General features: G+C 38.3%; 2 long non-coding RNA genes across 3 annotated transcripts in view; both read right to left on the bottom strand.

Annotated features, from left to right (window-relative positions):
- Nucleotides 1-8,687, bottom strand: part of LOC143672193 (uncharacterized) — a 19,955-nt gene extending 11,268 nt beyond the window's left edge. The window contains exons 1-3 of one of the 2 annotated variants that reach the window (XR_013169659.1): nucleotides 6,150-8,687; nucleotides 5,034-5,195; nucleotides 4,772-4,837 (exon numbers count right to left, since the gene is read on the bottom strand). This is a non-coding gene — a long non-coding RNA (uncharacterized LOC143672193). The remainder of the gene's footprint in view (nucleotides 1-4,771; nucleotides 4,838-5,033; nucleotides 5,196-6,149) is intronic. The other variant, XR_013169660.1, reaches the window with a different exon arrangement.
- Nucleotides 8,688-18,266: 9,579 nt separating this feature from the next.
- LOC143671297 (uncharacterized) lies at nucleotides 18,267-57,279 on the bottom strand. Its single transcript, XR_013169531.1, has 5 exons — nucleotides 57,169-57,279; nucleotides 56,618-56,662; nucleotides 51,255-51,299; nucleotides 38,363-38,478; nucleotides 18,267-18,382 (listed from the first exon to the last, which is right to left on the bottom strand). It is a non-coding gene; the product is annotated as an uncharacterized LOC143671297 (long non-coding RNA).
- Between the last annotated feature and the right edge of the window lie 14,810 nt (nucleotides 57,280-72,089).

Below are 72,089 nucleotides of genomic sequence, written 5' to 3'. Positions count from 1 at the left end.
CATCTTAACTATATTTAGCCTTCCAGTCCATGGACACGGTATGCCCTTCCACTTATTTAGATCCTCCATGATTTCTTTCAGCAATTTCTTGTAGCTTTCTGTGTATAGGTCTTTTGTATCCTTAGTTAAATTTATTCCTAAATATTTTATTCCTTTGGTTGCTATTATAATTGGAATTTTTGTCTTGATTTCCTTCTCAGATTGCTCAGCACTAGTGGATAGAAACACTACTGATTTTTGCATATGGATCTTGTACCCTGTCACTTTGCTGTACTCATTTATTAGCTCTTGTAGTGTTGCTGTAGATCTTTTGGGATTTTCAACATATAGCATCCTATTATCTGTAAACAGTGAGAGTTTTACTTCTTCCTTTCCAACCTGGATGCATTTTATTTCTTTTTTCTTTTTTCTTGCCTAATTGCTCTGCCTAGAGCTGCCAACACAACGTTGAATAACAACGGTGACAGTGGGCATCCTTATCTTGTTCCTGATCTTAGAGGGAAAGTTTTTATTCTTTCCCCATCAAGGATGATGTTAGCTGAGAGTTTTAAAATATATTTCATTTATCACGATGAGGAAGTTCCCTTTTTCTCTTCTTTGAAGTATTTTCATCAAGAGAGGATGCTGAATTTTTTCAAGTGCTTTTTTTGGCATCAATTGAGATGATAGTGTGGTTTTAATGCTTTGATTTGTTGATATGGTGTATTTCATGAATTGATTTTCTTACATTGATCCAACCTTGCATACCTGGAATAAATCTCACTTGGTCATGATGTATAATTCTTTTCATCTGCTGCTGGATTTGATTTGCAGGTATTTTGTTGAGAATTTTTCCATCTATATTCATTAGGGAGATTTGTCAGTAATTTTCTCTTATTGTAATATCTTTGTCTGGTTTCATAGAATGAGTTAGGCAGCTTTCCCTCCTCTTCAATTTTTTTGAAGAGTTTGAGCAAGATTGGTACTAACTCTTTTGTGAATGCTTGGTAGTATTTACACGTGAAACCATCTGGTCCTGGACTTTTTGGGAGCCTCTTGTTGAGTCATTCAATCTCTTTACTTGTGATTGGTTTTTTGAGATCCTCTATTTCTTCTCAAGTCATATTGGTTGTCCATGCCTTCCTAGGAAGTTTTCCATTTCATCTATGTTGTCTAGTTTATTAGCATAGACCTGCTCATAGTATCTTCTCATTAACTCCTTTATTACTGTGGGGTCGGTGGTTATGTCTCCTCTTCCATTTTTTATTTTATTTGCATCTTTTCTCTCTCTCCTCTCTCTCTCTCTTTTTTTTTGTCAGCCTAGCTAAGGGACTATTAATTTTATTGATTTTCTCAAAGAACCAATTTCTGGTTCTGTGGATTTTCTTGATTGTTTTCATGTTCTCAATTTTATTTATTTCTGCTCTAATCTTCAATATTTCTTTCCTTTTATTTGTTTTGGGATTAGTTTGCTGTTCTTTCTCTTGTTCTTCCAAGTGAACAGTTAATCCTTGACTTTTACCCTTTCTTCTTTTTTAATATTGGCATTTAAGGCAATAAATTTCCCTCTTAGTACTGCCTTTGCTGTGTCCCATTAGTATTTTATGTTGTGTTTTTATTTTCATTTGCCTTGAGATATTTACTGATTTCTCCCTTAATCCATGTGTTGTTTAGCCTCCATATATTTGTAAATTTTTAGGCCTTCTGCCTGTTATTGATTTCCAACTTCAGTCCATTATGATCTAAGAAGGTGTTCTGCATGATTTCAAGCCTTTTAAATTTACTGAGATTTGCTTTGTAACCAGCATATTGTCTATCCTATGAGCACTTGAAAAAAATGTGTCTCCTACTGTTGTGGGGTGTAATGTTCTGTAAATGTCTGTTAAATCTAGTTCACTTATGTATTATTCAAATTCTCTGTTTCTTTACTGATCTTCCATCTAGATATTCTATCTATTAATGTGAGTCTGGAATTGAAATCTCCAACTATTATGGCAGAAGTGTCTATTTCTCCCTTCAGTGGTGTTTGTCTCATGTACTTTGGAAGCACTCTGGCTCAGTGCATAACATCTGTGATTGTTATGTATTCTTGTTGAATTGTTCCTTTTATTAATGCATAGTGTCCTTCTTTGTCTCTTTTAATTGTTTTACATTTGAAGGCTATTTTTCAGGTATCAGTATAGCTACTCCAGCTCTTTTCTGATTGGTGTTTGCATGAAGTATCTTTTCCCCACCTTTCACTCTCAACCTATTTTTGTACTTGGGTCTAAAGTGAGTCTTCTGTGACAGCATATAGATAGCTCCTGTTTTTTAATCCATTCTGCCAGTCTATGTCTTTGATTGTGGAGTTTAATCCATTAACATTTAATGTTATTTCTGTAAAGGCAGAACATTCTTCTATCATTTTGTCTTTGGATTTTATATGTCATACCTATTTTTTTTCTCTTTTTACTTTTACTGATAGTCTTCATTTCTACACTGTTCTGCAGACCTCTCTCTCCTGCTTTTTCCTATCTGTCTGTAGTGCTCCCTATAATATGTCTTACAAAGCCTATCTCTTGGTTACAAATTCTCTCAGTGATTATTTGTCTGAAAATGTTTTAATTTCCCCCCTCAGTTATGAAGGACAATTTTTCTGGATACATAATTCTTGGCTGGTACTTTGACTTTAATCTATTTGTATCCTAGTGTCTAAGATGAATCTCTTGTAAGCAGCATATAGCTGGATTATACTTAATCCATTCTGCTGATCCGTTCTGTTTAATTGGTAAGTTTAGTCTATTAACATTCAAAGTTATTACTATAAAGGCATTTCTTGAATCCACCATCTTATCCTTTGGGGGTTATTTCTCAGATCTATATATTCTTTTCCCTCTTTCTTTTTTAAACTTTTGGTTACCCTTACTGGTGCTCTTCAACTTTGTGCCCTCCTCTGGAACTCCTGCTCCTGTCTTTTTTTTTTTTTTTTAGCCACCAGAAAGCCATTTAGTATCTCTTGTAGTTCCAGTTCTTGTTGACACATTCTCTTGCCTTTGTTTGTGTATGAAAATTTTAATTTCTCCCTCAGTTTTGAAGGACAGTTTGGCTGGGCACAGAATTATTGACTGGAAGCCTTTCTCTTTTGGGATCTTAAATATCTCATTCCACTGCCTTCTTACCTCCACAGTGCCTATTAAGTAGTCCAAACTCAGTCTTGTGTGGTTTCCCTTCTACATAGTAAGCTGTTTTCTCTTGCTACTTTCAGGATTTTCTCATTCTCAGTCTGAAGAGAATTGAAAGACTGATTAATATGTGTCTTGGGGTAGGCCTACTTGGAGTTCGTTGGGCTTCTTTGATTTGCATATTTATGTCTTTTATAAGGTGCACCGGTGAGGGTAGTGCACCCAAGGAACGTGGCCTGGCTTACTGCTTAGTCCCGTGCTCCCATCCATGCACTCCTGCAGGCTCTGCCACTCTGCACCTCCATGCTAGGCTCCAGCTTTCTGCCTTTCAGTTCCTCGGCCTCTGCAACCAGGGCTGCCACATGTGGTGCAGAAGGCTCTCCCAGGTCCGCCGCACTCCCGAATTGCTGCCTCAGTCACCCTCCTGTCCCTTCCCTACCTTTTCTGTGGAACAGGGCTAAGCTTGAGCTAGTCTATTCAGCCATCTTCCTGGAAGTCCTTGTTTTTGTTTTAACAGTGGGGAGGTGGGTAGGAGAATGGAAAAGAAGAATTCTGGATACAATTATTTGGAAGAAGAGTAGATGTAAAGAGTATAAACCCTACCTTTTCATCATCTACAGCAAATAGTTAAAAAAAGAAGAACAAAAACAAACAAACAAACAAAAAAACCAGAAACCTTTCACCCTTGGGTATCTTTCTCTAAAAGCCTACTTTCTAGCTACTAGCCTATTCATGGCAATAATTTAAAATTCACTTGGAATACCTTTCATGTCCTCTGAATACTACTATGCCCACTGTTGCAGCACATTCAAACAAACACCCTACATGGCTGGATAGGGCTAACCTAGGACTGATATGAGAAAGGCTTGCAAACAAGAGGCCAAGATGTCATTTCTCTGCAGGTAGGAATACTGCCCATGGTGGGAAGGACACATCTACCAAGCTGACCCCTATAAAAAGTTCACACAATATTTAAGCCCTCTAGCTTCCTATATTCTGGAGCAACTAGAACAAAAAATCTGAGAGGACTGTATGGTAGACCATGACAAACTCTGGGATCGGTCTCATAACTATTTGTTGAAGAGTGCTTTGAAAACTATTACTTTTTTAAAAATTTCTTTGCTTTGTATATATGTTATACTACCTAATAAAAAAGATTTAAAAAAAAAAGCATACGCAAAAGCAGGGAATTTAAGTGTTTTGTTGCAAGAAAAACCTGGACTTTGTTGAGTAGTTTTCTCCATCATTTGCCCTCTCAAGGGAACCTTATAAACACACACACACACACACACACACACACACACACACACACACACCCATTGGTCTAGGCCATATCATAAACTCAGTGGGATTTCAGTAGAAACAGCAGGAAACTAGTAAAAAATGAAGTAAAAATAAACCAAGTAAATGTTTAAGGGTTCCTTTTGCACTTGGTTTGTCAAACCAAGGCTCAGTTTTCGTATAGGGGGTAGAATTCTACCGGAGTGTCTATTACAAGCCAGACAGGGGTGTCTGGGTGTTTCAACAGCAGAATGCCTATCATCCACGTGGAAGACCTGGGCTCACTTCCTGCCCCATTCACTACCCTCAAAAATATAAAATAGAAATATGAAAAACAAATGTAAACATACCTTGACAGTGGTAGGCCCCAAAGTCAGAAGGAGACACCGCAAGATATATTTTGGAATGAACTCAGACTGGTGCCCACAGAAGGGAGAGAAAATAATTTTTAAAAACCATAAAATTTTAAAAAATAAAAATAAAAATATTAAAATATATAGAAATAATAATAATAACAATAAAATATTTAGAGAAAATATATTTTAAAAAGTAGAAAAAAATAGAGAAAGAAAAACAGCATCTAGGCAGAGAAGTTTCCCGACCTGCACTTACCACTTCTCACCAGCAGGGAGCACTCCGAGGCACCGCTTCCTTTCAGGCCTGCTGCTCCTGACTGCCGTCGAGGGTGGGAAGATAGCGGGCATAGCAAGGAGGCTGCTCCAGGCCAGCGGCTGCAGGACCGCTGGTCCTGATGTGGGACAGGAGAGTGGACGGCTGAAAACGGGGGGGGGGGGGGGGATAGCTATTCATCTGCCAGATGAATCCAGCACACACCATGCGGGACAGGACGGCTATTCGCGGTACCCAGCAGTGTGATCGCTCCCGGTTCCCAGAGTCCCACCTCGGGGCTCTCTACAGGCACTGCTGACCGCAGAGCCACTGGGAATGTTTCCCCAGACAGCAACTCGGACAGGCCAGAGCAGAGGGACAGTCAGCTCCTTCTACTCTGCAGCTCTCCACACTGTCCGACCCCAGTGGGCATCATGGCTGACCCGACCCACCTTGCACTCCCCACCCCGAAACCACCCCCCTCCCAAGAATCACTGAAGACCTCTATACTCAACCCCCAACTACTGCAGTCCTTGTCTTTCTCTCCCTGTCCCCTATCTTGTCCCACAGAGCAGGGGGTAAATTCAGTCCACGTCACTGCACCATCTTCCTGGTATCCCCAATGCCTGGCAATATTAGGAGAGCCAGGAAACATTGCATCTCATGGCAAGGACTCTTGCCATCTATATCTGTGTGACCTTGAATAAGTTACTTAACCTCTCTGTGCTCAATTCCCTCATCTGTAAAATGAGGCCCATAACTGTGCCACCATCCTAAGGACTGAATGGGTTAACACTGTAAAGTCCATAGAATAGGGCCTGATCCACATAAAGCACAAGATAAGCATGTGATAAATAATTTTGGGGATCAGGATTTCTGGCTTTATTAGCCCCAAGTTCTATTTAACAACATTCCTTTTACTGCAGGTGGTTCATCTCTCACTGAGGATCTTTAAATATTGGCTGGGCATCTTTCCATTCCTATTGAACATTTCTTTCTGCTCTGAAGCAAATTTGCTGTCCCTCAAACATCAAGATTTTAAGTCCTGCCACAAGGCCCAAAGGTAAAATTATAAAGTAAGATAAATGTGAACTTCAGAATAATCCTGTCCCTACACACCCTGATTTCAGACATAGACAACACCAAACTTTCCCCTGGCTGACACATTTTCCTGGCAGCTGTAACCTGCTACTTCCTGAGCCCCTCTCTCCATCAAAATTTGAAACCTCCGGGTGTTACATGGGGGCGAGGGGGGGGAACCGGGAAAGGCACTGCAACTGGAGCTGCGGAGGCTGTGTTGCCCCTCCCAACATGACTTCCGGAACCGCCCCTTCCGGATGACATGACTTCTGGAACCGCCCCTTCCGGACACCTGACTTCCGGAGAACCTCCCCTTCCTGACGTCAGCTGACCTGTTTGTTTAAAAACTGTCGACCCACTCACCTAGGCGTAGACTCGCTTGTGTCGGTTGGTCTTGGATTCGGTGAGTTCTGCCCGGGAGCGCAGAAATAAACCTGCCCACTTTAAATTTCCCAGTCTACCTTTCTTCTTTCTCACCCTTTCACCTCCTAAACCTTTCACTGGGGTCTCTCCCCTCAGGCCCTTGGAGCAGGGAGGTAGTCACGGACAGGGAGATGATCACACTGGCCGATCTTGTGAATGTTTCTTCCTAAGTAGTAAAGCTGCTGATCTTGTATGATTAGAAAGCACATTCCCTAAAAGATTGGGAAAGAGTGGCTGCAGTTTTGGGGCATCCAGATTCCCAGCCAGAGGATAGAGTTTGGAGCCCCTGACCCTCCCTCACCTGGGCAGTTGTCAGCATCATGCGCACAGCAGGTGACTCTGCACAGACGCCATCTCCTTCCCTTCAGGGCCACATGACAGAGGGGAAACCCGAGGAGAATTTTCTAATTATCACAGCTTCTCACACTCAAGGATAAGAACTGGCAAGAGATCCAATTAAGTGGGTTCACAACCTAAATTTGGTTTCAGAGTAGATATTTGCTCCGTGTAAGACACATCAGGAGTTTTTGTTTTTTAAGAAACCAATATCTCTAAAGCTGGAATTTTGAGGAAGTGGTGGGTAGAAAAAAAAAGTCATGATTTGTTGTGTTGAGCATATTGTAGCTCATCAAGGTGGTATTTTAGTGTTTTTGGTTAGAAAAGTATATATGCTTATCCTAAAAGATGTATGAGTTATAGTAAATTGTGCAAATAAAAAATGAAAATCTCTCCCTCACGCAATTGGTCTCATAGAATTGTGTTCTTCTTTCTAAGATTTTCAGAAAGTATACGCATATGTTTGTATATATAAAAGAGAACTCTGTTTTCCTTATGATGCAAATGGTCATACTCTATGCATTGATGTTCATTTTGCTTTTGGGCTATAACACAGATATTTCTTCAGACAGTTGAACTCATTCTATGTAATGGCCATGTGATATTCCACAGTAATCCTAGATGCTTTTGGCCATAATTTATTTAAGCATCCCATTACTTACAGACATTTAGGGTTTTCTCTCCATTGTAAACATTGTTGAAGCTAATGTCCCTGTACATATGTTTTTGCAAATTTGGGACTAGCTTGGTATTATTAATTCCTGGGGTTGGAGTTGCTAGATAAGAAGTATGAACATCTCAAATTTTGATCAACAGAGCCAATTTGCACTCCCAAAGTGGTTTGCAAATTGATACTCCCACCATGGCCAAAGATGTCTAGGTTTCTTTTAATCTTATCTAAAACACTTAGAACACTAAATGAAAGGTAAGTATATATAGCATCCTTAAGTGTAACTTTTAGACAAGAAAGTAACGCAGATATTTAGCACTTTTGAAGCCATAGCTCATCCAGTATGTTTGTTCATTTTTTTCTTCTTGGTGTTCCTGACTTGACTTCGTAATTCCTCAGCCTCATCTATAGTCAACATGAAGCAGCACTTACGCCAGAAAATGATTGGCCTCTCTCTTGGTTATGTATCTTTGGCTCTTGGCCTGGTCCTAGCGAAAAGCAAGTCCTGGCGAGTGTGGGAATTTGACAGCAGCGTTGTTCCTGTAGTGTCCATTGGACTTTGGAAAGCTTGTCATGTTCAAATTTTGAACATGTCTGGTTCTCTGGTTGAGTTGCCAGTATACAGTGAGATCAACATGAGCTGGGTCATTTCTAATGAAATTGCATATGGGCAGGAGCTGATGTTGCTGGATAATTTTATGAAGTTAGTAGCCCTTGCGCTTGGCTCAATGGGTTTTTTCGCCCACTGGATCAGTGGTGAACAATATCCAGATTTCCTCCGAGCGTATTACCACAGGGCTGCCATTTTTCTTTTCCTCAGCTGTGGTTTTACTGTGGCTACAGTGAGCTGGAATTTCAGTGTGGACTTTTTTGGCCAAACCACCCTTAATTTTCCACAAGACTTTCCTATTGATAAAGAGATGCTAACGAAGAAACGCCTCTCCTATGTGTTGCCACTAGGAATCACGACTGCCTCCTTGTCACTAATAAGTTCTGCCATGCTTGGCTCTGGGAAATGGTTAGCAAAACGGCAGAATCAAGTGAAGCCTATGACTTATGACCAAATTTTCTAAGTAAAATGTCTGGACTGAGAACTTTTAGTTTTTGAAATGGCTGTCAAGATTTTTCTTAAAGAAATTTCCTATTACACATAACATCGTTAATAATTATCTACATATTTTTAAAAAAGCATATTTGATATCTCAGAGAATTCTGAAGCTTATCTTCCTCTCTCAGCGCCATTCTGAAACTCTTTTCCTCTCTTTGAAAGTTTTAACTTCCTGGAATCTGCAGACAAACATCCTCTATATATACTGGGTCAAAAACCAAAGGCAGAGGGAATATAAGATGGTACGGTCTCTCTGGAAAACCATTTTCAGTTCCTTGAGTAATTGAACAGTGCGTTACTGTATAACACGGTAACTGTACTTCTATATATGTGTACCTGAGATAAATAAAAGCTTATGTCCATACAAAAATTTGTGCACTAATTCTTATAGCAGCATTATTCCTAATAGCTAAAAGGTGGAAACAACCCAGATTTCCACCAATGATGAATGTATAACAAGACGTGATGTATCCTTACAGTGGAATCGTTTATTTGGCTAAAAAAAAGATAACAAAGCTGTGATACTTGATACAACAGGGGTGAACTTCGCAAACATTAAGTGGAAGAAACCAGACTAAATTCTACAAATTATATGTGTCCATTCATATGAAATTTGAGAATAGAGGAATCTGAAGAGAAAGTAAGTTTATTAGTGATACTTAGGGCTCAGGGATGGGGAAAGGGGAAAGAAGGGAGGAAAAGGTGATAGCCATAGATTATGGGGTTCCGTTATCTTTCTTTTCTTATTAAAGAAGTTGTGCTTTATATACACTGCATATACTCATCTCTTTAACAGATATATGACTTGCAAATATTTTCTCCCATTTTGCCAGTCTGAATCTGTGGTGGACCCCAGAAAAGCCATGTCCTTTAATCCTCATTCAATATTGCTGGGTGGAAGCATTTTGATTGTTCCCATGGAGATGTGACCCACCCAATTGTGGGAAGTACCTTTTGATTAGATGGCTTCCATGGAGTTTTGATTCCACCCATTCCAGGTGGGTCCTGATTAGTTTACTGGAATCCTTTAAAAGAGGAAACATTTTGGAGAGAGTCCCTTTTGGTAGAGCCATGAGAAAGCCAGCAGATGCTGCCACGTTCGCCATGTGCCCTTTCAGCTTAGAGAGAAACATGGACTTCATCGGCCTTCTTGAACCAAGGTATCTTTCCCTGGATGCCTTTGATTTGATATTGCTATAGACCTGTTTTAATTGGGACATTTTCTCGGTCTTAGAACTGTAAAGTAGCAACTTATTAAATTCCTTATTTGAAAAAAGCCATTCTGTTTCTGGTATATTGCATTCCAGCAGGCAGCAAACTAGAACACCCATTGTGTGGATTGTCAGTTTAAATCTGTTGTTGAACATCTCTAATGGAATTTTTCTTTCATTTATTGTAGTTTATAACTCCAGAATTTTTATTGGGTTCTTTAAAAAATCTCTTTGATATTTTATCAAACATTATTTTCATACTTTCCCTTTGTTCTTTAGACACATTTTCCTTTATATTCTTGTACATAATCATAATACCTAATTTAAGGTGTTTTCCTACTAAATCCATCGCCTCGCCTTCTCAGGGACAGTTTCTACTGACTTTATTTTTCTTTCAGTGCATTGGTCATACTTTTCTGTTTCTTTTCATGCTTCATAAATTTTTTGTACTTAAAGCTGGATATTTTATATAATATAAAGTAGCAGCTTTGGAAATCAGACTCCCCCCACAGAATGGCTTGTTGTTTCTGTTGCTGCTGTGCATTTTTTTACTGCCTTTCTGAAACTTATTCTTTAAAGTACATTTCTTGTGGTGTGTGGCCGTAAGTCTCTGCTTGATTTTATGTTTTATTTCTGAATCCTGGATTTTTAAATTCATTCTTGGCTTCCAGGGGTCACACTGGGTCAGCATAGCTTAATGGTCAGCTGTTTTCATTAAATACCATGAGCCAGAAATGCTCTAACATCTGCCAAAATGACCAGCTTGTGGGTTAGGGCACACGTTCAAACTGTTTTTTTACAAGTCTGCCTTGTTTTTCAAAGGTGTTATATAAATGAACTAAAGATGGCCTCTGTGTAGTAGTCCTACAATCTGTTTACTTCACAACAGGCTAGGTCCATTAGATACATCCACTGCCTCCAAACTCAAATTCTTATGTCTCCAGTTGTTTCAAAAATAGCCTAAATAAGAATTTTTAGCCTTTTAGAGTCAGTCCGCTTTGTACACCCCATGAAACCTGTCCAGCATTTTTTATCAATTGAAAAGCCCCTGTGATTGCAAGGCCCCATGCCACTTCAGTCCCTTGGAGCTCTCTCATTCAGAGTCTCCCTACCATGCTGATTCTACACCATCACCTAGAGATACAAGAAAAAAACCTCCTCCATTTCAAGAGTTTGGAAATTTTCCCCTTTCCTTGTTTCCCCTCTGGTGGCTTTCTCACACTGCAGGCCACTGGAAGGATTCCTGATGCAAGAGATGTCCCCATCCACTGCAAACTGGCCAAATCATTGCTCCCAATAAGTAGCTTATGTGTTATTCTCATCAGTGGTTAAATCTTTTTCTTGGTCAAATCTGTTTTTTTTTTTTCACATGGGCAGGCACCGGGAATCGAACCCGGGTCTTCTGGCATGGCAGGCAAGCATTCTTGCCTGCTGAGCCACTGTGGCCTGCCCTCTTGGTCAACTCTGAAATCTTCATATTCAAAATCACTTCAATACAGTATTAAGGTGAGTCTAGGAGGAAGGAATAACTTGGACCCTCAACCTTCTTTCTTGAGTATGCTTGTAGTACTCTGCATGCCTCTAGCCTTTCTGATCTACAGGAATATATCAGAGCTTTTGAAAGCCCTCTAGGATTGTCTGTTTCCCAGATATCCTTTATAAGTCTTTGGCCAATACCTTGCTCACCACAACCAATATTGCAGCCTTAGGCAGCTATAGTTTTAGCCTTCTTCAATTGTTTGCTACCGATTACTATTGTCTCCAATAATGTTCTGGTAGTGAGGATTTTTCTTGGCACTTGATTTTATTTTAACTTCATCCAGCATTAGTGGACACCTCTGTACCTCATGGTTACTTCACTGTGGATAAGTTGGGAGGGGAGAAAGGAGAAGCCCGAGATAAATACCTTCAATCCTGCTGCTTTCCTGATTTTCAGTAGTTTTTGTAGAATAAATGCTTTTTGATTTGTTGTATGTTAATTTCCAGAATTCTAAAATATTTTTGATAAATACTTTTTAAATATGTTTTTGTTCACTTTTTTAGTTTTATAATTGTCTGCTAGTGGAGAGGATTTGCCGAGGTTCTTACACTGTCATTCTGGAAGTCCCAAACTACTTCTGTTTTCCATCTTTCCAACTTCTCATAGATGTGAACACAGCTTCATTTTATAAAGCAACACTAAGGACAGACTGATGAGCTCTGTTAGAGAAGTGGAAGGCAATTACTCCTTCCACCGGATGATTCTGGTCCTTGAAACCCTTCTTGGTTAAGAGACAAAAAGCTGAAGAGCTTTAGAAACACAAACAAACAAAACGAAACACCTAAATTGCATCACTTCAAACAAAACCAGATCCCCAAAACATCAGCCAAATCCCCACTACATGAAAACATGCAAGTCAATTACAAAATTAAACAACAATACTAAAGCCATGGAATAATGAAATCTGAATTGAAATAACCAAAAGCAACTGAAAATGAAAACTAATGTGTGACACAAATCAAAATTTCAATAATTAACATGCATGCACAACATATAAAAAGCAAAATCATGCAGGACTCAAATGCAAAGCAAATAGACTAACAAACTGCAATAAAGGCCCTGAAAATGAGAAAATTCCCCAAACAAAAAAACCACAAAGATTAATAATGAAATTAATAAATTAAACATCAAAATAAAATTATAAAGAAAATCAGAAACTAGAATACAGGTTACCAGAGTCAGGTAGGGGAGGGGATTAGGAAGTTAATGTTTAATTGGTACAATTTCTTTTTCATATAAAGGAAAAGTTTTAGCCATGGATGATGGTGATGGAGGCAAAACTGTGGCAATATAATTAACACCATTGAATTATATATTTGAAAAGGTATAAAAAAGGGAAATTTTAAATTGTATGTAAGTTACAACAAAAAAATAAAACAACATAGAGCTGTGCAACAAAGAGTGAACACTAATATAAACAGTGAGCTAAAATTAATAACATAATTATAATAATATTATTTTATCAATTATAAGAAAAGTACATTAATGCAAAATGTGAATATGGAAAAGTGTGAGAAAATGAATATAGGGGAACTGTGTACTTTCTCCATGATTTTTCGGTAAAAACTGAAAATTTTTACAACTACGCTAATCAAAAAAATAACTAGATGAAAGAAGAGGACCAAAAAAAAGGGTTGTCAAAGAAAACTTACAAGAAAATCATGTATCAGACCAAATGAAATCTGTTTTCAAAATTTGGCCCCAAATTACTAAAGTTAATGAAATCCTCACCTCCACAAACGGGAGACAAATATAGATATCCCAGGGATCTGGCAGGAGAGTGCAAGACAGCAGACAGAGGTGGCAGCACCCAGAAAAAGGAAGCACCAAACAATGGAAATTGTTTCCTGCAGCAAGACATCAGATGAAGGAACTGGAAGTGTTGTTTTTTAAATAGAATTCTAAAATGATTTAGTTCTTTAATCTATGTTAATGTATACTTTGATTTATACATAAGCATTCAACAATAAGCTGCCTGTTTTACACACACACATATATAAATCTTCTAATGCTTTAAAAATAAATTATAAAGAGAAAAACCCTATATAAACTAATAAACACAGTAAAGACAAACTAAATCTCAATAGCATGAATACACATGACCAATACCTCCATAACAGAAATGCAGAAACAAGAAGCTGAGAAAAAAATTAATGGAGTAAATTCCACAGTGCAGCACATATCAGAGGGCAGGCTACCGTGGCTCATCAGGCAAAGTTCTTGCCTGCCATGCTGGAGACCCAGGTTCGATTCCCGGTACCTGCTCATGTAAAAAGAAAAACAAACAAAAAAAATCCACAGAAAAGACATACAAACCACAGAAAGCAAATAACATACACATGTACTACAAAGTGTACACCAAAATTTGAACAGAGACCCAAGTCTCCCCCAAACCAAGAAAAATAGAAGAGAGTTCAAACGAACAAAATATACATAAATTAGTAACAAGTAAAAAGATACAACTGGAAGCATTAACAATATCAACATAACACAGTATGAAGCTCTAAACAACAAACTTTCAGAAACATCAATTAGAGTACCAATAACAAAATAGAGGAAAAAGTGCTCAAAAACATAAAACCATAGGGAATAAAACCAAAACCAACACTCCAGCGACAGACCAAATTTAAAACAAAACTGCTTCCAGATCTACTGTGATCTCCTAGGTCTGATGCTCCTCTCCCTCCTTTTCCTCTTCCACCAGCACCTACCTGTTGTACCTATTGTAAATTAATTCACTCTAAGAGGTGCCAATCACATTTCAATATACCTGGATGGCAACTTCTGGAGTGGAGCACTGCCCAAAGTAACTCTTTATGCCTCTCCTTAAAACATACCATATGATTCATAATCTTAATAAATTTTTTGAGACAAAAAAATACTTCAGTATAGTATTGCAGCTACATATGAATTTAGGTTCAGCTTATCTATTTATGCAAAAGTGACACCTGAAAACATGATAGGGATTTAGCTGAACCCATAGATCAATCTGGTGAGAAATACCATCTTCACAATATTAAGTCTCCTAACCCATGAACACGGAATATGTTTCCATCTATTTAGGTCTTTCCGTTATTTAGGTCATTTCATTAAATGATATTCTATACTTTTCAATGTGCAAGTATTGCAGTTCTTTGATAAATTTATTCCTCAGTGTTTTTTTTTCATTTTATGATATTAGAAAAGTAATTGTTTCCTCATTTTATTTTAATTTTCAAATTGTTCATTCATATTTTATGATTCCATTAGTAAGAATTATCCAGAATAGATAAATCTACAGACAGAAATTAGATTATTGTATTCCATCAACTAATGGGCCAGAGCAATTAGAAGTGACTTCTATTGCATATGAAGTCTCTTTTTGGGCCAGGGCAATTAGAAGTGACTTCTATTGCATATGATGTCTCTTTTTGGTGAACTGAAATGTTCTAAAATTAGTGTTGATGGTTGCACAAATCTGAATATGCTAAAAACCATTATATTGTGCATGTTATAACAGTGTATACTATGGTACATAAATTGTATCTCAATAAATTATTATAAAAATCCAGTAATCAATGCATATAATCCCTACACATTAAAACACTTTAAATATACCCAACAATAATATAATAAAACATAAAGAAAAATAAAACCCATAAACCAAATATCAAAACCAGCACAAAGAAAATGTCCATTAAACACAAGAACAAGCAATTACACAAGTAACAGAAATACAAGGCATCAAAATTGGAAAGGAAGGAGTGAAACTCTCATTGTTTGCAGATATGACACTACATGTCAAAAATCCTGAAAATCCACAGCAAAACTACTAGAGTTAATAAATGAATACAGCAAAGTGGTAGGTTAGAAGATCAACACTCAAAAATCTGTAGTGTTTTTATATACTAGTTATGAGCAATCTGAGGACAATATCATGAAAAAAATTTCATTTACAATTGCAACCAAAATGATAAAATATTTAGGAATAAATTTAACTAAGGAAACAAAACACCTATACAAAGAAAACTACAAGAAATTGCTAAAAGAAATCACAGAAGACCTAAATAAATGGAAGGGCATACTGTGTTCATGAATTGGAAGACTCTATATAGTTAAAATGCCAATTCCATGCAAATTGATTTATAGATTCAATGCAATACCAATTAAAATCCCAAAAACTTACTTTGCAGAAATAGAAAGACCAATAACGAAATTTATTTGGAAGGGCAGTGTGCCCCAAATAGCTAAAAATATTCTGAGAAAGAAAAATGAAGTTGCAGGTCTCACGCTACCTGACTTTGAGGCATATTACAAAGTTACACTGGTCAAAACAGTATGGTACTGGCATAAAGATACAAACACTGACCAGTGGAATCAAATGGAGTGATACAGACCCTCTCATATATGGACAATTGATCTTTGATAAGGCAGTCAAGCCAACTCACCTGAGACACAGCAATATCTTCAATAAATGGTGCTTGAAGAACTGTATATCCATATGCAAAAGAATAAAACAGAATCCATATCTCACACCTTATTAACACATTAACTCAAAATGGATAGAAGACCTAAACGTTAGAGCTAAGACCATAAAACTTTTAGAAGAAAACGTAAAGAAATATCTTACAAAACTTGTAATAGGAGGTGGTTTCCTAGATCTTAAACCCAAAGCATGAGCATTGACGAAATAGATAAGTGGGAACTCCTCAAAATTAAACACTTGTGCACATCAAAGAACTTTGTCAAGTAAGTAAAAATGCAGCCTACACAATGGGAGACAATATTTGGAAACCACACATCAGATAGGGGTATAGTATCCAAAATATAGAAGGAGATTGTTCAACTCAACAACAAAAAAGACAAACAAAACAAAAAAGACAAACAATCCAATTACAAAACGGGCAAAAGACATGAATAGACACTTTTCAGAAGAGGAAAGACACATGGCTAAAAGGCACATGAAAAGATGTTCAACTTCCCTTACTATTAGGGAAATGCAAATCAAAACCACAATGAGATATCATCTGACATTCATTAGAATGGGCATTATCAAAAAACAGAAAACAATAAGGGCTGGAGAGGATGTGCAGAAAGAGGCGCACTTATCCATGTTGGTGGGAATGTAAACTGGTACAACTGCTGTGGAAGGCACTTTGGCAGTTCCTCGGGAAGCTAAGTAGAGAATTGTCATATGATTCAGCAATACCATTGTTAGGTATCTATTCAGAGGACATGAGGGCAAAGACACAAACAGACATTTGCACACCAATGTTTATAGCAGCATTATTTACAATTGCCAAGAGATGGAAAAAGACATATGTCCATTCATGGAAGAGTGGCTAAACAAGCTGTGGTATATACATACAATGGAATATTATGCAGCTGTAAGACAGAATAAAGTAATGAAGCATGTAAAAATATACATGAACCTTGAGGACATTATGTTGAGTGAAATTAGCCAGAAATAAAAGGACAAATACTGCATGGTCTCATTGATATGAACTAACATTAATGAGTGATCTTGGAGAATTTCAGTTAAGAACACAGGTTATTAGCAGACAGAAGTAGGGTAGAGATTGGGTAACTGGAGCTAAAGGGATACAGATCATGCAACAGGACTTATTGTAAAAATTCAGAAATGAATAGCACATACCACCTGATTGTAGCACAATAACGTAAGTACACTGAATGAAGCTGAATGTAAGAATGACAGAAGGAGCAGGGCTGGGGGCACATATGAAACCAGAAAGAAAGATAGACAATAAAGACTGAGATGGTATAATCTAGAAATGCCTAGAATGTACAATGATAGTGACTAAATGTACAAATTAAAAAATGTTTTTACATGAGGAAGAACAAAGGAATGTCAATATTGCAGGGTGTTACACTTAAAATTCCTATCCTCTCATCTGAAAAACCAAAGATATACAACTTCTAATAAAGTAACAGATTAAAACATATTGAAGAGTAAAATTTTCTGGATACTGTGCATAATAACTTAGAGCCTTATAGAAGATTCAAAGGTATTTTCAAAAGAATGAGTATCTTACAGGTCATGAAGAAAGAAGGATTGGGGGGTAGGGTTGAGAACAAGTTCTAGTAAAGGAAAAAATACTCTGCAGACAGAGAGGAACACCAAGACCACTTTGAAAGTCTCATTCCCATTTCAGTCTGGCAACTTTGAAAAGAGGGTTGTGACTTTCAGAGGAAAACCAATGTAAGGCTTTTTCACAGGCCACTCAGTTCCTAGGTCTTGCTTGTGAGAGGGCTCCTGAGTTCCCTGAGGAAGGCCAGCACAGAGGGCTAACAGGGATAGTTCCATGTGCTCTAGGGAACCAACCCTCTGCATGCCCATGAGCACTGCAATGTACCCCCAGTGCCATCGCATGTGTTGCCTATGTCATGTGTTACTCCACTCACGGAGGTGCCAATCATATTTAATTACACATGATGACTACACTCTGGAGTACGGTACCACACACAGAATATCTGAAGATGGCAGCCCCATCCAAACAACCTCTCGCACATCTTATTCAGGCTGTGAGTGTCACCGACATTTGTTCAAATGTCCTCTTCAGTAACCACCACACTGCCTTTCCTCTTCCATCCTTCCCTGACTGCTGCCCCCTCCATACATGCTGAAGGTGTTACATGGCAGTTTTCAGAACGGAGAAACATTGAGCCTTCCTCCTAGTTTTTATTGCTCAGGGAAGAAATGTTCTTGTATGCTTAATCCTGTTTCTTTTCCAATTGTTCTAAGTAAAACATTAACAATTTGTATAATTCTCCAGATACAATAGTTAAGAAGAAAATACACTCCAATTCACCGATCCCACCCTTAACATTTAAAAATATAAGTTGTTCCATTGCAATTACTTACCTCAACTCCACAACCATAGATTCAGCAGTTACAACATACAGGATGTTGGAAACAGAGCAGGAATCCCCTTTCATTCTAAGATGCTGGAGTGAAGAAAACCTATTTTATTCATCAGGAGCGATCTATAAGACAGAAAATGTGCTCGGAATTTAGGGATGCCCTTATATTGAGTCAAATGTTATTTGTCTCGACAAATTGGGCCTGGGACAAAATATATATATAAGAGCACAAATATGGCAAGCGGATGCCATAGGGTGGTAATCGAAGGATCATGATATCTTGATGTGCATAGTTAGTCCTGACAGGTTTAGGAGGCGAAAGGGTGAGAAAAAAGGAAGGTAGACCAGGAAATCCAAAGTGGGCGGGTTTATTCTGTGCTCCCGAGCAGAGCTCACTGAACCCAAGGTGGAGGGAGCTGAGTCCACGTGGGCTTTGGCGCCTGCAGCTTTTAAGAATGGAGGTCAGGTGATGTCCGGTAGGGGCGGTTCATTAGTTCTGGAAGCCATGTTGGGAGGGGCGATACAGCCTCCACAGCTCAAGTTGCAGTGCCCTTCCCGGATCCCCCGACCTAACAAGTCCACCAGTATTTCTTATCCACCCTGATTTCCACTCTAGATTCATATGGCTTAGGCTAATTATCACGGGATGTGCAAGAAGTCAGGGGCTCACGTTGTAAACTACCCCTCTATCAGAAGGAGTAGTCTGTATCCCAGTGTGGTTGTTTGAGAATATTGGGGCTCAAATTGCCCTTACCCAGACAGAGAATCCACACTAGGAGAGGCAAGGTGAGAAGATCTCCAACCATCACTCAGCACACTGTCAAGCAAGAATGTCACCATGAGAGAAGTGGGTCACTGCCTCTATCCTACCTAGCTAAGAAGCAGTGGTTAAGGGTTTTAGCACAGAGGGAGAGGCAGGGCATAAAAACAGAGACGCAGATCTCTCTCTACAGAAACTTATGTTATCTGGAACAGAGTAAGAGGAAGTTCAGGCCTAAGGTCACTCTCAAACACATTGCAGACTTTTGTAGTTAAGTAATTCAGTGAAATAAGCTATACCTTAGGCCATCTAGTTTATCAGAGAGAACCAGGAAAATAAAAGCCCTACTGGTACCAGTACAAACCTGAAAGATTTGCCTAAGAAACCACCTGTGCAAAGGGGCTCAAATAATTAGGAGATTCTGGAGTTTGAAAGTACTATAACTCAAATGAAAATTTTACTAGAGGGATTCAACAGATTTCAATTAGAGAAGAAAGGATCAATAAAATTGATGAGAGAATGATAATGATTATTCTTTACAAAGAACAAAGAGTAAAATGAATTAAGAAAACAGAAAAAACTTAGAGCATAGTGCAACACCAAGAGGCACATCCAGGTATGTGTATTGGGAGAAGGGGAGGAGGAAATTTTCCAAATTTCATGAAAATCATTAATCTATATATCCATGATATGCAATTAATTCCAAGTAGAAAAAGCACAAAGAGATGCAGACTGAACATATCATATTCAAATTGTTCAAGTCATAGAAAAAGAAAGACTCTTAAAAGCTGCAAGATAAAAGCTACTCAAAGTATACAAGGATCTCTATTAAGATCAAAAGCTGACTTTTCATCAGAAACCATGGAAGCCAGAGGCAGTGGGATAACAAATTCAAAGTAACGAACGAAAAAGACTGTCAACCAAGAATCATATATCTAAGGCAAAAAGTGCTTATAAAGCATTATAAGCACAACTCATAAAATAAATATTAATAAATTGTACTTATGAAAATTGAAAGTTTTGCTCTGCACAGAAAACTGTTAATAGAATGAAAACGACAGTCTACAGACTGATAGAAAATACTTGCCATCCACAATTGTGTCAAAGGAGTTATAATCAGAACATATTAAAAACTATGAAAACTCAGCAATAGGAAATCATGCAACCCACTTAAATGGGAAAAGATCTCAAAAACACTTCACCTTGAAGATATATGGATGACAAAGAAGTACATGAAAAGATGCTCAACATCATCACTTCATAAGGAAATTCATGATAATCCAAGAGACAAAACTATGCACATAATAGAATGGCTACATACAAAAAAATCTTTCAATACCAAGTGGTGCTGACCATTTGGACAACTGGATCCCTGATAGAGTATTAATAGAAATGCAAAATTGTAAAGCCATTCTGGATTCTGGGATTTTTTTTCAGATTCTTTTATAAATTGAAACATAATATTACACCATATGATCCAGCAATCCCACTGGCCTAGCTATTACACTAATGAAACGAAACTTATTTCCACACATATATACCTGTATGCAAAGCTGTACAGCAGCTTTGTTCACAGTCACCAATGGAAATCAAACTGGGTATCCTTCCCTTGTGACTGAAATACTACTCAAAAAAAAAAAAAGAGAGAAAGAAAAAGAGACAGGGCAGGCAGGAAGAGAGAGAGAGGCAGAGAATATTGTTTACACAAAAAGGTAGATGAACCTCAAACACATTTTGTTAAGTGAAAGGAGCCAGACACAGTGGCTTCATATTGTGTAATTGCATTTATATGGCATTCTGAAAAATAAAAATATATAAGAATGGAAGACAGAGTGGTGCTTGTTGAAGGTAAGGTTGGGTGGAGACTGACTATAGGAGGTGGCATTAGGTACCGGGGTGGGTAGAGGCACTCTTCTCTATTGTAACTTTGGTGGTGCATACATGACTGCCTTTTTCAATGCTACAGCATAAAGGCAGAGTTTTATTCTATACTAAATTTTTAAATTCCTATTTCTCAGGATCAGTTTCCAAAGAAAAAAAATTCTTTGTGATATTCTCTGGAAGTTGAGGGCCATGGAGTTTGGGGCTGTTTTATATACCAGTTTGTTAAAAGAACAAACAAAATAAAACAAAGATAACCAATCTACCAAAAACTCAATATAAAAATAAGAATGTGCAAAAAATGCATATTTGCACACAAACCCCAAACATACAACACAATACAAGTGTTTCCAAAAACACATGTCAAAAAACAAACCAAGGAACATGAAATTAAAAAACACACACACACATCTTGAAATCAAAGCACAGTGACTGGGAGACATAGGTAGAGTGGCCTGATGATAGAACAGAGAGTGCAATACACTCCTCTTCAGAACTCAAATTTCCCAAAGGCTAAAAAAGGCTGACACATATTATTTTTAAATACAGAAAATATACCACAAAGAGCAGTTTCCAATTCTACTTTCTGACCAGAATTAAAGGAGGGAGGCACCATAATATGCTCCCTTGTGCAATGCAAGGATATAAAACGTGTGTCTTGCTCCCTGACACCTCTATACTTCAAACAATGTTACACAGGCATACAGTGTGTACAATTCACAATACCTTAACCTCCAGAAAACAAAAGGCATATAAATTTTTAGAAATCATCAAGAGAAAATTGTATCAAAGTATAAAAGTATATCTGGGCACTATGCATAATTCCAATAAATTAACAACCTGTAGAGGATTCAGAGGAATTTTTTAAAAAATGAGAATCTTCTCAGTCATGAAGAAAGAAGAGCTTTCACACTTGATAGTCAAAATACTTTGCATTTTAGCAGGGGAAATTTCTGAGTAGCAGGAGGGAATTTTGGAAGGCCTAAAGAGAAGCCTTGAAAATGATGAGAGGACCCGGTAAGTCAAAACAGGTAGATAAATTTGGGGGTTGGAATTGCCAAAAGGAAAAATATTCCACAGACACAGAGAAACACCATGACCAGTCTGAAAGCTGTTCCTATTTCAGCCAGGAAACTTTGGTGAAAGGGAAATGAATTCCAGAAGTATTTCAAAGGGAAGCTTTTCCACAAATTGCTCAGTTCCTAGGTCTTGCCTGTGAAAAGGTCTCTAACAGAGCTCCCTGAGGTAGCCCGGCACTGGAGTGTCCAAGGAGAATGTACCTGTGCTTTAGTGAATCATCCCCCTGCATGTGCTTGAACTACCATAATGTACCCCCAATGATTGTACATGTCATGTGTTACTCCACCCACAGAGGTGCCAATCATATTTAATTATATGTGATTGTCACCCTCTGGAGTAAGGTACCACACACAGCATGACTGAAGATGGCAGCGTTCCCAAACACCCACTCCTGCATCTTTCACATACCCTCCAAAGTGTTCAGGCTGTGAGTGTCCACCAGCATGTGTCCAGAGGACTAGCGTAGCACCAACCTCACTGGCCTTCATCCACCCCTCCTTGAGTGCTCTCTCCTTCTCACATGTTGCAGGTTTTACATGCTAGTCTTCAGAACTGAGAACGATTTGTCTTCCTCCTAGTTTGTTGCTCATGGAAGAAAAATCCTTGCATGCCTTATCCTGTTTGTTTTCCCATTATTATATATAAAGAATTAACAAGTGATTTGCATTTCTAGGATTCAACAACGAAATTGAAAATATACTCCATTTCACCAATTCCAGCCTTGTCACCCAAAGACCTGAGTCCCTCTACCTGAGTCACTTAACTCAGCCCTTCCTCTGAGCTGGGTCATGGTCCAGAAAACCTAATACAGAGAACAAAATCATTCTAAATATCTCCATCCCTCCCTGTCAATATCTCAAAATCCATGAAATGGAACCAAAGGCAGGTTCTACCGAACCATTTACATATATCCAATTCTGCTCCTGCCTACCTCCCTTTTCCCTAAAGTGTTCAGGTCCTTTATATCTCTCTCTGAACTTCTCAAGAGAAAAATAATACAATGCAAAAACCATCTCCTTCAACTACTAACACAAGTAAAATTCCAACTCCTCTGCTTCACCTACCGCTCTAAAACTTCAAAGTAGTGTTTTCAGCAACCAAGCACATGGCAGGGACATCCAAGACTTACTACCCCATGCAACTGTATACTCAAATACACAGATATACATGCACAATAATCCAAATCAAGCAAAACCCCAAACAAAATATCAATTAAAAGGAATTTTTCTGGAGTCAAATGTATAAGCTATTAAAAGAATTCTAGCAAAACACAATTCAAAGTTCAAACAAAAGAACATACATACAAATCAATAAGCAAATAAAAATGATCAAAAACAAAAATCACACTGTAAAACCCAAATAATAACAATGAAAAAGAAAATTCAAACTTCTAAGCAACACACGTAAGGATTACTCATCAAAACACCAATAACAAAGAGCATGCCAAATCTAAAAGCAAATTCAAACACCTAAAATACCAAAGGAACCAAAATTATACATACAAGCAAAACCCTAGGAATAGCAAATGCATAACAAAAAGCAAACAGAAATTAAACCCCGAAATCATTGTAACAAAATCCTCATATGGCATGCCCTATGCACACAAACTTATTCACACAGACAACAAAGCACAGATAGACACATATAAATACAAACAAATGTCTGAGTACACACGTCAAAGACGCACCATCACTGAACCAATGTCAAGGGATTTCTTCAGAGTTCAGGAAAGATGGGAATGAACATTGTGAGCAGTAAACATACATTGTTCACTTATAATACTATTTAGAAACAAAGTTGAGGCATTTCCTTCCTCTTCATTATAACCTACATGCAACCCAAGTCTTTGGGGTGGTAAGGAGCAAGTGGTTGTTTGGAGATATATAGCAAATTCTAAAATTTCGAGTTGCTAACTTAACCCTTTTTGAGTGCGATTTAAAAGAAAATCCTTAAACGGAGACATCAGGATATCCACATTTCCCAACACAGCAATGATAAATAGGTACAACTCCAGTCCTGTCTCTCTGTCTCTATCATCTCTATCTATCTATCTATCTATCTATCTATCTATCTATCTATCTATCTATCTATCTATCTATCTATCTATCTATCTGTCTATCTCTACCTCCTTCTCTCTCTTTATCCCTTTAACTGACACAGTTTAAAAAAGGATACCCCCTTGGGTGGGCGACGGTGGCTCAGCAGGCAGAGTCTCACCTGACATGCCAGAGGACACCGGTTCTATTCATGGTGCCCACACAGGTTGAAAAAAAAAAGGATACCCCCAGAATATGAAGTGAGAAAAATCAATGCCAATATTTTCTCATTTCCAGGAGGTGTTAGAAGTGGACAATCGTATCACATCACCCCTTCAAGTAAAATCTTTTTAAAAATCAGCTAAAAGTATAAAGAGTCCAGTTGAGAGAAAAGTTTGGGCACTATTTAACCCTTACTGATATGGTGACAACAGTGAGACTAGACAGTAATATGTGAAAAGGAATGTGGAGCATCAAAGCCTTGGGAGAGAGGTGGCATAGCTCCATGAGATGACTAAAGGAGACAGGTCCAGAAAGGGAGAGATCTGAACTGAAAGGGTGTTTGGGTCCTCTACAATGGAAGAAATTATCATAAGGAATGTAGATAGGTGTAACATCTTCAGGAGTTTAAAGGGCAGAATGTACATTTGGGTTGTGTAGAGAGCAAAAATTAAGAAGTATGAGAGGAATGATCTTGCACCAAGCTTAGTTCCAAGATTGCGTTGAGAACAATTTTCCCAAGACCCCACCAGATTCTAGACCAGATTTCTCAAGAGATGCTTCAGAGAGTCCTAGGAAAGCTGGCCGAGCACTGAAAGGTGTGCACCTTTCATCAAGGGAGGGCATCTTGGTGACAGAAGTTCCACCCCCATTCCCAAAGCTATCACAAATGTTGTCAACGTTGCACATTACACTACTCAGAAAGATGTCATTCATAGATCAATCTATGTAGATGACACTTTGCTGAATAGGGCACTGCACACAGCATAGCTGAAAACGTGGCCCTAGGTAATCCTATTCCCTCCCCACTCCAAGTAGCTTTGATTATATCCCCACCACAGAATGACTGCTATTCCCAAGGTTTACCCATTAGACCTAGGAAATGTTCACCCTATTAGCAAGAACTTTGAGCTGTGGTTCCCCACTGCCCATCCATCCTTTACATCTATCAAAAACATGAATGAATAAAGAAACATGCAAATAGCATATCAGAAAATAAGAACTGAAAAGAGATTGAAGGATCCTCATCTAGCATAACCATGTATAATACTCCATACTTTTTACTTCAAATAGGATTGAACCTGAATTCAAAAGAAGGGGGGAAATTTGGTTCTGCAGGGAGGAAAATAAGTGGGAAGACAGAGGACACTATGACCACATGGCATAATGTGATCCCATACTCCAGGGCCCCTTCATAACAAAGTTGTGTAGATCCCAGGAGACAGTTCAAATGAGGCTATTCCCAGAAATCCTCATTCTCTAGGTTTTAACCTATAGAAGGCTCTTAAGAGGGTCCCCTTAACTGACCCAGCACTGACTGAGTTGTTTCAGGATGCAAGAAAGGGCAAATGTGTGCAGGTAGACACACACTTTTCCCCAAGGCCACCCCTATGTTGCACATGTTGTGCATTACTTCACCCTAAGAAGTGCAAAACATATTTGTTGCTACATGAATGGCACTTCCTGGAGTGGGAGCACTGCACACAGCATGGGTAAAAATGGTTCCAAACACCAGCATCTCTCCCCATGGTACTTCAATCAGCACCCCAAACCTCTCTGTCCACAAAGGACCTGCCAGATATTCCCAACAGATCTAGAAACAATCAGCCCACTCTCCTCTGTCCTTCACTGCTCCCTGAATATATACCTCTTACCAGGTGTATGTTCCATATGACAGATTTCAAAAGCGAAAGAATAAACCTGCCTCCCTTTCCCTCTTCCTCTGAGATGTAGAGTACATTCCCATTTTAATATGCTGCATTACAATTTAACATATAATGGTCACAGATTTCATTTAGGAGAAGAAGATTCCTCTGCTAATAATACCTGTCCCAGCCCCCATCAATTTATCAGGCTGCTGTGACACATTCACCCCTCTGCTTAGTCAGGAGTTGCATAATGCCAAGAAAACATCGTACATCCAAGAAAATTATGTAAAATATCTCAAATCTTTCGCTTGAATTTTTGGATATCAATGGAAGAGACTAAACTTATATTTCACCACAGCACTTGCATATACCACCTTCTCTTCCTATATACTTCTCTGACATCACAAAAGCTCTTCCAGGAGTGTCACTTTCATCATTCAAGAAGTGTGATTAATAAAGTATCAGTGGTGGAGAGAATGCAAACAGAGTCCAGAGGCTACTCTGGAGATTGCTCTTACGCAAGCTTCAGGTAGACCTTACTACCTATCACAACCTACCAAACCCCTTCCAGCCAATCCTAAAGAACACCTAGGGCAATATATAAGATTCCACAAGGGTTGCAGACACTAGAGTAACTTGCCAGAAACCTGCAACCTCCAGATGGGTCCCTGGTCCAGATAAGTCCTGAAACCTAGTCCAGCCTCTCCAGAACATCAAGTAGTTCCATTGCCCTAACCCATATTAGTGACAGACCATTCCAATCAAGAATTCAAAATTGCCATAGCTCAAACCACCCCAATGAGTGGTATGGAAAGGTCAAAGATGATGGTGGAATTATACCTAGAATATAGGACTTAACAAATGAAAATGAATGCTGAATGCTGAATCATTAAATTGATATCTATTAGTCTCCAGTATTCTAGAGCAACTAGAAGTAAAAACCTAAAATTGTGAAATTATACCCCATGTCAATGTCGGAAATATGTTCTACAACTAATTGTGGTGCTGTGCTTGGAAATGCATAGCTTTTTTGTATATACGTTATTGTTCACAAAAAAAAGAAGGAAAAAAAAGGTGATTGTGATGATGAAAAAGTACTTAAGCCCTCTAGCCTCCTATATTCTGGAGCTGACCGAAGGAATAATATCAGAAGATCGTATGGTAGGCCATCAGGAACTCTCGGATCTATCCTGTAACCACTTTTTGAAGAGGGCTTTGAAAACTATTGCTTCCTTATTTCTGTGCTTTGTATATATATTATACTGTACAATAAAAAAAGTTAAAAATAAAAGGGTTCATGGCAATTCTGACCCTTTGATTTTTAGACTTCTAGCCCGCAGAACTGAGACAACAATTTTCTTCTGTTTAAAACACCCAATTTGTGGTATCTTTTTACAGCAGCCTTAGAAAACTAAGACAGACAGTAACCTTAACCCATTTTTCACTTGAATTATTAGTACACTAACATTGTACAGAATAGTACAGCCATGTTGATAAATAAATAACTAGGTAAACAACCACAAAAATTCCTGGAAGGCAGATGAGTATCAAGATGTGCTATAATATATTTTCTAAAAATTTGAATTTTCAAGAACTATTACAAGATATGCAAAAATGTGATCCTTCTATAAGAAAAAAGTAGACAAAAGAAATGTTTCCTGAGAGGTGCCAGTTGGCATATAAAATAGACAAAGACTTTAAAGCAACCACATTTGAAGAACTAAACCATCCACATATGTAGAATTAAAGGAAGGTGTTACAACAATGTTTCATCAAAAGAATATGTCAAAAAAGAGGTAGAAATTTTTTTTAAGAATCGAAACTCTGACGTTATAAAGTACAATAACTGACATGAAAAATTCACTATAAGGACTCAGAAGGGTAAGATCTTAAAAATCCAATTTGGTAAGGCCTAAAGGAGAAACCTTGAAAATGGTAAGGGGAACAGGTAAGGAAAAACAGGTTAAAGGAAAGGAGTACTGGGTTTCAAAAGAGGTGATGCAAAAAGGAAAAGTACTCCACAGAGGGAACATCACAACCACAATGGAAGTCTTGCTCCCATTTTACGCAGGCAACTTTCAGAAAACTGGATGTGAATTCCAGAAGAAAATCAAAAGGAGGCCTTTGTCCTGAGATGCTAAGTTCCTTTGACTTGCCTCTGACAATGCGCCTACGAGACTAATTCTCCTGAGGAAATTCAGGACTGCAGGCTCATGGAGGCAGGAGATGCACTGGTTTGAAACTATTATGTACCCCAGAAAAATCATGTTCTTTTAACCTAATCTTGTGGGGTCAGACCTACTTTAGGGTGGGACTTCTTGATTAGGGTGTTTCCATGGAGATGCAACCCGCCCAGGAGAGGTGGATCTTGATCCTTTCCTGGAGCCCTTTATGAGAGAGAACTCAGAGCTGACACAGTGAGCACAGAGATGAAACCATGACACAGACTTTTAGAGATGCTAAGCTAAGAGATGAAATCCAGAGTTTGTCCTGGAGAAGCTAAGTGAGGATGCACAGACACTTTAGAGAGAAAGACGCTGGATCAGAAGTGAAAGCAATGAACCAGGAGCAAGGATCAGCAGACTTCAGCAATGTGTCTTCCCAACTGGACAGAGGTATTCCACATGCCAGAGGCCTTTCTTCAATGTCAAGGTATTTTTCCCTAGATGTCTTAATTTGGACATTTTCCAGCCTAAGATGTGTAAATTTTTAACTTAATAAATTCCCTTTGTAAAAGCTAATCTAGGTCTGATACATTGCATTCCAGTAGCATTAGCAAACCAGAACAGGAGACATGCTTGTAGTCTCGGGAAACTGGCCTTCCGTGTGTTCCAGAAGACTCCCCAATGTACGTCCAATGTCATTGCATGCTTTATACATTTCATGCATTATTTGATTTGCAGAGGTGTCAGTCATATAGAATTATATGTGATTGCCACTCTCTGTAGTAGTATAGCACACACAACATGTCTAAAGTTGCAGCCCCATCAAAACACCTACTCATGCACCTTTGAAACTGTCCCCAGTGTTTTCAAGTTCTAAGTGGCCACCGGGAGTATTCTAAAGGTTCAATGCAACAACCAACCTGACTACAATTGCTGGTCCCTCCCTCCCAGTTTACTGTCCCCTCCTCACATATTGAAGTTACTACATTCCAATTTTCAGAACTGAGAAACAGTGAACATTCCTGCTAGTTTCTCTTGCTCATGGAAAAAATAGCCTTGCATTTCATATTCTGCTCCTGCTTTAGTTAATGTAAATAAAGCATTAACAATTGTTTTGCATTTTCCAAATCCAATAGTAAAATAGGAAATAAACTGCCACCAGCCCCAATATCATTACCTAAAGATCTGAGTCCCTCTACCTGAGTTACTTATCTGAACTCCAAATCCCAAAATGGGCAGTGAAAACACGCAGGATTCTAGAGGCAAAAATGGGGACAAGCATCAGTGAATAGTAGGATGGAGAGAGCAGAAATCCCTTTTCTCCTAAGACACTGGAGTGAGCAAAGCTCATTTTTTTTATCAGAAGTAAAGTATAAGAGAAAAAGCATGCATAGCACCTACAGATGCCCTTATACTTCTTTCAGTCCCTGAGTCTCTGAGAGTTTCTCTTGAGTTAATTTGATGTGAACATGTTTGTTTGTTTGTTTTTCATACTGAGAAACAAGATACTAAGTGCCAGCATTTCCCTTCTCAAACTTAGCTTAGCCTAGACCAAAAACATAAAGGAACAAATATGGTGAATGATGTCTAAAGCTAGTGATTGAGGAACTGAGGCAAGTGAGACCAAAAATATTGGGTTTCCTCTCTCCTTAGTCACCTTGTAGTTACTATGGTATCTTGCCATAGTATAATAGTAGTATGTTTATCTGCCCCTCCACTCCAGCTCTGCAGCTTAAACTCACTGCAGAGTCTAGATAAAGGACAGAGTAGCAAATATTTCTGTACCAAATGCTCTATCAAAGAATGTTTCTGCTGTGGGTTTTCCATTCTCAGAATACTGGGGGCCTTATCAACATTGCCACAGTTTTTTGAATGGCTACAGGGTCACCACTGGAAGAAGGAAGCTGAGAAATCCAACACTTCCAGCTACCACTCAGCATGCTGCTCATAAATCAAGAGTGTCTCTGGGAGAGAAGAAGGTTACTGACCCTACCCACAAGTACAAAGCAGTGATTTTACCCAAGAAGTAATTACCAACTGATTTTACTCAGAGATTTTACCCACGGAGGATGTAATAAATCAGAAAGCACTACAGCTTTCCTTAAAGCACTGGCTCTCTTAGGAAAGAAGGAATGAGGTGTACAGAAGTCCAAGTCTACTGTAACTCTCAAAAACAATGCAGATTTTGATGGTAAACCATTAAGACGAGGTTAGTAGCTCTAAGAGAACAAAAAGATAAACCACAGGCCAGCTAGGATATCAGAGAGAGCCAGGGAAAAAAACGGTTATATACTGGTATCAGCAGAAATTTTAAAGACTTTCCTTAGAAACTACTTGTTCAAAAGGGCCCAAATTATCTGGAAATTCTGGACTTAAAAGTACAACTGTGCTGGCTTGGAAGGAAGCATGCCCCCTGAGAAAAGCCATGTTTTAATATAAATCCCATTTCATAAAGGTGGAATAATCTCTATTCAATACTGTATGTTTGAAACTGTAATGAGATCATCTCCCTGGTTGATGCGATTTAGTCAAAAAAATGGTTGTTAAACTGTATTAGGGGATGACATGTCTCCACCCATTTGAGTGAGTCTTGATTAGTTTCTGAAGCTCTATAAAAGAGGAAACATTTTGGAGAGAGAGATTCAGAGAGAGCAGAGAATGCTGCAGCACCATGAAGCAGAGAGTCCACCATCCAGCGACCTTTGGAGATGAAGAAGGAAAACGCCTCCCAGGGAGCTTCATAAAACAGGAAGCCAGAAGACAAAGCTAGCAGATGACACTGTATTCACCATGTGCCCTTCCAGCTGAGAGAGAAGCCCTGACTGTGTTCTCCATGTGCCATCTCATTTGAGAGAGAGACCCTGAACTCCATCGGTCTTCTTGAACCAAGGTGTCTTTCCCTGGATGCCTTTGATTGGACATATCTATAGACTTGTTTTAATTGGGACATTTTCTCAGCCTTAGAACTGTAAACTAGCAACTTATTAAATTCCCCTTTTAAAAAACCATTCCATTTCTGGTATATTGCATTCTGGCAGCTAGCAAACTAGAACAGATTTTGGTACTGGAGAGTGGGGTGCTGCTGCTGCAGTTTGCAAATACCAAACATGTTGGAACGGCTTTTTAAATGGATAAAGGGAAGAATCTGGAGGAGTTGTGAGAAGCTTGATAGAGAAGGACTAGAATGCTTTGAAAAGACTGTTGGTAGAAACATGGACTCTAAAGATACCTCTGACCAGGCTCTAGACAGAAATGAGGCACGTGTTATTGTAAACTGGAAGGAAGGCGATCCTTGTTTTAAAATGGCAGATAATCTGGCAAAACGGACTAGTGGCTTTGGCTGGAAGGCAGATTTTAAAAGCCATGAACTTGGATATTGAGCAGAAGAGGTCTCCAAATTCAATGTTAAAGTGCAGCCTGGTTTCTCCTCACAACTTATAGTGAAATGTGACAGGAGAGAGATAAGCTGAAAACTGAACTTTTGAGTAAAAAGAAACCAGAAATTGAGGTCCTGGAAAATTCTGGGCCTACAAATGGGAGACTCCAGAGTATAGTGCCCTGTGTGTGGATTTAACCAAATGTGGAACCAGCCAGTCATTTCAGAGAAAGTCAGGATCAGACATGGAGTTATCCAGGAAGGATTTGTGGAAACTCCTTACGTCTGATGGGCATGATCCAACACTACTGCATAGAAAGCCAACGAGAGTGCTGTGGCACTTGTATAAACAGAACCGCTGCCAGTCTGGACTGAGGGGTTCAGTGAAGGGACACATTGGAGGAAAAATAACTTCAGAGGCAAAACCATGGAAGCTGAGGTCTGAAGTTAAGAAGCCTCGGGCCAGGAGAGCGGACACACCTAAGCCTGTGGAGAGGGTGAGTTTGCCCCAAAGGCAGAGAATGGGCCTTCCACCTCGTTGCAGTGGAAGAGTCATGTCGCCTCAGGCCTTGGAGAAGGTGAAGCACATTCCTTGGGGTTTGGGGAGAGCCTGGCTGCCACCACATGGAGGGGTTGAGCGTGTGCCCCAGAGATGGCAGAGAGCCCGGGTGCAGCCCCAATGCTTGGAGAGGGTGGAGCCAAGAGAAAGGTGGTCTCCCCAATATCCCCCAAAGTTGTATTCAGAGAGAGGCAGGCGTAGGCATTTGGAAAGGGTAGGACTGCCGCTTTCTAAAGCCCTTGAGGATAAATGACTCTCAGACTTTGAAATCTAATGGACTTTGCCCTGCAGGTTTTCGAAACTGTATGGGTCCGGTGAACCCTGTGTTCCTTCCTTCCTATGGAAATGTGTATATGTATCCTATGAATGTTCCTCCTTTATATGTTGGCAGCAAATAACTTGTTGTGAGTTTTCAAAGGTCCAGAGCAAATGGAGAGAATTTTGCCTTAGGGCAGACCATGCCTATAACTGACTTGATGAGATCTTATACTGTCCCTAATTTTGTACTTCATTGTATTGCTACTGAAAGTTTAAGGATTTCTGATACTGTTATGAAATTAATGCATTCTGTATATGGGAAAAACATGTGTTTTTTAGGGGTCAAAGGGTGGAATATGCTGGCTTGAAAGGAGGCATGCCCCCTAAGAAAAGCCATGTTTTAATATAAATCCCATATCATAAAGGTAGAATAATCTCTATTCAATACTGTATGTTTGAAACTGTAATGAGATCATCTCCCTGGTTGATGTGATTTAGTCAAGAATGGTTGTTAAACTGGATTAGGGGATGACATGTATCCACCCATTTGAGTGAGTCTTGATTAGTTTCTGAAGCTTTATAAAAGAGGAAACATTTTGGAGAGAGAGATTCAGAGAGTGCAGAGAATGCTGCAGCACCAAGAAGCAGAGAATCTACCAGCCCGTGACCTTTGGAGATGAAGAAGGAAAATGCCTTCCGGGGAGCTTCATGAAACAGGAAGGCAGGAGCCAAACTAGCAGATGACACCGTATTCACCATGTGCCCTTCCAGATGAGAGAGCAGCCCTGACTGTGTTCGCCATTTGCCATCTCACTTGAGAGAGAGACCCTGAACTTCATCGGCCTTCTTGAACCAAGGTATCTTTCCCTGGATGCCTTTGATTGGACATTTCTATGGACTTGTTTTAATTGGGACATTTTCTCAGCCATAGAACTGTAAACTAGTAACTTATTAAACGCCCCTTTTAAAAAGCCATTCCATTTTTGATATATTGGATTCTGGTAGCTAGCAAACTAGAACAACAATTGAAATGAAGTTTTCACTACATGAGATCAACACAGATTTGAACCAGCAGAAGAAATGATCAGAATATGAGAAGAGAGAGCCATAGTGATATTGTTTACAAAGACTACAGAGTAAAATGAAATAAACAACCTGAGAAAACTGCAACATCAGGAGGTGCGCCAAAATATGTGTAGGAAAGTACCAGTAAGAAGGGAGAAAATTGTGCAAATCTGATAAAATACAAAATCTATCCATCCAATATAAACTACTCATTCAATTATGAGAAACCCAAATAGATGAAGATTGAACAAACAATAGTCAAGTTGTTTTAACAAAAGAGAATCTTTAAAGCTGAAAGATAGAAGCTACCCCTGGTATAAAAGGGATCCTTCAATAAAATTGACAGTTAAGTTTTCATCAGAAACCAAGGGACATGAAGGCACTGGGATAACAACATTAGAGGTGTCAGAAGTGGACAATCGTATCACTTCACCCCTTCATGTAAAATCTTTTTAAAAATCAGCTAAAAGTATAAAGAGTCCAGTTGAGAGAAAAGTTTGGGCACTATCTTAACCCTTACTGATATGGTGACAACAGTGAGACTAGACAGTAATATGTGAAAAGGAACGTGGAGCATCAAAGCCTTGGGAGAGAGGTGGCATAGCTCCATGAGATGACTAAAGGAGACAGGTCCAGAAAGGGAGAGATCTGAACTGAAAGGGTGTTTGGGTCCTCTACAATGGAAGAAGTTATCATGAGGAAAGTAGATAGGTGTAACATCTTCAGGAGTTTAAAGGGCTGAATGTATATTTGGGTTGTGTCAAGAGCAAAAATTAAGAAGTATGAGAGGAATGATCTTGCACCAAGCTTAGTTCCAAGATTGCTTTGAGAACAATTTTCCCAAGACCCCACCAGATTCTAAACCAGATTTCTCAAGAGGTGCTTCAGAGAGTCCTATGAAGCTGGCCGAGCACTGAAAGGTGTGTACCTTTCATCAAGGGAGGGCATCTTGGTGACAGAAGTTCCACCCCCATCCCCAAAGCTATCACAAATGTTGTCAAGGTTGCACATTATACTACTCAGAAAGATGCCATTCATAGATCAATCTGTGTAGATGACATCTTCCTGATTGGGGCACTGCACACAGCATAGCTGAACACGTGGCCCTAGGTAATCCTATTCACTCCCCACTCCAAGTAGCTTTGATTATATCCCCACCACAGAATGACTGCTATTCCCAAGGTTTAAACATTAGGCCTAGGAAACGTTCACCCTATTAGCAAGAAGTCTGAGCTGTGGTTCCCCGCTGCCCATTCATCCTTTACATCTATCGAAAACATGAATGAATAAAGAAACATGCAAATAGTATATCAGAAAATAAGAACTGAAAAGAGATTGAAGGAGCCTCATCTAGCATAACCATGCATAATACTCAATACTTTTTACTTCAAATAGGATTGAAGTTGAATTCAAAAGAAGGGGGGAAATTTGGTTCTGCAGGGAGGAAAATAAGTGGGAAGACAGAGGACACTATGACCACATGGCATAATGTGATCCCATACTCTAGGGCCCCTTTATAACAAAGTTGTGTAGATCCCAGAAGACTGTTCAAATGAGGCTATTCCCAGAAACCCTCATTCTCTAGGTTTTAACCTATAGAAGGCTCTTAAGCGGGTCCCCTTAACTGACCCAGCACTGACTGAGTTGTTTCAGGATGCAAGAAAGGGCAGATGTGTGCAGGTAGACACACACTTTTCCCCAAGGCCACCCCTATGTTGCACATGTTGTGCATACTTCACCCTAAGCAGTGGCAACCATATTTTTTGCTACATGAATGGCACTTCCTGGAGTGGGAGCACTGCACACAGCATGGGTAAAAATGGTTCCAAACACCAGCATCTCTCCCCATGGTACTTCAATCAGCACCCCAAAACTCTCCATCCACAAAGGAACTGCCAGATATTCCCAACAGGTTAGAAACAATCACCCCACTCTCCTCCGTTGTTCACTGCTCTCTGAATATATACCTCTTACCTGCTGTATGTTTCATACAACAGATTTCAAAAGCGAAAGAATAAACCTGCCTCCCTGTCCCTCTTCCTCTGAGATGTAGAGTACATTCCCACTTTAATATGCTGCATTACCATTTAACATCGAATGGTCACAGATTTCATTTAGGAGAAGAAGATTCCTCTCCTAACAATACCTGTCCCAGCTCCCATCAATTTATCAGGCTGCTGTGACACATTCACCCCTCTGCTTAGTCAGGAGTTGGATACTGCCAAGAGAACATCGTACATCCAACAAAATTATGTAAAATATCTCAAATCTTTTGCTTGAATTTTTGGATATCAATGGAAGAGACTAAACTTATATTTCAACACAGCATTTGCATATAGCACCTTCTCTTCCTATATCCTTCTCTGACATCACAAAAGCTCTTCCCTGGAGGGTCACTTTCATCATTCCAATGGAAACCAATTAGCCAACAATATACCAAATATTCCTGTTTGTCAATCACCAGGCCATGTGCATTTCTTCTCCTCTTCCCCCATTTCTTCTCTCAAAGTAACTCAAAAGTAGGGTGGCCACAGCCTGACACATATCAGGGGCAGCTGAATTTCAGGGCTCAAAGAAGCCACAAACACATAGCCTCTCCCAACCCCGTAATACTCAGGTTCTGATCAGGAGGGGAAAACCATATCATAATTTGAGCAGGAATTGTGCACTATGATTAATTCTTAACTAATCCAGGCGATTTGAGTACTGAGGATTGCCTAGTACAAAGTAAAGAGAACTTTCACTAATATGAGAATAACAACTATGAAATATAATAGCAGATATACACTCCAGTAGTTAGGACTTGTAGGGCACTCCACTATAGCACTGCATGAGGAAGTTGTTTGGGTAACCTGCTCTGCACTTGAGAAGCTTCCTTTGCAGGAGCTGGTCCCTGGAGAAGCTGCAATTGGAGCAAACAAGACCCAGAAGCTCAAATCTTCCTTCTCCAGTGTCTTCCCAGAGCCCTCTACTGACCATGTAAAGCATCTGTCTGCTGGCAAAGGAAAAGTTAACTTGTTTTAGCTTGTCAGACTGCTATAACAAATAACACACAACGGGTTGACTTAAAAACAATGGGAATTTACTGTTTTACAGATTTGGAGTCTAGAAGGATCATGTCTTCTGGTGTCAGTAGCACTCTGGTACTGCCTTGCACGTAATCCTTGGGGACTCTCTGGCTTCATCTCTGCTTCCAGTCCCAAGGTAATAGCCTCTGCTTTCTTCTCCCAGATTCCTGCTGACTCCCTGCTTCTGGTTGGTTCATATGCATTTCACTTTATAAGGTCCCCAGTAATCTCGATTAAGTCCAACTATCATTCAGCTGGGTCACACCTTAACTAAAAATAACATCGTCAAGAGGCCCTATTTTCAATGGGTTCACATCCACAGGAATGTGAGCTAAGATTAGGAACATGTCTAAATTGGGATACATAATTCAGTTTACCACAGGTCCATGTTCCTTTACACAGAGCCAGACAGTCGGGTGAATTTGGACCTGAGAGGCAACTGAATGATAATCGGCACCCTCCCTGACAGACCCACACTCAAACAAAACATCTAAAACAAATAAACCAAAGACAATCCAACTATAATTTGTAAACACATGCAAATTAACAAGCAGTCAAAAAGGAACAAATAAAAAGTGTAGCTACATCAAAGAGTTCAAGGCAAACAATAAAAACCTAAAAATACTACTGAAAATACCAAACACACAAATTAACACAGCAGTGAAAGGAGCATACAAAATACAGACACAAATTCAAACACACAAAACAAACCCTCCCATAAAATAATCAAAACAGTAAACCACATGTCAAATTTTGATGAAGAAGATCATAAACTAAAACAAAACGATAATTACTTCCAGGAATCAAAAATAATACAGGAAACCAACCAAAAATGAAACGATAAACTATAGTGTGTGTATATATATATACTTTTTTCTTTTTTTTTGCACGGCTGGGTATCGGGAATCGAACCCAGATCTCTGGCATAGTAGGCGAGAACTCTGCCTGCTGAGCCACTGTGGCCTGCCCTATAGTATATATTCTTACATGTAAATTCAAACCCCCCAAAACCTAGAAATAAAAAAAGACCCTTTGTCCAGTGAATACAAGCAAAATTTAAGAGCATACTTCACAGGAGTCCCTTTCTCAACCTAGTACACATTAGGGATTGATGACATTCACTGCCAAGAGGGATGCTGGGTGCAGGGAGGGAGTGCACGGGCACTGTAAGATGTATGCATTGGTAGAACCCTGGTGACAATGTTACTAGACAAGGTAGAACAATCACCCTCCTCCTTATTACAGCCTAAATTTCCTCATGTCTTGAGTGAGGTTAGGTATGTTGGCAGCAGAGTAGAGGGCTTCTGAGTTCAGAAAAGGAGTATTCTGAGAGGCAGTAAAGAATTTGGACAATTATAAAGAAGGTCTAAATACTCTGAAGAAAGTTGGTAAGTAAGAGCAGGGTACTAGCTGAGGAGGCAGTAATTTACTTATGTGAGGCTGCTAGGATTCTGGGGCTCTACTCCCTCACTTAACTACCAGTTGTTGATGGGCAGGTGGTATGTCTCTCCACTTCAAAAAGATGTGATTCTTATTTTAATTTGTGTAAATACCACTTTCTTAAGTGGAGCACTGCATAAGGCATGGCTGAATGTAACAGCCTTGATAAAAGACCTCTTATGCAGCTTTCATTCCACCTCTCATGCCTTTATTCCTTTGCGTGGACCCCATCATTTGTCGAAAAACCCTGGGCAGCCTACACCCCACTGCTCTTTTTCTCCCATCCCTCTCTCATTCATTGCATATTCAATGTTCCATGTTTCAAGAGAAAGAGAAAATAACCTTCCCTCCATTGTCTTCCTTCTCAGGAAGAATAATCCATGCCTGCATTATCTTGTTAACTTTCCAATTATTGATGATATTAGGGACGATTTATTAAAAACTTTTTGCCACCCATAAAGTAATTCTTCAAGTGGAAAGATCAAACATCTCAGCCTCTCAAGCTCCCACACCCAAATTTCTTGATGCTTTTCCCAGTGTTACTTACCTAAACTCCAATCCACAGAAGAGCCAGAAAAAAGCACAAATCTCCATGGTGAGAAGAGGTAAAGAGTAGAGATTTAGGAGGGTTCCAAGTTGGTGAGATTAGAAATTCCTCAAACTCTAGAGGAAAAAAAAAAAAACAACAGCCCATATAATATGCGAAATATATTAGACCCGTGTATCCGCAAGAATGATCTATAGTTTTTGTGTATGTAGGAGTGAGAGGATTTGAGACTATCCATATCTTGCTGTAATCCTTTTCATTGAAAGAAAAAGGAATACTAAGAAGAAGTCAATATATCCAGATTCTTCAAATCCTTGGCTTCTTCCACATAATTATCACAGGATAACTGAGATAAACTGCGTGAGGATACTGCAGTCCTGATGGGACTATGCTGTCATTTTATTGATTAATATTTGCATGCTATGTATATATTTCCATCGTTTTATTTTCAATTTACACATGTTGAGTTTGAAGTGAGTTTCTGGTCTTATAAATAGCATCTAGTTGGGCCATTCTTTTGTTGCTATTTTTACCCGCTATACTAAACTTTCCTTTTTATTTATGTAAAGTTAAGGATAATTATTGATATGTTAGTGCTTGTCTTTCATTTTTTCCCTTGTTCTCTCTTTGATTCCTCCTGTCCTCTTTCCTCTCGATGCTCCACTCTTGCCTTCCTGTGGCTTACATGAACACTTTTTTAGGATTCCATCTTGACATATTTATAGTTTTGTTTATTATTAATTAAAAAAATTAACACAACATTTAGAAATCATTCCATTCCACATATACAATCAGTAATTCTTAATATCATCTCATCGATGCATATCCATCATTTCTTAGTACATTTGCATCGATTATGAGAAAGAAATAGAAAGACAACAGAAAAAGAAATAAAATGATAATACAGAGAAAAAATAAAAATAAAAAATAATAAAATAAAATAATAAAATAAAATTAAAAAAAAACTGTACCTTGGATGCAGCGCATTCACTGTTTTAACATAATTACATTAACATTAGGTATTATTGTGCTGTCCATTTCTGAGTTTTTGCATCCGGTCCTGTTGCACAGTCTGTATCCCTTCAGCTCCAATGACCCATTATCTTACCCTATTTCTATCTCCTGATGGTCTCTGTTACCAATGACATATTCCAAGATTATTCTCTAATGTCGGCTCACATCAGTGGGACCATACAGTATTTGTCCTTTAGTTTTTGGCTATTCTCACTCAGAATGATGTTCTCTAGGTCCATCCATGTTATTACAGGCTTCATAAGTTTATTCTGTCTTAAATCTGCATAATACTCCATGGTATGTATATACCACAGTTTGTTTAGCCACTCGTCTGTTGATGGACATTTTGGCTGTTTCCATCTCTTTGCAATTGTGAATAATCCTACTATAAACATTGGTGTGCAAATGTCCGTTTGTGTCTTTGCCCTTAAGTCCTTTGAGTAGATACCTAGCAATGGTATTGCTGGGTCGTATGGCAATTCTATATTCAGCTTTTGGAGGAACCGCCAAACTGCCTTCCACAGTGGTTGCACCATTTGACATTTCCACCAACAGTGGATAAGTGTGCCTCTTTCTCCACATCCTCTCCAGCACTTGTCATTTTCTGTTTTGTTGAGAATGGCCATTCTGGTGGGTGTGAGATGATATCTCATTGTGGTTTTGATTTGCATTTCTCTAATGGCCAAGGACATTGAGCATCTCTTCATGTGCCTTTTGGCCATTTGTATTTCCTCTTCTGAGAGGTGTCTGTTCAAGTCTTTTTCCCATTTTGTAATTGGGTTGGCTGTCTTTTTGTTGTTGAGTTGAACAATCTCTTTATAAATTCTGGATACTAGACCTTTATCTGATATGTCGTTTCCAAATATTGTCTCCCATTGTGTAGGCTGTCTTTCTACTTTCTTGATGAAGTTCTTGGATGCACAAAAGTGTTTGATTTTAAGGAGCTCCCATTTATTTATTTCCTTCTTAAGTGCTCTTGCTTTAGGTTTAAGGTCCATAAAACCACCTCCGATTGTAAGTTTCATAAGATATCTCCCAACATTTTCCTCTAACTGTTTTATGGTCTTAGACCTAATGGTTAGATCTTTAATCAATTTTGAATTAACTTTTGTATAGGGTGTGAGATATGGGTCCTCTTTCATTCTTTTGCATATGGATATCCAGTTCTCTAGGCACCATTTATTGAAGAGACTGTTCTGTCCCAGGTGAGTTGGCTTGACTGCCTTATCAAAGATCAAATGTCCATAGATGAGAGGGTCTATATCTGAGCACTCTATTCGATTCCATTGGTCAATATATCTATCTTTATGGCAGTACCATGCTGTTTTGACCACTGTGGCTTCATGATATGCCTTAAAGTCAGGCAGTGCTAGACCTCCAGCTTTGTTTTTTTTTCCTCAAGGTGTTTTTAGCAATTCGGGGCACCCTGCCCTTCCAGATAAATTTGCTTATTGGTTTTTCTATTTCTGAAAAATAAGTTGTTGGGATTTTGATTGGTATTGCATTGAATCTGTAAATCAATTTAGGTAGGATTGACATCTTAACTATATTTAGTCTTCCAATCCATGAACACGGTATGCCCTTCCATCTATTTAGGTCTTCTGTGATTTCTTTTAGCAGTTTTTTGTAGTTTTCTTTATATAGGTTTTTTGTCTCTTTAGTTAAATTTATTCCTAGGTATTTTATTCTTTTAGTTGCAATTGTAAATGGGATTCGTTTCTTGATTTCCCCTCAGCTTGTTCATTACTAGTGTATAGAAATGCTCCAGATTTTTGAATGTTGATCTTGTAACCTGCTACTTTGCTGTACTCATTTATTAGCTCTAGTAGTTTTGTTGTGGATTTTTCTGGGTTTTCGACGTATAGTATCATATCATCTGCAAACAGTGATAGTTTTACTTCTTCCTTTCCAATTTTGATGTCTTGTATTTCTTTTTCTTGTCTAATTGCTCTGGCTAGAACCTCCAACACAATGTTGAATAATAGTGGTGATAATGGACATTCTTGTCTTGTTCCTGATCTTAGGGGGAAAGTTTTCAATTTTTCCCCATTGAGGATGATATTAGCTGTGGGTTTTTCATATATTCCCTCTATTATTTTAAGGAAGTTCCCTTGTATTCCTATCCTTTGAATTGTTTTCAACAGGAAAGGATGTTGAATCTTGTCAAATGCCTTCTCTGCATCAATTGAGATGATCATGTGATTTTTCTGCTTTGATTTGTTGATATGGTGTATTACATTAATTGATTTTCTTATGTTGAACCATCCTTGCATACCTGGGATGAATCCTACTTGGTCATGATGTATAATTCTTTTAATGTGTTGTTGGATACGATTCGCTAGAATTTTATTGAGGATTTTTGCATCTATATTCATTAGACAGATTGGTCTGTAGTTTTCTTTTTTTGTAATATCTTTGCCTGGTTTTGGTATGAGGGTGATGCTGGCTTCATAGAATGAATTAGGTAGTTTTCCCTCCACTTCAATTTTTTTGAAGAGTTTGAGGAGAATTGGTACTAATTCTTTCTGGAGTGTTTGGTAGAATTCACATGTGAAGCCGTCTGGTTCTGGACTTTTCTTTTTAGGAAGCTTTTGGATGACTAATTCAATTTCTTTACTTGTGATTGGTTTGTTGAGGTCATCTATTTCTTCTTGAGTCAAAGTTGGTTGTTCATGTCTTTCCAGGAACCCGTCCATTTCCTCTAAATTATTGTATTTATTAGCGTAAAGTTGTTCATAGTATCCTGTTATTACCTCCTTTATTTCTGTGAGGTCAGTAGTTATGTCTCTTCTTCCATTTCTGATCTTATTTATTTGCATCCTCTCTCTTCTTCTTTTTGTCAATCTTGCTAAGGGCCCATCAATCTTATTGATTTTCTCATAGAACCAACTTCTGGCCTTATTGATTTTCTCTATTGTTTTCATATTTTCAATTTCATTTATTTCTGCTCTGATCTCTGTTATTTCTTTCCTTTTGTTTGCTTTGGGATTAGTTTGCTGTTCTTTCTCCAGTTCTTCCAAGTGGACAGTTAATTTCTGCATTTTTGCCTTTTCTTCTTTTCTGATATAGGCATTTAGGGCCATAAATTTCCCTCTTAGCACTGCCTTGCAGCGTCCCATAAGTTTTGACATGTTGTGTTTTCATTTTCATTTGCCTCGAGGTATTTACTAATTTCTCTTGCAATTTCTTCTTTGACCCACTCGTTGTTTAAGAGTGTGTTGTTGAGCCTCCAGGTATTTGTGAATTTTCTGGCATTTCGCCTATTATTGATTTCCAACTTCATTCCTTTATGATCCGAGAAAGTGTTGTGTATGATTTCAATCTTTTTAAATTTGTTAAGACTTGCTTTGTGACCCAGCATATGGTCTATCTTTGAGAATGATCCATGAGCACTTGAGAAAAAGGTGTATCCTGCCGTTGTGGGATGTAATGTCGTATAAATGTCTTTTAAGTCTGGCTCATTTATAGTAATATTCAGATTCTCTATTTCTTTATTGATCCTCTGTCTAGATGTTCTGTCCATTGATGAGAGTGGGGAATTGAAGTCTCCAACTATTATGGTAGATGTGTCTATTTCCCTTTTCAGTGTTTGCAGTGTATTTCTTACGTATTTGGGGGCATTCTGGTCCAGTGCGTAAATATTTATGATTGTTATGTCTTCTTGTTGAATTGTTCCTTTTATTAGTAGATAGTGTCCTTCTTTGTCTCTTTTAACTCTTTTACATTTGAAGTCTAATTTGTTGGATATTAGTATAGCCACTCCTGCTCTTTTCTGGTTGTTATTTGCATGAAATATCTTTTCCCAACCTTTCACTTTCAACCTATACTTATCTTTGGGTCTAAGATGTGTTTGCTGTAGACAGCATATAGAAGGATCCTGTTTTTTAATCCATTCTGCCAATCTATGTCTTTTGATTGGGGAATTCAGTCCATTAACATTTAGTGTTATTACTGTTTGGATAATATTTTCCTCTACCATTTTGCCTTTTGTATTATATATATCATATCTGACTTTTCTTCTTTCTACACTCTTCTCCATATCTCTCTCTTCTGTCTTTTTGTATCTGACTCTAGTGCTCCCTTTAGTATTTCTTGCAGAGCTGGTCTCTTGGTCACAAATTCTCTCAGTGACTTTTTGTCTGAGAATGTTTTAATTTCTCCCTCATTTTTGAAGGACAATTTTGCTGGATATAGGAGTCTTGGTTGGCAGTTTTTGTTTTTTAGTAAATTAAATATATCATCCCACTGTCTTCTAGCCTCCATTGTTTCTGCTGAGAAATCTACACATAGTTTTATTGGGTTTCCCTTGTATGTGATGGATTGTTTTTCTCTTGCTGCTTTCAAGATCCTCTCTTTCTCTTTGACCTCTAACATTCTAACTAGTAAGTGTCTTGGAGAATGCCTATTTGGGTCTAATCTCTTTGGGGTGCGCTGCACTTCTTGGATCTGTAATTTTAGGTCTTTCATAAGAGTTGGGAAGTTTTCAGTGATAATTTCTTCCATTTGTTTTTCTCCTCCTTTTCCCTTCTCTTCTCCTTCTGGGACACCCACAACACGTATATTTGTGTGGTTAATATTGTCCTTGAGTTCCCAGATACCCTGTTCAAATTTTTCCATTCTTTTCCCGATAGTTTCTGTTTGTTTTTGGAATTCAGATGTTCCATCCTCCAAATCACTAATTCTATCTTCTGTCTCTTTAAATCTATCATTGTAGGTATCCATTGTTTTTTCCATCTTTTCTACTTTATCCTTCACTTCCATAAGTTCTGTGATTTGTTTTTTCAGTTTTTCTATTTCTTCTTTTTGTTCAGCCCATGTCTACTTCATGTCCTCCCTCAATTTATCGATTTCGTTTTTGAAGAGGTTTTCCATTTCTGTTCGTATATTCAGCATTAGTTGTCTCAGCTCCTGTATCTAATTTGAACCATTGGTTTGTTCCTTTGACTGGGCCATATTTTCAATTTTTTGAGCGTGATCCGTTATCTTCTGCTGGCATCTGGGCATTTAGTCAGATTTCCCTGGGTGCTGGACCCAACAATTTGGAAGATTTTTCTGTGAATTCTCTGGGATCTGTTTTTCTTATCCTGCCCAGTAGGTGGCTGTCGTGGCACACGCTTGTCTGTGGGTCCCACCAGTAAAAGGTGCTGTGAGTCCTTTAACTTTGGAAAACTCTCACCGTCGGGGAGGTTCGCCAGCCGAAGCGGCTTGGAAGAGTGCCAGCCGGCCCAGGGTCTGAACGCGGGGAGGGTCTCCGGCCGCCACAGCCCGGAAAAGTGCCCGACCGAATTTCCTAGTCGGCCCGGGGCGCCAAGCGTGGCGGGAGGGCACCAGCCGCCACAGCCAGCCCGGGAGAGTGCACCGTTCCCGGGGATTCACGTGTTTGGAAGGGCCCCCCCCCGTCACCGTTCTCCGTGGCCTGGGGATTTCCGATACAATTCTCTCAGTTGGTATGGGGGGGTCCCGCGTGGTGTGGGCGCCAGCCACCGTGGCTTGAGGGGACCGCCTGTCCAATTCTCCCAGCTGGCCCGGGAAGGGGGAAGGGAGGAACTCCGGCCGCTTGCCGCCCCGCCCGGTGAAGCCCGTGACCCTCGGCGATCTCACCGGAGCAGGTTCTCTCAGCCAGTCAGCCGTTCCAGGATGGGGTACGCTATCTTATTGATCTCCGTCGTGGCTCTGGGAGCTGTTCTGTATCGTTTCTACTCCCCTAGTAGCTGTTCTGGAGGAGGAACTAAGATTCGCGCGTCTTACTAAGCCGCCATCTTCTCCGCTATAATACTTTTAAAATGTTGAAATAGTTAAGGTTAAATCTGACAAAAGATGGACAAGACCTGCACAATTAAAACTACAAAATATTGCTGAGAGAAATAAATGAGACCTAAGTAAATGGAGATACATACTCTCTTGAAGGAACAAAAGACTCAGTATTATTAAGCTCTTAATTCTCCCCAAAGTGATCTATAGGATAAATACAGTTCTAATCAAAATCGCCCTACATAAACATTGAAGTGATAGAACAGTTGCCACCAAACAAAACCAGTTCAAGTTAAAAATTCCAAAACACAATGAAAATGCACATGTAAACCTACATGCACAAAGAACAAAATAAATTAATAAACTAAAAATGAAAATAGTTGGGAAACAGCAACAAAGCACATTAAAAAACATTATTCAAAACTAAAATATACAGTCAGAGAAACTCACCCGTGCATGCATACACACACTAAAGCACAACGAAAGTTCCCAAGCTGCACGCAGTACAAATTAAGCCAAATATATAAACAAGCCTAAACCAAATTGAAAACAACAAAACAACAAACAATAAAGCCTAGATTTAAACCAAAAAGAAATAATTCAAAGTAACACCCTCCAAAACAAAAAACAAAACATTCATTAAAACAAAATTCAAATTCTAGCTAAAAACAAAAAAGCATGTAAGTTCCGAAACCTAGAGCATCGATAGTTCCATCTCCCTAACCCATATTAACAGCACCTCTCATGATGAAAAAGTTAGAATGGCCATAGCCCAAATACCTCTAAAGTGTGGGATAGAAATATCAAAGGTGATGGTGGAGTTATACGGAAAATGTAGGGTTTAACAAATGAATATGAATCCTGAACCATTATACTGATATTTCTTTTAGTCTCCAGTATCTTAGAATAGCTAGAAGTAAAAACTTAAAATTGTGGAATTGTAACTCAAACCAAACTCTGAAAGCTGTTCGGCAACTAATTGTTGTGCCGTCTTTGAAATTTATTGGGTTTTTTTTTTGTATCTGTGTTATTTTTCATACACAAAAAAAATCTATTGTGAAAATAAAATATTTACTCCTTCTAGCCTCCTATACTCTGGAGCAACTAGAAGGAAAAATCTGAGATGATGGAATGGTAGCCCATGACAAACCCTAGAATCTGTCCTGTAAATACTTGTTGAGGTGTGTTTTAACATCTATTGCTTTTTTCTTTCTTTGCTTTGAATATATGTTATATCACACAATAAAAAAGTTTTAAAAAACAAGCATACAAGTAAACAATAGCAAATAAATATGTCAGACACACTGAAACAGAATCAACTTATACTAATTATAAAAGTAAAAAACAAATGTAAAAAAAGCACAGACACACAGACTCTGCAAATGAAAGCACAATTATAAGCAAAATAATCACAAAAACAAAGACAATGAAACAAAAAAAATTAACCCAGGTGCCAAAATCCAAATAAACAAAATTACTAAAAAATTTCAAAATATCAAACCAGAACTAAATAACCTAATATACACATATGAACCAATAAACTAAGTAACCAACCAACTAACTAAGAAACACCAACACTTTCTCTCTCTCTCATGCAACACACTCAAGCCATTTCAAAAGTAAACAGACAATTAAATCTTTACATTTCAGAACAATCTTCAATAACGTCACTGCACTGAGTAAAACACAGGGAGTAAGGTGAAGAAACAGATAGAGGAATTGCCTTCCACTTGGTCACAACCTAAATTCCCCCTCAAGATTTGGAGGTGGGTGAAACATGTAATAGATTTGAGATGACTCCAAACTACTATTCATGCCTCTCACCTGCCATACCCACGCACACACTTTATACTCCAGCCATAATATATTACTTGCAAAACCCCAGAAATAGTTTGTGATGTCTGTATTGCTATACTGTTACACATTTAGTTCACTCTGCTAAGAATGTATTTTTCAGGATGTGACTGTCCAAGCTTCTTTATTCTCTCTGAAATCTTCCTTGTCCAAGAATTTGTAGAATGGTGCAAAGCAATTGAGTGAAGTTTGAATGTAAGCTTCACTTCTTCTTGAATTGATCTGAGGTAAGTAAGTTAAACTGAATTATCTTCAAAGTAAAACAAACAAATCAAGAGTCAAACCAGTGTTGACAACAGTGTTTAACTAAATTGAATGGGTTCAAAAAATCACTTATCAATATTTGTAGAGGTATATTCAGGTTCTCTTTCATGGTGTGTTGATAAGTGTGTCCATTTATTCACTAATACCACATACTCTTCTTAACTGTAGTTGATAATACATCTTGAATAAGATAACTTGAGTCTTCCAACTGTTCTTTTTGAAGTTTCTTTTGGCTATTCTAGTTCATTTGCCTTTTAATATTAATTTTTGAATCAGCTAGTCAATGTCCATAAAAATTCCTTTTGGGATTTTAGTTTTGCACCTATGGATCAATTTGCAGATAATTTTCATCATATTATGCCTTACAATTCATAAATGTGATGTAACACTCCATTTATTTTGGTCTTCTTTGATCTCTTTCTTCTGTGTTTTCTAGTTTCAGCATATAGATTGTGCACATATTTTGTTTGATTTGTAACTAAGTGTTTCAGTCTTCGCTACTCTTGTAAATGGTAAATTTCTGAGATCTCTAAATCCATTTGGTCATTGGAAGTAAGTGGAAATAAAATAGAATTTTGTATTCTTGTAAAAGAAAAAAAGATTTGGAGTGTGGTGAAGCATGTAACTAATTTGAGATGACAGAAAAGTGTCATAAATTTTCATTTGTCCATTAAAAGGGTTTATGTGGTTTATGAGAGCTTATGTAGGCAGGGCCATCACGATAACATTAGCCCTGGATGTCAAGTGTACAACCAGGTTTCTAGTCACTATTCCGCTCTACAGATGGTATCTAAGCATCTAGTGTCAACCATCTTCTCTCTATGTCCCTTGTCTTTACCTTTGCAAAGACCGTGAATTAAGGAGGTACAACTCAAGGAAAATGGAATGGAAAAGAAAAAAGTGACATGTCCTCATTCTCAGGAGATCTCTGTATTCTCCTCTTTTTATCCTTCACATAATTTAAAAAGTACAATTGTAAATAATCAATGGAACTAACCAAATAAAAGGTTTTAAGCCTCATCTCAAAGTTATACTGGATTCAGAAAGGATTGATAGAATAAAGATAAAGATAAATTTTCAATATAGTCAAATATGTATGTATACATTTACTTTGGGGAAAAAATGTACTTTTCTCAAAGTAAAAGAGAACATCAAAACCACTGAGGAAAGACTTGGCATTCTTCCTGAGGGGTCAAGAGCTTTTAGGTGCAAAAGAAATCTTCTAAGGTAGGAAGGAATTTGGAGAGCTCCAAAGGAAAAGGAATAGACACGGAAACTGGGAGGAATTTTGATAAGAAAGAACAGATTGGAAGTTTGGAGGGGATGATACCATGGGTTCTGCAAAAAGAACAAAGTTTGAGAGAACAAAGAAAGAAAACCACCACCTCACTACAGATCTGGTTTCTTGTGTGGTCATATCTCCTCCATACATGGGATTACTTAGAAATCCTACATGAGGGACTTTTCCCAAGGGTCACCCTTTCGTAGCTCTTGCCTCTCAAGACCTGCTTATAAGAGTCAATTGAGGTGGAACAGCAAAGGGAGGGAAGTGCTTAAACCAAAGGTGGGGCAGCTTTGTGCATGCAGCCAGATACAGTCACCCCCAGGGCCATCACATGTATTATCTAAGATGTGCATTGCTCTACTCAAAAAGGTGACAATCAAGTTTTTGGTTTATTTGAATGACACCTTCTGGAGTAGGGCACTGTATTCAGTTGACATTGGTGGCCCTGCCCTAATATAGCATGGAGTTCTCATACAACGTAAAATTTTCAGCATGTGAATGCCTACCCCATTGATCTCCTTTACCCCCCGAGTGAGTACCCCTTAGATTCTACATATTTAATGTGCTGATTTTGAGGGCTGAAAGAGAACAAGTCTTACTCCCATTTGTTCCTCCTCAGGTAAGCAATAACCTCATCAACTTTTCCTGTTAAATTTCCAGTTGTTAGGAAAGGCATGTTACAAAATGGCTTTCTTTTCACCAAAGCTTAAGGTCTCCCAATACACCCCAGCCCTCTCTACCCTAGTCCCTTGTTCAGAGTTCCATAACTTAACTCCAAACACACAGAAAAAGCAAAGTTAACATTCAGGAAACTTGAGGGAGACATTATTAGAAAATTTACTAACTACAGACAACAAAATAACACCGGAAAGCATATACTAGTGTTTTTTTGAATACATTGTGTCTTCTAGATCTATATATCTAAGAATTAAATCAGTTCTCTGCTATACACGTCCTTCAGAACATTAGGTTCAGCACCACGGAGAAAAGGAGCTACAAGAAGACACCCTAATGTTACACAATGAGGTCTTCAGTTCCTCCCATGATACAAATTCTTATGCAAACTCCACGTAAGTAATTGGGCTCTTTAGTTAGTTGGCTCAGATGCTCAATGCATTCCGGAGCTAGCTTGAGAATCAAAGAACCTGAGTCACTGTGGTGAATTGACTTCAAGCCCGGACAGTGTAGAGTGACGGCCTGGGTTCAAATCCCACTATCACTGTGTTTGCTGTGAGATCTTAAGACAGTTATTTAACTTCCCTTTTCTTCTCATTTATTATCGTTAAATAAGGGTGGTTGTACTATTTCTGAAATCATAGGGTTCTAGTGTAGATACTTAAATTTATGTTTTTAGAGAGAAGAACAATGCCCAGCATCTAGTAAGCATTGGATTAATACTTGTTTTTACTATTTTAAAAATGTATCACCCTACATATATGCATTTGTATATCTATACATACACATATAGAAAGGCAGATATGTTATATGTATACCATAGGGACTTTTGATCACAACTTTTTTGGGCAGTGGTGCATGGGCTGGGAAATGAACACGGCTCTCCTGCATGAATGGCAAGAATTCTAAAACTGAACTACCCATGCCGCCTGTTTGCACCATTTGTACTGTATTTTTATTCTATCCTTGGTTATTATGTTCCTTTTACAAGTTCCTTAGCCATCTGTGATCCTGTTGTAGTGATATCAGAGAGGGTATTTGAGAACAACAAGCTTCTGGGCAGATAAGAAGTCACTAGGCATTAGTGCATAAGAGTGGAAAGGGTGAAAGGGAGGGAGAGCTAAGGAACCAATAGAATTCTTGTTCTTAAGGTGCTCGAGCCGTTTTAAGATGAAGAAGGTAAATCCCTGAAGAATCTGGATGGAAACTCCCCCCTGGGGCCCTCAGATCCTTACCACAGGCAATTAAAGTTCTTCTGAAAGGATAGAGCCTAAACCAAAGTGAGTGCAGCTGTGCACAGTCAGTCACACTGCTTTCCGCAGGGTCACCACATGTAGTTGTGTAAGTTGTGAATTAACACACCCCAAAAGTACCAAACAGTTTAGTGTAACTGTGTGGCACTCTTCGAAGTGGGGCACTGCACAAAGCTTAGTTCAATGTGGCAGCCCTGTACCAGCATCTGAAGAGATGCCTTGAAATTGGTGAGGGGAGCTGAGAGGTGATGACAGGTTAACGCATTTGGGGGTTGTATTTGAGAATAGGTTCTTCAAAAAGGAAAGACACTCCACAGACACAGAAGAACACCATGACACAATGGAAGCCTTCTTTCCATTAGGCAACTTTGGAGAAAGGGAAATGAATTCCAGAAAAATTCAAAAGGAGATTTTTTTTTCACAGGTCACTCAGGTTCTAGTTCTTGCCTGTGAAAAGCTCCCTGACAGAACTCCTTGAAGTACTCTAGCACCAGGGTGTCCATGGAGAATGCACCTGTGCTTTGGGGAACCAGCCCCCGGCATGAACTTGATCACCTGTAATGCACCCCCACTGTCATCACACATGTCATCCAGGTCATGCGTTACTCCACTCAGAGAAGTGCCAATCATATTTAATTTAATCACATAATTCTATGTGATTGTCACTCTCTGGAGTAGGGTACCACACACAGCATGTCTGAAGATAGCAGCACTCCCATGAAGCAGAAAATACACTCCATTCCACAATCCTTCCATTCTCAACTAAATATCTGACCCCTCTGTCTGAGTTACTTACCTCAACTCCAAAACGACACAATAAGTAGTGAAAGCACACAGGAACCTGGAAGTAAAGAAGGAGAGAATAATCATTGGATGTTGGGATGGAGAGATCAAGAATGCTATTTATCCCCAGACCCTGGAATGAGAAATCCCATTTTACTTCATAAGAGTGATGTACAATACAGAAATTGATTTTTGGTACCTAAGGATGCCTTAATACTTCTCTCAGCTACTGGGTTTTCTGAGCCCTTCTGTGTGTTACATGTCACCCACACTTCTTATATGCCCCTCTACTCCAGCTTCATGTTGCATAGGCTTAATATGAGGGGAATATGGCAAGGGCTATGTGGCCTTCTTCCTAGACCTATCCCCAGTATAGTTGTCTGAGAATAGTGGGACCCTTTTCACCCTGGAGGAGGTGAATTGGTGGTGAAGGAATCCCATCTTGTTGGCCACTCTAGCCTCAGTCCCTCATTTGTCAGACTGTGGGATCCATTCATAACATTTGTTTACCTAGAGTTTTTCCCACACTCAGTACCTGAATGGGAATGCCAACACCTAGTAGCATGTATGCTGGAAGGCAGTGGATGACCTACTCAATCTGGAAAGGAAAGGACTGCTGATCAAAAATCATATATGTAAGGCAAAAAATCTTATATATCAGGCATTATATTCGCAACCTCTAAAATAAAAGATGCCTTGCACTTTATCAAAATAGAAAACTTTTGCTCTATGCAACATTCTTTTCATGGAATGAAACAAGAATCCACAGATTGCGAGAAAATATTTGTCATTCACATTTATGTCAAAGAAGTTGTAATCAGAATATATTAAAACTATGAAAACTTAGCAACAAGGAATTAAACAAACCAATAAAATGTGAAAAAGATCTCAAAAACACTTCACCATTGCAGATGTATGGAACCAAATAAGCACTTGAAAAGATGTTCAACTTCATCAGTCCATAGGAAGTTCATGTTTAAACTACAATGGGATAAATCTACAAAATTTAAGTTCGACTAGAAAATTTAATGCCAAGTGCTGGTGAGGATTTGGGAACTGGACATCCATAGACTGTTAATGGAAATGCAAAATTATAAAGCTATTCTGGAAAACCGGTTTTTTCCTTTTGCTACAAATTTAAACATGGTTGTGCCATGTGATACCCAGCAATCCCGCCCCTAGTATTTACATAAATGTGTTCCCATATGTGTCTGTAGGCAAAGATTTATAACAGGTTTATTCAGTCACCAACAACGGGAAACAACTCAGAGAGCCTTCACCTGTGACTAGAATACTATTCAGCAATAAAAAGAAACAGAACACTGCTTACACAAAAATCTGGATGGAGCTCAGATGTATTTAAAACGAAAGGAGCGTGAGCCAACAGCTATGTGTTGTATTATTGCCTTTATGTGACATTCTGGAAAAGAAATTATACAAGGATGGAAAACAATCAGTGGTTGCTAGGGCTGAGGTTAGATGGGTTTGGACTACAAGGGGCAGCACGAAGCACTGTGGGTAATGGCACAGTTCTGTATCATGACACTGGTGGTGGATACATAAATATATGCTTTTGTCAAGACCCCTACACAACTCTACAACATGAAGGGAGAGTTTTACTATTTGCTAATCTTTACACATACCTATTTCTCAGGATAAGTGGTTCCGAGAAAAAATCCTGTCTTGATTACACTTTCTAGAATCAGGGAGGGCCATAGGGCATAAGACTCTTTAATATGCCAGGTGGTTTAAATAATATACAAAAGCAAAGAACCCAACAAATAACTCCAGTTGAGTATAAAAAAAATTTCAAAAACACATTTGAATTGAAACTCTATGCATTAAATGTCCAACATATATGGATTTCCTCAAAATCCAAAATAAATAAATAAATAAATAGTTATTGTACCCTGATAGTAAGAGACAAGAGTGAGCAAATTATCTTCTCTTCAGAATTAAAATTTTCTAAAGACTTGGAATAGGGTGACACATATGGTTTTAAAAATGACAATAAACCATAACAATCAGTTTCCCATTAAATTCCCTAATTGAAAGTAAAGGAGAGAGGTACTTCATTGTCTTCCTTTGTTCAATACACTCCAACACAATTATCTAAAATGTGTCTTGTTTCCCACACACTCCTCCAGTTTAAATGGTGTTACACAGGCATATAGTATTTAGCATCTCCAATACCTTCATCTCTGCAACACATAACTAAAAAAAAGGAAAAGTATAAAAAAGTAAAACAATCTTATATGAGTGGTATGACTAACCGCTGAAATTGATGACCTGTGGAGGACACCAAAATATGTCAAAGGAAAGTATATCTTATAGGCCTTGAAAAAATAAAGAACTTCAATATTGACAGTTATTCTTTGAACTTCAGCGCTGTGAGTTTCCAAGAGGCAAGAGGGATTAGGAAATGCCTTGAAAATGGTGAAGGGAGGTGAGAAGTGAGAACATGTTAACAGATTTGGGGGTTGGGGTTGAGAATAGGTTCTGGAAAAAGTAAAAATACTCCACAGACAGGTAGGAACATCTGAAAGTCTTGTCCCATTTTCATAAGTCAGTTTTGGGGAAAGGGAAATAAATCCCAATGGAAATTCAACAGTCATCTTTTATATGGAGTGCTTGGTTCCTTTGTCTTTGCCTGTGAGAAGGGACCAAAGAGAGTTCCCTGAGGAACCCCAGCACTGCGGGCTGATGGGGTAGCTCCAGGTGTTCTAGCGATGCAACCCTCTACACGCCCCTGAACACCCCAATGTAATCCCAGTTTCATTGCATGTGTTGTCTACATCATGTGTTACTTCACTCGCAGAGGTGTCAATCATATTTAATCATACACGATTGTCAATCTCTGGACTAAGGTACCACACACAGCATGCCTGAAGATGGTAACCTTACCAAAACAACCACCCATGCACCATTCAAACACTCCCCATTGCTTTCAAGCTGTGGCTGGCCACCAGAAGTTTTCAAAATAACCATGGATCACTTATCACCCTGCCTATCTTCGCTGATGGATAAACTACATGCATTTGCAAAGCCATTAGAACACTAAGACATAAATGATGTCTTCACACTATGTTATTTTCTTGAATTACATTTCTCATGATCAGTATCCTAAAGAAAATTCTGTCTCCTTGACATGATTTGCAAGTCATAGAGAGGCCAGGAGCATGGGGTGGTTTTATATCCTAGCTTCGTTAAAGAATACACAAACAAGCACTCATTGATTCAAAATGAAATTAAGAACTTTGCACTCATCTTCTACACAAAAAAATACTATGTCATTTTCCTAAATTGTATTTTTCCTGATCAATATTCTAAAGAAAATTCTATCTCCTTGACATGATCTGGAAGTCAGAGAGAGGCCAGAAACATGGGGCAGCTTTATATCTTAGCTGCATTAAAAAATACATAAGCAAGCAGTCATTGACACAAAATGAAAGTAAGAAATTTGAACTCATCCTCTATACAGAAAAATTCATAAAAGCAAGAGTGTCCCTCATCAAAAAATAAACCAAAGGATGGAATAATTTTTAAAAATCTCAAAAGCAAACCCAAATTAATGCACAGTGACCAGTACATAGAGTCCTTAATAGTAAGTAACATTCACAGTAAGAATGATATTAGTGCTAGGTTTGGATATACCCTATTCAGATTAAGAAAGTTTCTTCGTGTTGTTAGTTTAGGACTTTATCATAAAACATTCACCTTATGGTTTTATGTCTCTGTTGAAAAAAGAGCTAAAAATACAAATATAGTAAGGGACAAGAATGAGCAATTTCCCTCATCTTCTGAAGTAAGATGTTCCAAAACTTGAAGTGGGATGATACATATGGTGTTTTAAGACAGATGCAATAACACAAAATGTGATTCCAAATTCAGTCTGGGATCCGCATTAAAGGAAGAAGGTGCTGGGTTATCTACCCTTTTCCAATACAAGAATATGCAATTTTGCTCCCTAGACATATTCCCAGTTTGGATGATGGGACTCAAGTTTATGGTGTTTACCATTCCCAATTCACTTCCTTCCAAGGAAAAAAAAGAGATACATAACTTTTAAAAAAAATTAAAGAAAATAAATTACACTAAGGAGCAAAATTTTCTGTGTACCACACATCATTACTAATAAATTGTTGAACAGGGAACTTCTATGCTGTGAAGAAGCTAGGGCTTTCATATATCTGAGAGAGAAAAGATGTTGGGCTTCAGCATGGTGGATTTCTGAATAAGCGGAAGGAATTCAGGAAAGTCTAAAGTGAAGCCTTACAAATGGTGAGAGAGCTGATAGATTAGCAGATTTAAGGGTTGGTGTTAAGAGTAAGCTCTTTCTTTTTTTGTTGTTGTATGATGTATGGCAGGGTCACATTTCATTATTTCTCCATATGAGTATCCATTATTGCAGCACCATTTGTTGAATTTTTGCTTGCTGTATTGTATTTTGTGTGTTTGTTTTACTTGTTTGTTGGTTTCGGGGGAAGTACTTGGGCTGGGAATTGAACACGGGTCTCCCGCATGACAGAGGAGAATTCCACCACTATCTACCCTCCCAGGCCCAAAAAAAGGCTCTTGAAAAGGAAGAATACACTGGACAGAGGGAACATCATGAGCACACTGAAAGGCTTGTTCCCAATTCTATCAGGCTACTGTGGGGAAAGGCAATTAGCCCCAGAAGAAACTCAATAGTAGCTTGATCTTCCCAGGACATTCATTTCCTAGATCCTACCTGTGAGAAGGCTCCTAAGGAAGCTCCCTGAGGAAGCCCAGCCCTGGGGGACTGACAGGGGTAGTTCCATGTGCTCTAGGGAACTAAACCTCTGGACACCTCTGAACACCGCAGTGTACCCCCAGCGCCATCGCATATGTGGTGTATGTCATGTGTTACTCTACTCACAGGGGTGTCAATCATATTTAATTACACATGATTGCCACACTCTGGAGTAGGGTCCCACACACAGAATACCTGAATGTGGCAGCCCACAAAAACAATCACTCATGCACCTTTCAATCAAGTCCCCAGTGTCCTCAGGCTATGATTGGCACCAGCATTCTCCAAAGGACCTGGGCACTACCCCCCCCACCACCTTTTCTCATTCATTCCTCTCCCCGAGTGTTGTCCCCTCTGTCCATGTTGAATGTTTTGCGTGGCAGTTTTCAGAAAACTCAACTATTAAGTCTTCTTCTTAGTTTCTCTTGCTCATGGAAAAAATATCCGTGTATTCCTTATCCTGTTCCATTTTCCATTATTACAAATAATATATCATCAATCAGTTTGCCTCCCCACTTAAGATGATGCAGAAGCCAGACTCCATCTCACCTACCCCAACCTTGTCACCCAAAGGTCTAAGTCTCTCTATTTAAGTTACTTACCTCAACTCCAGAACCGCAGAGTAAGCAGAGAAAACACACAGGATTCTAGAAATAAAGGGGCGAATCAGTAGATGGTGGGATAAGAGAGAAAAATCTTACTATTCAGATGCTAGATTGAAAAAAATCTCATTTTACTAATAAGTGTGATGTACACTAACCAAAATCAAGTTGGTAAGATTGCAAGTATTAGGTTTTCATTTAGATTTAAAACTTGGGCCAAGCAGGTGGTAAAAATTTGGTGAACATAATGCCCAGTCTTTGTAAGTTTCCATTGTTACAACAGAGGAGGAAGGTAAAGTAACTGACATGGATAACTTCAAGTCTTGAAAACTTCCACTTTTTTTTTTTTTTTTTGGCATGGGGAGGCTCTGGAAATCGAATCCACGTCTCTGTCATGGCAGACGAAAATTCTGCCACTGAGTTACCATCACACGACCCCAAACTTTCTTTTTTTAGTAGGAAAAATAATGTGTCTAATATTCAGATAACAGCAGAAAGCCCCACAATTTCCTGAAGATTTCTAGCATTTCCGAGACGCTGATTCTTCTTACCATTATTGGAACCCAGACTCCTCTTCTCCTCTTCTAGACCACTGGCCGCTTTACATCTCTACTCTCTCTGTATAGATTGCTACAAGTGAGGAAATACGAATTTCTGAAGTATTTTCCCTGGAAGTTAAAATAAATCATAGTGGAAAGTGACCCAATTTTGTCAGGAATGAAGACCTGATAAATTTCTGTTTTTCGAGAGCTTGACTGCAATCTTTCCATATAATCGAATGTTTCCTCTTACCAATCTGTATTCATGTGCTGGGCTATTGTCTATTCATTCTAAAATGAAAACAGAAGCAAAAGCATCGGCCATCATGGAAGTACACTGGTTTAAGTTTGCTAGAGGATAACAAGTGAGATTCACTCTCCCAGACATAGCTGTGTACGGACACTTTCAGTTTAACAAGAAGCTGCAATTCTTATAAGACAATACATGATATGGGTCAGATTTTAAACTGGATTCATCATGGTCAAGGATAAATCATTACTGAAATTTAACATTTTTCTGCTGAATTGCAAAAGAGAGATAGGCTTAGATTTTGTGGGTGCCCTTTTCTTCTTCTCAGAACTGTATTTTCTCAGCCTTTCATCAGAAATTTGGTTGTTAACAATATGTATTCTCAACTTTCCATTCTAAGACTCAGGCTTCTGCCCCTCTGACTTTTTCTGGATCAACTGAACCTGAAAAATATGTGTAAAAGGGCATGTGAATGAGATTAGCAGACTCCTAGCCATTCAAGAATCTAAGAGAGTGGAAGCCAGTTTGTGTGCTTGAGGAGAGGAAGGAAAAGGGCTTTAGGAAGACACTTGTGGTGAAGTGACTTATCATAGAGAAAGAAAGGAAGACTCAAGGAAAGTACATTTACATGGACCTCGTCAATTCTCCCAGGATCCAGAGTCTGCATTTCTTTCAATAGCCTAAAATAATAAATCAAGTCCTAATCTCACAAAAATGTTGGAATGTTTATATTTGACATGAGTATACCTGAGCTGTTTATACTCAAGTATCTGATTTGTGATCAAAAGTTTGTCACGAACAAATCCTCATGATCTTTTTCAGCTCTGAATCTTTTTTTTTTCTGAAGGTCTTTTGACTGGTAACTATTTATGTCTCAGCTATGCCTTGCAACTGATTTTTTTCTTCATCAGAAAAGCTAATGGGTGAGAGGGGAAATCCACACATAGACAGAAAAGGAAAAACAGCTGCAGCCTTTTAGATTTTTAGATTTGTCTTTAGGCAGGAGTGTGTGAATTCAGAGAGCTGTCAGAAGTGGATAGTCCAAGACTTAAATCAACTGTATACGAAATGGGGGTGTTTTAGGCAAGTCATAAACAGGGAAGGAAAACTAAAATGATACATTCTAGGTTGCTTTGCTCCTGGATCTGACGGCCTCCCTTTGTTTGGTGGGTACAAAGGCATCAACCTCAAAACTCCAGTTTTAATTTTAATTGAGCTGAAAGCTTATTTCCCCTAAAACAAAATGGTAAACATTCTGGCTTAATCCATATCTCCAGATAAATTATATTAAAATATTAATAAACTAATGTTATGAAATAGTAAAAATATTTAAGAAATAAACTTTAGTTATGCACGTAGATGTATATACACACATATATAAAGCAGTATTTTGTTTGAACTATCATATAATCCCATCAAGTGGGATTTTACTTTATTATTTCAAATAAAATAATGAGATTTCCCGGGAGGATACAAATCAAGACCCATCCTTATGCTTTCGATAAGAAACCCACTTGAAGCACAAATACATAAGCAAGTTAAAAGGGAAATAACAGAAAAAGATACCATGCAAATACAAACCAAAAGAAAGCTGAAACACCTATATTCATACCAAATTTTCACCACAGAGCAAAGAATATTATCAGAGAAAAAGAAAGACATGACATAATTATACAGATGTCATTTCACATAGAAGGTATAACAATAACAAATATTAATGCATAAAACATAAGCTTCAAAACACTAAATGCAGAACTGATATAAACTCAAGGACAAACAATTTCCCACTTATAATAGAAAACTTCAAAACTCTATTCTCAGTAATTAACCTACCTAGTACACAGAAAAACAGTAAAGGTGCAGAAGTCCTGAACAACACTGTCATACAATTTGAACAACAACAGAATACATGTTTGTCCCAAGAGCATATGGATCATTCATCAAGATAGACCATATTTTAGATTATTGAACCAAATCTGAGAATGTAGTGTCATTGAAATCATGCCATACTCAGATTAAATTAAACTAGAAGTCAACATCAGATATCTCAAAATGTCAACATACAGGGAGGTAAAAACACATGCTTCAATAGAAATCATAAGCCAATTAGAAAATATAAAGAGAAAATAGAAAATATTACTTTGAATTGAATAATGATAATAACACAACTTGTCAAAATCAATGGGATGCAACTAAAGCAGTGGTGAGAGGGAAATTTGTGCCTTTAAATGACTGCATGAAAAAAGAATATCTCAATACACAGTAATCTCAACTTCTCCCTTAAGATTAGGTAAAGTAGAGAAAATTGAATCTGAAAGAAGCAGAAAAAGTAAATAATAGACATAAGTGCAGATATCAGTGAATTTAAAATTTGGAAAACAAAAGATAGTATTAATAAAACCAAAATAAATTTCTTTGATAAGATACATAAAGTTGATAAAATGCTAGACAGACTAAGAAAAAAAGAGAGGTCACAATTGTCAAAATCATGAATGAAAAAGTGATCATTTTTACAACAACACAGACATTAAAAAAAAGATTACCAAAGAATAGAATACTATGACATTATGCCCCTAAATTTTATAAATTAGAAGAATTAAGTCAATTTCTTAAAGGATTCAAACTACTTGTCCAGCTACACAGTCCTTAAGTAGCACTGTGTCTGCAGCTGATAATATGACTCGTCACACTGTCATAGATTCACATGATAAGCAGATAATTAGCCCAACTTCACATAAACAGGTAATTCATTACAAACGTAGCATATGCAAGATTGGCATGATGTCAGCTTGCCATATCACTAGTTCCGCAAAGTAACATTTACCCACAGGGTAAAGATAAGAGAGAAGAAGTCGGTGGATCACTCAGTGGTTAAGGGGCCAAACCTGGATTGCAGGGAAGCTGTTTTATAGCTTGAGCCAAACTACTTGGTGTAACACCAACAGAGGCACACAGATTAACAGAGAAGTCAGAAAAAGAAACATATAAAGACACCCATACTAGAATCACTTTCATCTCAGGGATGCCTGTGTTTTGCCCAAGACTGTGTTCTGAATAGCAACATAAGAGATGAAACACTACAGGAGAAGAAGACTTCATCAAAAGAGCATAACCAAGTCAATAAACAAGTAAGCAAACTAAATAAAAAATAAACAATCATCCTCAGTATAAAGAGTTGTTACAATTATATTACCTAAAATGTCAAATTTTCGACAAATAATTACCATAAATGAAAAGAGCAGGAAAAAAGCAGCCACTGAAACTGACTATGAAAGAGCCCAGATTCCTAATTAACTGATAAAGACTTTAAAGCATCCATTAAAATATTTTCAAAGACTTAAACAAGCAGTGCTCAGAGAAATTAAGGGCAGTAGGTTGACAGTGCCTCGTCAAACGTATATATCGGTCAAGGAGTAAAAATTATTTTAAAATGGAAGTTGTGAAGTTTAAAAGTGCAAGAACTGAAATGAAAAATTCATTAGAGGGTTGATAGTAGATTTGAACCAGCAGAGGAAGTAATCAGTGAGTATTAAGTGATGTTAATTATGCTTTACAAAGAACAGATTGAGTAAAATGAATAAAAATGAGTTGAGTATCAAATAAAGGTGAAATACCAGTAAAGTAGTCATAATGTGAGTACCAGAAGAAACGGAGAGCAAGGAGAAGAAAAAAGTTGAAACAATAAATGGCTCCAAACTTCCTAAATTTGATGAAAAACTATTAATCTACACAATTAAGAAGGGTGATGTTTTAGTTTGCTAAAGCTGCCAGAATGCAACACACAAGAGATGGACTGACTTTGAATAAGGAGATTTATTTAGTTACAAATTGACAGTTCTTCACAGGAAAGGCAGCTAGCTTTCATGTGAGTTTCTCTGTTACATGGGAGGGCATATGGCAATGATTCCTAGCCTTCTGTCCTGGCTTCTGGTTTCCAATGGCTTTCCTTGGGCAATTCCTTCCTGCATCTCCAAACATCTGGATTGAGGTGAGATATGCTGTCCTTCCAAGCTCTTTTCTGACCTCGCTCTTTAATTAGCCTCCAACTAATTAAATTAAACCTCGCTGATTGTGGAAGGCGTTTCCCTTTGCCAATCGCAAATGTAATCAGCCATAGTTGAATTTCACATGTTGATGATTGAAGTCCACAGCAGCAGCACAACAGGGAATCATCACCTGGCTGGGGTGACACCTGACCCTAACTATCACAAGTGGTAAAAAGAAGGAAGATAAATGAAAAAATATTTAGACAGAGAAACATCCTATTCAAACAGTTGAAATGAAATTTGAAAAGAAAATCTTGACATATGCAAGTTACAAGTGACTCAGCACATACAAGGGATACTAAATTAGATGAATAGCAGACTTTTCATTAGAAACAATGGAAGCCAGAAGGCAGTGGAAAGATGTATTAGAGTGCTGGAATATAAAGACAAAAAATATTCTATCAAATGAAAACAACTTTTAAATATGACCTTAAAGCACAGCCCACAAAATTTTTAGAATAGATGAATTACACTTTATTGAAATGGAACAATTTTCCTTGCCTATCACACTGGAGAGAATAAAAACAGCAAAGCATAGGCAGAAAATATTTGCAAACAACATTTTGGTAAAGAACCTGTCATCACAATATATAAAAATCTCTAAAAACTGAATAATAAGAAATTAAACGACTAAATAAACATGGGAAAAAGATCTCAAAATGCACTTCAACAAAAAATACTTGGATGTCAAATAAGTATACAAAGAGATTTTCAAAATTATTTTCCAATAAGGAGATGCAAATTAAAACCATGATGTAAAACTACATGAATAATAAAAGACCTAATAGAAAACAAAACAAAACAAATAAACTCTTTTAATACCAGTATTCATGAAGATGTAACCAAAGGGATCTCTTATACATTTTTCATAGCAACAACGAAGAGTAAAGTCATTCTTGAAAATAGGTTTTATTTCAGTTTTTTACACCTTAAGCATAACATTTAGCAGATGACCCAACAATCCCACACCTTGCTATTTTCCAAAGTTAATGGAAATGTGGGATCACACATCTATCTGTATGCAAAAGTTCACAGCAGCTTTATTCCTAAATACCAACAGTGAGAAATAACTGAGATATCTTTCACCAATGATTATAATTAGAAGCAAAATAATAATAATAACAATAGACTTTTGTTTCACACAAAAATATGGATGAGTCTCAAGTACATTTGTTATTTGAAAGGATCCAGGCCCAAGAAATAAATATAGTATGATTATATTTACATGAAATTGTGAAAAAGGCAAACTATAAGGATTGAAAGCATTCAAGTGGCTACCAGGGATTAGGATTAAGTGGGGATTCAATTGAGACAGCATAATGAAGCAATCTTCCACATCACGTCCTAGGTAATAGATAAACAACCCCTTAAAGTCTAATCCATAAAAGAACAGATTTATAGTGTGCTAGTTTTTTAATGTCTATTCAAATTATAGCATTCCAGATAAAATCTTCTCTCTGTGACACTAGTTGGAAGTCAACGAAGGCCTGTGGTATGGGGCTGTTTTATATTCCAGGTGTTTTAAAGAATATACAAAACAACAGTAAATAAGCAATCAATAAATTTAAATGAAAGTAAGAAAACATTAAACATTTAAGACACACATTTCCCTCCCCCACTCCACAAAGAAAACATCCAAAACAGCATGTGTTCCTCCAATATACACATAAAAAGGTACAAAAAAAAACTAAGTAACAAAATACAAAATCAAACCTAACCGAAACACTGTGATTAGTAGATAGAGGAAGAGTGGCCATGATGACTAGATACAAGAGAAAGGAAATTCCGTTTTTTTGTTACTAAAATGTCCCAAAGCCTGAAAACAGCATGATGTACATGGCTTATTAACCCAGGAAAATGGTACAAAGTGCAGTTTAAAACTCAACTCCATGAACAGAAATAAGAGGGAGGTACCAGGTTATACACACTTGGTCAAAACAACAGTATGTCTTTTGTTCCCTTGACATGCGTTTTGCTCCCCCGAAATCTTTTCATGTGATGGTACCCCAAGAATATAGTGTTTACCCTCCCTACTTTTCTCTAGAGAAACAAAAGATGAATAGCATTTTAAAAAGTAACAAAAGAAAATTAGGTCAAAGAGTAAAATTTTCCATGTGGTAGTACTAGTAAATTGGTACTTCAATGCCCAAGAACAAAGTATTTTAGGCTTTAGCAGGGTAAGGAGCTGAGAAAATAGAATGAACTGGGGAAAGCCAAAAGAAAATTCTTGAAAATGATGAAGGGAGCTAGTTGATGTGACAGATTAAGTTTTGGAGTTGAGAACAGTTTCTACTAAAAGGGAACAATACTCCACAAGACAGAGGGAACAGCATGGTCACACTGAAAGAGGTTATTACCATTTGGGTCAGGCTAATTTGTAAAAAAAGATGTGAATCCCAGAAGAAAATCAAAGGGAAGCATTTCCCTAGGATGCAAAATTCCTAGGTCTTGTCTCTGAGAAGACACCTAATGGAATTTCCTGAGGTAGCCGGAAATTGCCAAGAAGTAGTTCCACGTGCTTTAGGGAATCACCCCTTTTGCATGTCTCTGCACACCCCAATGTATCCCCAGTGCCATCGCATTTGCATTATTTGACTCACAGAAGGGACAATGTCATGCGTTACTCAACTCGCAGAGGTGAACATCATATTTAATTATACACGATAGCCACCCTCTGCTGTAGAGTACCACACACAGTATGTCTAAAGTTCGTAGCCCTGCAAGAACACCCACTCATACATCCTTTGAACACCCTTGAAAGCTTTCAGGTTCTGCATAGCACCAGGATTTTTCCAAAGGACTTATGCAATACCCACCCCACTGCCTTTCCTCATCCATCCTTCCTTAAGTGCTGACACTTCTGTACTTTTACATGGCAGTTATCAGAAATGAGAAACATTAAGCTTTCTTCCTAGTTTCTCTTGCTTATGGTAGAAATACTCTTGCATGTCTAACGCTATTCCTTTACCCACTAATATAAAGTCTTAGTAAGTTATTTGCGTTCCCCTGAGGTGAAAGCAAAGTGAAAAATACACTATCTCACCAACCAAATCCCTGTTGTGATGGTTTGAAGCTGTACATATCCCAGAAAAATATGTTCTTAAATCTAATCCATCCCTGTGGGTGTCAACCAATTGTAATCAGGGCCTTCTGATGAGATTACTTTACTGAAGACGTGACCTATTTCAATTAGGATGTCCTTAATTTTATTACTGGACTGTGTGGTAAGCAGAAAGAAATTGAGGCAAAGAGAAAGAGAACCACAAAATTACGAAGCTGAAAGTAATGAAACCTGGAAGAGAAGAGAGAGATTAGCAGATGCTGCCATGTGCTTTGCCATGGGACAGAGGAGATAAGCATAGCCGTCAGCATCACCTTGGTAATACCTTGATTTGGACATTTTTTCAGGTTCAAAATCATGAGTGAATAAATTCCCATTGTTTAAGCTGAACTACTTCATGGTATTTGTTTTGAGCAGCCCAAGAAACTAAAATGCTTGTTACACAAAAATCTGAATCCTTCTACTGGAATTATTTACCTTCACTTCAGAACCACAGAATAAGCATGAAGACCCACAGGATCCTGGAAGTAAAGGAGGGGACATAATAAGCCTGTAGTGGAAGGGAGAGAGCAGAAATCCCTGTTCATTCTCAAACCCTTGAATTAAAAATCCTATTTTACCTAATATGAGTGATCAAAGTACACAAAATGATTTTGGTGCCTATGGATGAGCACCTTAAATTCCTCCTAGCCACTGGGTTTTATGAACCATTCCTTGGAAGCAAGTTCTTTTGTGCATGCTTTTGTATTTTTTCCATCCCAAGACAAATGCTACTCATTGCTTGCATTTCCCTTTAAAACCTTGGCTTCTTACATCAATATTTTTAATGTGATTCTATTGATATGTATACACATACCATATAATCCATCCAAAGTATACAAACAATGGCTCACAGCATCATCAAATAGTTGTGCATTCATTGCCACAATCGATTTTAGAAGATTTTCATTACTTTAAAATTAAAAAAGAGAAAGAAAAGAGAAAACCCAAAATATCCCATACCATTTAGCCCCCCATTAGTTTTTTAACAGTTTTATTCACACACCATATAATCCATCCTAAGTGTACAATCAATAGCTCTTGGTATACTCACATAGTTACGCACTTACCACTACAATTAATATGACACCAATCTTATTTCTTCAGAAGAAATAAAATCTCATATCCCTTATATCCCTCTATTATTGACGTTTAGCTTAGATAGAGTGCCTTTGTTACAATTAATGCAAAAATATTACAGTGTCACTGTTAGCTATAGAACTTAGTTTACATTAATTGTTTGCCCACATACAACCCTATTACTAACATCTTGTAATACTGACCTTGTAATATAGCCCTCTATTATTGACATTTAGCTTTGATAGAGTGCCTTTGTTAGAATTCATGCAAAAATATTACAGTGTCACTGTGAGCTATAGACCTTAGTTTACATTAATTGTGTTTGCCCATATACGACCCTATTATTAACATCTTGCAATACTGACCTATATTCGAGTTCATGTAAGAACCTCTTGATATTTGTACAATTAACCACCATCATCATCCATTCTAGGTTTTGCAAAGTTATTTAGCCCGTTTTTATCCCCAAGCTTTCCTTCTGGTGAGACCTGTGACTCTGGCCTTCCTCTTTTAACCACACTCATACTCAGCTTTGTAAATTATACTTGACTGATGGGGACACTAATATTTAGTAAAACAAAATGAAGAACTGATACCAGATCTGGTGATGTAGAGAGTTTGGAGTCCACAAGGACTGTTCATTTTTTCAGGGTAATATTATTCTATATTTTGATATTTTGCGTGTTATACAAAATTTGCACTTCTCTAAATTCTCAGCAGGGCTAACTAAAACTAAAATATATTATTACAGATAAATTGATATCTTCGACTGTAAAAAAACATAAGTCCATGAGAATTTGGAAGGAAATCCAATTGAGAATGTTCCCAGTCTTTTTAATTGGACTCAGTTTTAGAACTTGGGAAGTATTAACTAAAAAAAAATGTTTTTGAGGGTGCGGGTCAGTAATTGAAGCTGGGTCTCCTACACGGCAGGCGAAAATTCTAACTCTGACCTACCCATGTTTCCCCTTGAAAGTTCTTTTAAATAGGGAGGTAGGAAAATATGGGAAATACCATACATAGTTTCATAAGTTTTGTTGAAACAGCGATGAAGACCATGGTGATGGAGATAATGTGGATGTCTTCAAATTATGAAATATTCCTTCTTTAACCAGAAAAAAAAAATGTGTGCTCTATGTACACAGAGCTGCAGGAAGCCTCCCGTTCTCCCAAAGACTACCGACATTTCCTAGAATTAAATTTTCCTCATCATGAATGGAATGTATCTTCTTCTTCCCAACTGAATTTATTCAGGCCGACTGGCCAGTTTGAATCTCTAATCTCTCTCTGCAACTTACCCAAAAAGAAGGGACATTATCTTCCCCTCCATTACTCATAAGAACTAAAATAAAACATAACCGAGATATACCCAATCTCACATCGACAAGGAAGCTCTGTTATCAGGGGTTTTGACTGCAATTCATGCATAAGATCTATCATTCATTCTTTACCAACATGCTGTATTCGGCCGGGCCTTTCTTTGTTCAGTATATTTGGAATGCAGTACCACAAGCATCAGCTACTATAGCCACATAATGGCTTTTGGCTGGTCAAGGAAAGCAAATTAGATTCATTCCCCAGACATACCTGTGCATAGAAACTATCAGTTTAACAGAAAACTGCAACTTCTACAAGACAAGAAAGCATAGAGCACAGTCTCTACGTTGGATCAAGCATGGTCAAGGAAAATTAGTACAGACAAAAAGATAATCTAAAATACCTTCTGTTTCTTACTGGCGATTCCCAGAGAAGAGAAAGCTCCCCTACTTCAAGCATCACGGCAAGTGCCATTTTTTTGCCACCTTCTATTCTCCTCTCTTAAGGGTATATTAAGAAGATCAACCGATCTTTTTTGTCTGTGTGCTCCTCTCTCCGTCTCATCTCTTAAATAACACTGCCTCAATAATTCTCTGAAATTTCAGAACAAAATACCAAAGAACCAGATGGAACTGTGCAGTCTGGAGTCAGATATGTTTAGGAAAAATAAAAGAACAGCAAAGCTAAGATTCTCTTTCAGTGTCAAGGAAGAGGAAAAGTCTTGGAACATTGGGAGATTGCAAATTGGTTGAAAATTTTGCATGGTTTTCTGAAAGGTGTTTGAGTGATTGTTTTGTTAGGGCTGAAATCTTCAGATATGCTGCATATGGTTCTCTACTCCAGAGAATAACAATCGTGTATAATTAAATATGACTGGCACCTCTGCGATTGGAGTGGTGCATAACATGGATGACATATGTGATGGAAATGGAGGTACACTGGGTGTGCTTAAGGACATAGAGATGACTGCTTTCCCTAGAGCCCTTGTATGACATCACTCTTCCACATCAGCTCCCATCGCTGGGCCATCTTAGGTACTCCATTATGTGACTACACAGAGGCTAGAGTAAGGAACTGGATTTCTTCTTTAAAATACCTAAATTTCTTATGGGATTATACCCCTTTCTCAGCATTGCCTGACAGAAATGGAAACAAGAATTTGTTTTCTGAGCGCTTTTTCTAGAGGAAAAGTTGTTGTGAGCATGCTTCTGAATATTCTATTATGAGATAACATACTATGAGGTACACCCTCTCCCTTGACAATCTGAGGATTTACACAGAAAATACAGGGACACAAAAATGGAGAATAGATATCAGATATCACGTTTTGTGGGATTGAGGTGAAATGCCAATGATATGGTTTAACATCTCCCTTTAGCTTCTTGTCAACGACTACAGTATCTTCCTGAGAGCAGCAGGCCACCATTATTTTTCATTGGTTCTTCAGTCTGAATTTCTGTTCTAGAGGCCAATTATCACTCATGGGTTGCAAGAGGACACAATCTCTGTTCCTACATCCAATCCCTCATCGTAGGGTGGATTCTCTACTTCAGGTGTGACAAGGTGAGACTCCTGGGGCCCCGGTCATACTCCCCCACCTTTATAATTGTGAGGAGGTGTTATGCATTAATTGTGTTTTTCCAAAATAGATTTGTTGAGTTTGTGACATCATTTGGAAATAGGGTCGTTTCAGATGGAATCAGTTAAGTTAAAATGAGATCAAACCAGGTGACTGTGGGCCCTAATCCAAAATGACTAGTGGCTTTATAAGAAGAGTAAATTTGGACCCAGAGACAGAAAGGCTTAGGAGGGGAGAACCCATGTGAAGAGAGACAGACAAAGAAGACAGGCATGTGATGTCAGAAGCAGAGACTGGGTTATGTCACAACCAAAGGAACACCAAAGCTTGACAGCCACTGTCAGAGGAACAGATTCTTACATACAGTCTTAAAAGAGATTATGGCTGCGTCCAGGGGTGAATGTCTCCTTGTTGATATGGGAGATGACTCCCAGGGATGAATACAGACCTGGCGCCATGGGATCAACAATTCCATCCTGACCAGATGGGGAATAAGAAGTGTGATTAATAAAGTATCAGTGGTGGAGAGAATGCAAACAGAGTCCAGAGGCTACTCTGGAGATTGCTCTTACGCAAGCTTCAGGTAGACCTTACTACCTATCACAAACTACCAAACCCCTTCCAGCCAATCCTAAAGAACACCTAGGGCAATATATAAGATTCCACAAGGGTTGCAGACACTAGAGTAACTTGCCAGACACCTACAACCTCCAGATGGGTCCCTGGTCCAGATAAGTCCTGAAACCTAGCCCAGACTCTCCAGAACATCAAGTAGTTCCATCGCCCTAACCCATACTAATGACAGATCCTTCCAATCAAAAATTCAAAATTGCCATAGCCGAAACCACCCCAATGACTGGTATGGAAAGGTCAAAGATGAAGGTGGAATTAGATATAGAAGATAGGAGTTAACAAATGAATATGAATGCTGAATGCTGAATCATTAAATTGATATCTCTTAGTCTCCAGTATTCTAGAGCAACTAGAAGTAAAAACCTAAAATTGTGAAATTATACCCCATGTCAAAGTCGGAAATATGTTCTACAAGTAATTGTGGTGCTGTGCTTGGAAATGTACAGCTTTTTTGTATATACGTTATCGTTCACAAAAAAAAGAAGGAAAAAAATGGTGATTGTGCTGATGTAAAAGTACTTAAGCCCTCTAGCCTCCTATATTCTGGAGCTGACAGAAGGAATAATATGAGAAGATCATATGGTAGGCCATCAGGAACTCTTGGATCTATCCTGTAGCCACTTTCTGAAGAGTGCTTTGAAAACTATTGCTTCCTTCTTTCTGTGCATTGTATATATATTATACTGTACAATAAAAAAAGTGAAAAATAAAAGGGTTCATGTCTATTCTGACCCTTTGATTTTAAGATTTCTAGCCTGCAAAACTGAGACAACACTTTTCTTCTGTTTAAAACACCCAATTTGTGGTATCTTGTTACAGCAGCCTTAGAAAACTAAGACAGAGAGTAACCATAACTCATTTTTCACTTGATTTATTAGTACACTAACATTGTACAGAATAGTACAGCCATGTCGATAAATAAATAACTAGGCAAACAACCACAACAATTCCTGGAAAGCAGATGAGTATCAAGATGTGCTATAATATATTTTCTAAAAATTTGAATTTTCAAGAAATATTACAAGATATGCAAAAATGTGATCCTTCTATAAGAAAAAAGTAGACAAAAGAAATTTTCCATGAGAGGCACCAGTTGGCATATATAATAGACAAAGATTTTAAAGCAACCACATTTGAAGAACTAAACCATCCACATATATAGAATTAAGGGAAGGTGTTACAACAATGTTTCCTCAAAAGAATATGTCAAAAAAGAGGTAGAATTTTTTTTTTAAGAATCGAAACTCTGACATAATAAAGTACAATAACTGACATGAAAAATTCGCTATAAGGACTCAGAAGGGTAAGATCTTAAAAATCCAATTTGGTAAGGCCTAAAGGAGAAACCTTGAAAACGGTAAGGGGAACAGGTAAGGAAAAACGGGTTAAAGGAAAGGAGTACTGGGTTTCACAGAGGTTCTGCAAAAAGGAAAAGTACTCCACAGAGGGAACTTCACAATCACAATGAAAGCCTTGCTCCCATTTTACGCAGGCAACTTTCAGAAAACTGGATGTGAATTCCAGAAGAAAATCAAAAGGAGGCCTTTGTCCTGAGATTCTAAGTTCCTTTGACTTGCCTCTGACAAGGCGCCTACCAGACTGATTCCCCTGAGGAAATTCAGGACTGCAGGCTCATGGAGGTGGGAGATGCACTGGCTTGAATCTATTATGTACCCCAGAAAAATCATGTACTTTTAACCTAATCTTGTGGGGTCAGACCTACTCTTGGGTAGGACTTCTTGATTAGGGTGTTTCCATGGAGATGCAACCCGCCAAGAGGAGGTGGATCTTGATCCTTTCCTGGAGCCCTTTATGAGAGAGAACTCAGAGCCGACACAGAGAGCAGAGAGATGACCCATGACACAGACTTTTAGAGATGCTAAGCTAAGAGATGATATCCAGAGGTTGTCCTGGAGAAGCAAAGTGAGGATGCACAGACACTTTAGAGAGAAAGACAGTGGATCAGAAGTGAAAGCAATGAACCAGGAGCAAGGATCAGCAGACTCCAGCAATGTCTTCCCAACTGGACAGAGGTATTCCACATGTCAGAGGCCTTTAAAGTCAAGGTATATTTCTCTGGATGTCTTAATTTGGACATTTTCCAGCCTGAGATGTGTAAATTTTTAACTTAATAAATTCCCTTTGTAAAGCTAATCTATTTCTGATACATTGCATTGAGGTAGCATTAGCAAACCAGAACAGGAGACATGCTTGTAGTCTTGGGAAATTGGCCTTCCGTATGTTCCAGAAGATTCCCCAATGTACTTCCAAGGTCATTGCATACTTTATACATGTCATGCATTATTCAATTGCAGAGGTGTCAGTCATACAGAATTATATGTGATTGCACTCTCTGTAGTAGTATACCACACACAGCATGTCTAAAGTTGCAGCCCCATCAAAACACCTACTCATGCAACTTTGAAACTGCCCCCAGTGATTTCAAGTTCTAAGTGGCCACCGGGAGTATTCTAAAGGTTCAATGCAACAACCAAACTGACTACAATTGCTGGTCCCTACCTACCAGTTTAATGTCCCCTCCTCACATATTGAAGTTACTACATTCCAATTTTCAGAACTGAGAAACAGTAAACATTCCTGCTAGTTTCTCTTGCTCATGGTAAAAACAGCCTTGCATTTCATATTCTGCTCCTGGTTTAGTTAATGTAAATAAAGCATTAACAATTGTTTGGGATTTTCCAAATCCAATAGTAAAATAGGAAATAAACTGCCACCAGCCCCAATACTGCTACCTAAAGATCTGAGTCCCTCTATCTGAGTTACTTATCTGAACTCCAAATCCCAAAATGGGCAGTGAAAACACGCAGGATTCTAAAGGCAAAAATGGGGACAAGCATCAGTGAATAGTAGGATGGAGAGAGCAGAAATCCCTTCCTCCTAAGACACTGGAGTGAGCAAAGGTCATTT

This window comes from Tamandua tetradactyla, chromosome X (assembly GCF_023851605.1).
Source record: "Tamandua tetradactyla isolate mTamTet1 chromosome X, mTamTet1.pri, whole genome shotgun sequence".
Classification (NCBI taxonomy): Eukaryota; Metazoa; Chordata; class Mammalia; order Pilosa; family Myrmecophagidae; genus Tamandua; species Tamandua tetradactyla.
This window is presented reverse-complemented; position numbering and strand designations above follow the sequence as displayed.